The following is a 67,663-nucleotide window of genomic DNA, read 5'->3' on the forward strand; positions in this document are numbered from 1 at the left end:
GGGACTGGCATAGGAACCCCCCCCCACCTCTAGAGATGGATTGTCTGGGGTTGTGCTTTGAGACCGAACCCCTTGAAATTCTGGCATCTGAGCGGGAGCGGGCAGGCGCGGAAATGGGGCGTTTGTCCCGCCAGGAAAGGACGCACAGGGCTCACTCAGATCACCAACAAGGGGATCCAGAAACTTGGCTCACAGGCCGTTTTGTGCCCATTTCACAGCACAGGAGCGGACCTCACTTCCGAGACAGACAGGCAGACAGAGGCCCCGAGCCCCAGGCGCGCACACCTGGTACACAGGCTCCTCCACACCGAGTTATGCGGTCTGCAGGGCCCAGGCCCGGCCTGCCGCGGGCGCAACCTCCTGTCTCCATCTCACCACAACTTTCCTGGGGGCACCGGGCTTGTTCCTTCTGAAACCGCCCACAACTCCCCACATTTCACTGCCAACTCCGCAAGGGATGTGTGGCAGAGAAAGAGAGAGAGAGAGAGAGAGAGAGAGAGAGAGAGAGAGAGAGAGAGAGAGAGAGAGAGAGAGAGAGAAGGCTTTCATGCAATTCCAAGGTGTCAACGGCCGGTCCTTCTCAAAGGAAGGTGTTAAAAATAAAAGTAGTGTGTTTAAACTGTCAGGGAGCCAAAGTGTCACCTTAGAGCAAAAACAAAGCCAGGGGAAAAGGGAGAAATCAAAAAGCACTCCGGGCCAGGGTGGCCTCATGCATACCAATGGTTTTTGTCATTTATGGCTGGGCAAGATTTATGACTCGCCGCCCCAAAGCTGTAAACAGAGCACAAAACAGCAAACACTTGCTCCTTATGGCAGATTGCGGCCGCACAACTTGAAAGGGGGAGCCCGGGCCGCGTAGGAGGAGAGAGCCGGCCGCAAAAATCCTCTCGGCGGCATTTTCTCTTCAAACCGGCCGGGTCGCATGTGGCATTTAAAGAAAGAAGGCGTGGGTCAATAATCAACCCGCACTTTCTCCTCCAAACTGCTGACGCGACTCACCGCCTGCTCGCTCAGCCAGCTGCAGGGAAGGCCAGCTCTCCGTGAGAACCTGCCCGGGTAGCCAGGGCCGAGGGCGGGGTGAGAGGGTGAGAGCTGGGGCATCCGGGGCTCACACCCGGGCGGTCATTGTGTGGGGGTCCAAACGCGGAGGGCTGGACCCGCCACCCAAGAGCTGGGAGCGGAGGAGAAGCTGGGGTGGGCGATGGGGCCCACCGTGGTGGCTGCTGCTGTGACAGAAGTGAGGGTCCTGACACCCTGGCTGCCTACGTTTGGATCGCTCTGCCCCAAACCAGCGGCCTGGCTTTTGGAGATAGGTTGGGAGGTGACTGAGACGTGATCATTTACTGTAGCTTAAGGTCAGCTCATTTGTTTGTTTATCACTGCTTTGGGGTGGAAATTACCACCTTTCCATTTGCACCACTAGAAATGACTCTCCACTCTGCCCTTTCTAGGCAAAAGCCCGAAGATTTACCCCCAAAATTCTGAGATTTTCTTTAGGGAGAGATTGCCCCGGGCCCCTGAAATTTTTTCCCCATATCCCATGCTCCCCTCCTGTCTGGGTCGGGTGGATCGAAAGAAAACATTTCCCTAACGCTGGCGGGCTAAGAAGAGCCCAGAGACCCTGCAGCCATTCCACCCTTCACAGCGGCTCCCAGGGAGCCAGTCTCCGGGGACCCTGTGCAGCCCGAGAGGAAGGTAAGGAACAATTGTTGGCAAGAAGAGGCAGGGAAGCCCCAGAAAAGAAGGGAAACCAATGAGGATGCAGGTTTGCCGGTGTGGGTAAGCTGCCTCTTTGCTAGCGCTAGTTAATCTGGAAAGGTGAGTAGCCTTAGCGGTCTGTTTAGAAGAAATACCAAGCGGTGCTCTATAAATGCAACTGCAGACTTCTGGCTGTGCACACTTTTATACCCCACCGGCTCCAGAGCACATCCTTAGGCATTTATTCCACGTGCTGGCACTGAAGCGACAATAAAAAGATGCCTTAAACAAACCTCTATTCCCTCTCATTCTTTCTAGTGAAACTATATTATTTATGAGTCTTTAACTGGGTCAAAAATGCGCCAGAACTGGGTCATAAATCATATGAAATGCTGACAAGTAATTGAACAGCAATTAAAGCTTACATTTTATTTCCAAGGGGTGTTTTAGGGCACTTGAAATGGCCTCAGTGAGGCACTGTGAGAGGCCCAGGCCCGTGGTGGGGGGTTGGGGGGAGGCAGCGGCCACCCTTGCCTTGTGGGAAAGTAAATTTCATTCAAGGAGGAGAAGCCAGATTTTATTTTAACGCCCGACTTCGGGAAGGGGAGGGGTAACAGAAATTTAACCTCCCCTTAAAATTTGGGGACCAATTCGACTCTTCCTGGACATCCCTTTGCTCTGCTCGAAAAGCTCTTTGGGCAGAGGAAAGCAAAGTTTCCAGCACCTTTCCAGGGAGTTTCCATCCTCCCCACTCATGCTGGGTCCCCAAAGCCCAATTAGCTGGGCCATCCCCGGTCGTTTGGAAGCGCACGACTGAGCTCGGTCTGCCTGGCTGCTGGCTGCAGCGCGGCCGCCTGCTCCTCGGGCTGGGTCGGGCTGGGCCAAGTCAGCCGCTGCTTCCTGCCATTAGCCCGTTCGACTAGCGCTTCCCTCCGGACCACCCCTTAACTCTGAACCCGCCGAAGGGTGCGCAAGTAGGTTGCTCAAAGAAGCCCAAACCCAGCTCACACGGCCTCCTTCCTCTTTCCTCAATCTCCCAGATTTTTTAGACTAAGTTAGCTTCCAGGGACCCGCCGTGCTGGCCCAAGCGGGCCTCCCCAAGACCTGCGCTGTCCTCCACCCCCACGCGGAAGAGGGTGCTGGGAAACAATGGCTCATCCCCACCACGTCCTGGCTGGCTCCTTCACTCTGGGGGGTATAGGAAAGCACCTCTTGCAACCGGCACTGAACAAAGTGGCCCAAAGCATCATCAATAAAATGGCAGCGCCTCTGCACACTCATTGATCTCCCTCTCCCAGCTGCTCTGGCTGCCCAGGTCAGCCCTAGCGTCCATAGCAGCCAACACCGCCACCCGGGGGGCAATGGCCCAGCTCAGTTACCCTACCCCCACCCCTCCACGCGCAGCCTTGGCCCGGAGCTAGCCTACCCGCCCTGCCCGCCCCCGGCCACCTTGCCGGCTGCCCCTTCAGGATCCCCGCTCCGCCAGGGCTTGGCTGCCAGGACTCTAGCCCTGCCCGTTGCCCTGAACAAAGCGCTGGGCCCACCTAGGAGCCCCTAGGTGCCCCTTCCTTTACACACTCTCAACACTTTCCAGGAAATTAAACTGGGTGTGAGGCGCTACTGGGGAGCTTTCCACCGGGTTTCGGTTCTAACGGAGAAACAAAGGAAGAGAAGGGTTGAGGGTCCTGTCGGTGAAGCGGGGTCTCCTGGCCTGACCTTTGTCTCTCACAGCCATAACTCACTCTCAATATGAACAATCAGCGGAAATACCTTAAAATAAATTCCATCCTCCTGGTGTAGCCTTGAGTCCCAGCCGGCTAGCTTGCCCAGAACCACTCCATGAGCGCTGAAAACTGCAACCCGCTAGGAGCGCGCTCTCCGGAGAAGGGGAAGGAGAAGGAGGAGGTGGGTGCGTGGGGGGGGGGGAGCTCTCGCTCTGTAGAGAATCTAGTAAACGTAATCACAGGCGAAGCCCGCCTGGGTCTCCGCTCCAAATGCCACAATAATGTGCTGTATTATGTGCTCACGTGGTCATACGTCAACTTAAATCCTTTTATTTGAAATAGGGAATCACTGAAAGAACTGGGTTTTCAAGCAGAACATTGTGCTTTGGGGGAGGGGAAGGAGGGGACCTTGACCAGCAGTGGAGCTCTAGAGAAGAGTTTTAACTAGGGCAGTAGGATACTAGGGGGTTTCTCTTCACCCACCCCCAACACATGTCCCATAAGGCGACTTAGCTCAGCTTCTATTTCTTTACTCTGGCTGCAAACACAAGGGGACAGCAACGCTGTCTCTATTCTTAGAATCCACATAACTTTCCTTCGGCTTATGAACAAGCTGAACCCAAGCAACCCAAAGCACTCCAGTCTCCTCTGGCTTGCAGGCCAGTGCATCAAGAGGTGAGGCCCAGGACCTGTTTCCAAAAGAAAACCCAGCGATGACGATGACCAGCTTGCTGGGTGGATTCTCCAGGGCAGCCTACCATTGTGTGGGGTTTGCTAACACCCACACTATACACCAAAGTCACTGGAGAAACCCAAAAGACCCATAATTATCTAACAAAAGGCTTCTACACCTCCTCCTCCAAATCTAGCTGGTTTTGTTCCATGGGTGTCCCCCACCCCCAGAAGAAATGCACTTAGTTCTACCGTGGTGGGTCATCAGGGCTTTGCAAAATCTGGAGGACAAAGTACCCTGGCCAATTCTGAACTCATGCATTTCCTCAGAACAACAGCTGAGTGATGCATGAAGTTATAGGTTCCTGAGGATGAAAAATGTAGAGGGGAGGGGAAGGCTGTATGTGTGACAGAGAGAGAGAGCTAGAGAAAGAGACAGATACACAGAGACATACACAGAGACGTACACACACAGAGAGAAACTCAACCATTGCTGACTTTCTTTGAATTTAACCTACAAGACACCTTTGTGTCCTCTCTGCAGCCTGTCTCTCCCCAAGACAGCCCCAGGTCCACTGAAGCACTTGAACTGGACCACCAGTTCAGGAGAAACCTGCCTGAAACAAATAAGCACCACTTTCCCTTCTTTTGCCTCCTGCCTGGTGCTACTGCCCACTCATTTCAATGCCCTGGAATTCATTGTCAGGAAAGTTTACCCTTTTCAGGTCTTTAGTTTCTGAACTCAGGGAGTGTGCTGGGCTATCTAGAGCCCTGGATCACCGTCTCATCTTTTTTGAGAGTGGGTCTTCTGCTAGCTGGGGCTTTCTAAGGGGCAAGACTCACTTGTAGCAGCAGCAGGAGGCTGTGCATGATTCCTCCCTGCCCTGCCTCCCCTGCAGAGGAACAGAAAGAGCCTGGTGAGAATGCAAGGCCCTCTGTAAGGGGGGCTGGTCATGGGGGTGTCCAAATCAGAGGGCAATGAAAGAGAAGGAGATCTAATCCCTGGGAAGTGAGTCCTGGCTAAAACTGGTGGCAGTATTCCAGTAATGCTCTGTCTGTGGAACAGCTGGCAGAGAGACTTTAAGTGAAACTTCCCAGTTCAGACCTAAGTCACAACCTGAAGAAGTGAGTCCAGTGGAAAATCTCTTCTCCAGTTGGGGCTTGGGGAACCATATCCAAAGCTGCGTTCCAATAAGGACTCTTTAATTCCCCTCTCCCAGGACTCAGACCACAAATATACTGTCCTCTGTACCCCACTACCACTACCACAATGTGTCCTACTGCACTTTCCGTATCAACTAGAAAGGGCCTAAAAACATTGTTGGATTTCTAGCAAACATCCCTCTGCATGCACACACACATTTACACCCACCAAAGTTTCTGCCCAGGCAGAAACTCAGAAATAAGAAGGAGCTCCTTCAGAACACTCAGAAGAGTCTGGAGCAAATTGAAACTCCTGAGGCCATAAATCAATGGGAGAAGTCTTTGGTACTGCTTGAGAAAAATGCCTTAATGCCAGTGAGACCCAGCAGCACCTCAGCTCCAGCTGAGAAGGCTCCATACTGCTATTAACAGACCAGTTAATGCTTCAACTGCTGTTTAACAATTAACATGAGGACTTGGGGTGGAATGAGATGCTTTGAAGGGATGCAAGAGGGGAATGCTAAGGAAATCTAAGGAAATTTAACTTTTGAGGTAATAATAGCTTCTCTAGGTGAGACCTAGGTCTGGTTAAATCCCCTGGAGAACCAACATCTGAGTTCACTGAAATCCACTCTGAAATCCACTTTTACGGAGCCATTGAAGATTCAGTTTCAGAACAAGGAGAGAGATACTTAGGTAACCAGGCCCAGGCTGGGAAATCCAGCAGCCTGGCCCTCACCACTGGCACTTCCAGCCTCCAACCTGAGTAAAGCTGAGGACACAGACCCTGGGTCCCTGCCACCAGAGCTAAGATAGGCAGAAGGTCATCTTGCAAGGAGCAGGTGACCAAGGATAGAAATTTAGTCAATATTTGCACGGTTGTTGGCTGATTAGATATATCTGTATTCAAACACTGCAATCTGATTTTTCTGTCAAAAATACACTTAACATTTTTCTCCTTTTACGCCTAGTGGTTTTTCTCAGTGTCAGTTAAGACTCTCCAAACTCACTATTTTGTGGGGGAGGGGAGCTTGGGGGGGGCTGTGGAGAAAATGTATCATTATTTAACATTTGAGATATTCCTATGGGAACAACTTCAATACAATTGGACTTCCAGCTCTCCAAACATCATGGATATGTATCTCATTTTATACACGTTGTCTCAAACCCCTGCAACTATTTATATATTCAATGATTCTTGGTGTGCAGGTGTAAATAATATGTACACAGAGAGTTGTGGATTCCCAGAGAAGTTCTTTTCTTACCTGATTTACACCTACCCTAGCTGAGAAATTAACCCAGCTTTACCATGAGTGTTTACTTTCTGATAAAATAATGCCTGTATATAGAAAGCCAGATCAGCCTTAGAGCATCAAAGAATAGATGGCTGCAATTGATTAATACCCTGATAACTATTCTAGGAAGCACAGTTTTGAGGAGAGTGAGGCTTCGGGAGCAGAGAACAAAATCTCGAAAACTTTTTGAGAGAAATAATTCCCAAAAGAACAAAACAAAAGCCCGGTCCTTTCAGGCCCAGCTTCCGAAAGCGATTCCCACAGCCCCTCCCCCAAATAGGCACGAAATTTATGGATCTTTTACAAGGTAATAAACCACAGTAATTACCTCTCTGCATCCCAAACTAAGAGAACAAATTAAGCCAGAACTTGAAAAGAATTTTAAAGAGTTTTCCCTTGCTCCTCGTAGGAAAAGACAACGCGGAGACAGAAAACCCGGGCTTTTCCCGCAGGACAACAACGGAGGAGCCCGACCAGAGAAACAAGACGGCGCGTTGCCTGATAGGGCCCACACATTCGAAACATCTATTTCCCTCACGCAACTGGCAAAGCGAGTGGAGAGACTGCGCAGCGGTGGGCAAGTTTCCGGCCACTCGAGCTGGGACACAATGTCCTGTCGAAACTCACAGTCGCCACCGGCCCGCCAACAGTCGACCAGGAGAACGGCCCACGCAGCGCTGCCGCAGCGCCCGTGGCCTCTATTTGCAGTGGCCCTGCTCCCAGCGAGCAGTGGGCAGACGCTTGTTTGGGGGCTTGTGCTTGGAAGCCAACAGACCCCCTCGGTATCCACCCCCCACATCCCCAAAGCAAGTACATCTTTGGTTTCTGCCAAGCTCCTGTCAGCACCACGCAGCCAGGCAGAGCTCAGCGCTGAATCTCTTTGTCCGCCTGAAAGACCCGCGTTTTTCGGGGCGCACAGCTGCGGAACCTCCAGTTCCAGAACTCCCTTTCAAGTTAAATATTGACCAGAACTTCACTATGGGCTGCGGCAACTGCCCTAGACAGCAAACTCTTCGCAAAGGCCGGCTCCTCCGAAGCCCAGCTCTCAGGACCAGTGTGGGCGCGGTGCTTACCTTGCAAGATGCTTAACACTGAATCGGGGACTGTCTCCAACTCGGGGATCTCAGGGACTCGCCTTTCCGGGTGTCCAGGCGCTCTGCGGACAAATAAACAGCAGAGGGTGAACGGTGGCTGAGAAGGAAGGGAGCTGGAGAAACCGAGTGGGAAGCGCGACCTGCACGGGCGCCAGCGTGGCCCCAGGGGTGACGCGGACACGGAGGAGTCGCCAGAGCACTCGTCCGTGCATCGCACTCATTGCTCCAAAGGTTTCAGTCTGCAAATGGCCTGAAGATGGTGATTTATTTTTGTAAAATATATACATACTCCATCTCCGCACCCACACTCTCCTTTTGCTTTCTCTCTTACAGGGTGGGAAGAAGGGGAAAGGGGTGAGAAAAACAGGGGAGGAGGAGGAGAAGGAGGAGGAGGAGGAGAACGAAGTCAGGGAGGAGGAAGAGGCTTTGCTGATGGTGTCTGCTCTGCTCCAGGGTTCCTCACGCACCTCAACTTGGGGAGTGTGAATGCACGCTTTATTTTCTTTCCCTAACAAAGGGAAGCCTTGTCTGGGAGCATTCAATCACCGACTCTCCTGAAACCTCACTAATAGTGTTCATTTCTGTTGGCGCGAAATCAGAGCCCGGCTCAATCAGTGAGCCATAGGCAGTCTTGAGAGGTTTTGTCTTCTGAGTTGTGGGCGAGCCCTGGACCAGTCAACACTCCGTCCCAGTGGGTTGAAGAAAGTACAGCAGCGCCCAGTTCCTCTGAGCAAGCCAACGCCGGCTGCTGGGAATCTGGGGATATCGCGGAGGCCGCAGGCAGCAAACAATACCTGACTGGGGGGCCCTTCTCAACCTAGCACACTGGTGGAAAAGTGGCTGAATGCCCTAATTCTGCTGCCACTCATCCCTCTCCATCTTTGCAACCCGCCCTTGCCCTAACTAGTGAATGGTCATCGGCAGTCAGCCAACTCGGGGGGAATGGGGGAATCACGCTAGGGAGGGGCAAAGGAGTGTCCGCTGGCTGCACGGGCACCAGCTTGCATAAGTTCTCTGCTGGGCTGGGCTGCTGCCAGGTGGGTCCCTTCCCCTGGCCTTATCCTTCCCCCCACCCCATCCCCACTCTTGGCTAACTTCCCCAACCCCCAGTCTGCCCCTGAGCGGCCTTGGGGACTGTCTGACTTTCCCTGAAATCCTGCTGAAAGCCCAGGAGAGGCAAGCAAATACTGATGAGTCCCCTGGTCCAGAGACCCCATCCCCCACCCCAGCAACCAAACAAGTGTCCACAAACCAGCAGCTGCACTCTGCCACCACTCCAAGTGTCTGTGGAGGAGGATTTGGGCCAGGGATGGAAGGGCGCTCCCTCCATCAGTCTTTTGGGACTCTGAATACCGGTCAGGTTCCTTCCTCTAGAACACACTCTACTTCTGTGTCCCCAAGGAGTGTCCCCCATCCCCACCCCAGGGCGCCTGGCATCACCCTGAGCAGGTGGGGCTTAGGTCCTTGGCATGTTGCTCTCAACTTTGCCCCAGGGAAGATCCACTAGGCCCCTCTCCACGCCCTGCAACCCTCCTCTCCAATGCTTAGGAGTATTGTAATTATTATGGTTATTATTATTGTTGCTATTTCCTTATCCCCAAGTCAAATATCCAGGGCTGCTGTTGCCCATAAATGGTGCAGACTAATGAGTCACAAAGAACCGCTGCCCGTGCCACTGCGCCATGCCGCCTCGCCGCCCGCCTGCCCGCCCGCCGCTTCGGCGCGCTTGGCGCTCGCTCGCTCCCTCGCTCGCCGGCGCGGGGTGATTTATGAACACCGGGAAAATTGAACAAAGCCGCGCGCCCATCCTGCGGTCTCTTGGCCGCCTCCCCCAGCGTGCAGCAGAACATTACCCACTGTCTGCGCCTCCGTCCCACTCCATCACCAAAGCCAGGAGGTGACCGCGGTCAGCCCGCGTCCCAACTCACGTCTCCCCGGCCGCGGGCCGCTCCCCGCCGCGCCGGCCGCCGAAGCCGCCCCAGCGCCCGGGGTGGGCCAGCCAGCTCCGCTCCTCCCCGCCGAAGCACTGAGCCGCCTGCGGAGAGCTGGGGTGGGTCTCAAAAGCAAGTAGGAAGTTGGGGTCTCACTTCGGAGAGAGTCATTCCTAGTGAGGCCCCGACCACTCCGATCCATTCCTGACGAACCGCATTAATTATTTAATGAGTCACGTGACCCCCCAAAGATTACAATTTCAATATCTCCCTCGAACAGGCGCTACACCTTTATCTGCCGCAACCAGGGTCCTTGCTGGGCTTTTTTTCTACCTCCCGGGGCTCCCCAATGCAGATGTCTGTGCGTGGTCCCAGGCACGTCGCTGCCAGCGCAACCTAGAGCCAGCAGCATGGAAGGAGTCATTCTGGAACTATGAGAATTGTGGACATGGAGGTGCCCACCCCTCGCCCAGGTACCCCCTCAACGTCCAGCTTCTTCTGCACCCAGAGGTCAGCCCTACTGTCTCAGTACCTCGCTGCAGTGTGTTTAGTTTGTACTCCTAGGGCGGGCTTTACCTGCACCTCAGGCAAGAACCCCGCCTTCTGAGGCCTCTGCACACCTGTAGCTGTCCACATCAGGAGAAAGTCCAAGGCATGGGTCCATTCCAGGCAGAATAGGCCTCTCCAGAGGCAGAACACAAAGGATCCTGTCCAAGAACTTAACAAAAAGAGCCAGGTGTGTGTGTCTGTTTGGGAAGGGGGGGGGCGTTTGTCAGTCATCCTTAATATAAATATTACTAAAATGGTCTCCAGATCTTTGGCCTTGGGCAGTGTTTCCAACTGGGAGTCCCTTTTAGTCCTGGGAATCAATCCCAGGCAGACTGGGGCTGAACTGAAAGTGTGGGGCCTTGGGACCAAAAATGCCAGAATTCTACAACGAAAGTGCCCAGATGAGAATGTTTCCTAACAGCCCTAGCAGCTACCCTGATGCTATTAAGGAGACCAAACACACCTCCCATCCTCTGCCTATTTTTCCCAGGCCATAATCTTTAGAAAGGGGGAAGTCCTTATCTTGATGCCAGTCTCTGAGGCAGAATGAGGCAATGGAACCCACAGTTGACTTAAGGCGGGTACGTGGTGGTTCAATATACGACTATGCAGAGAGCAAGCAAGTGCAAAGAAAAAAAAAACCCAGCCTATTGCCTGGACAGAACATAGCCATTCCATGGGGAAACCCCAGGTTTCCAGCTGTTACATTGATTCTTGCGGGGGGGGGGGGGGGTGTCTTTCCCTCCATTTGAGAATCATTCCTCTGTTTCTAAGTTGAAGCTGCTAGGGGAAAGGCAGTAGTGAGCAAAACCACAGGACCTGAGAGCTTAGGGGAGCAAGCAGATAGTAAAAAGAGGGTGACACCTAGCTTCGGAAAGGAAGTGTCCGTACCCTGAGACGCTGGGTATAAAGTCAGAGATTCTGCACAGAGGGCCCCTCCCCATACATCTAGGTGATCTTCCCAGGAGCTCCATCTTGGGTATTAAGTACTCCACTATGCCTGTCTCAGTTGAATTTCTGCTGTAATAAAACACCGGGTATATCGTAGATTTCAGCAAAACTAGGAAAGAGAGCCTGCAAAGTGCCATTTTTCTTCAGGGGGGAGAATGTTAAGTACTTAATTCAAACTGTGACCATTAAAGTGTCTCCTATTCGATTTAGTTTGATTTCAGATGTTGACAAAACTTTTATCTCCAGAGGCACAGCACAGCTTGGCTCTGTGACTAAAGCAGCTGAGTATTAGTAGGAAGAAGGAAGAAAGAGAGAAAGAAGAAGAGAGCATGTGTAAGGGTCAACTTGATAGGAGAATTATAGAGCTTACACAAAATACTGTCTTTAAAGGTCAAGGGTTTGAGGGGCCAGTAGGGTTCGCTTAAAAAAAACAATTAATGAGATAGAAAATTTGTCCTCTGGATGAACTCTTATGGTTGCCCTAGCAAAGGGCAGACAATGCATGATTTTGAAGCACAAAGTGGGATTTTCTAAGCTGTTAAAACAAGCTCCCTTAAAGATCAAATCCGGAACAGGCAAAACACACTGAAAAGATGATACAATCTTTTGGATCATTTTTGATCATTCTGGTCTTATAAAACTTACCAACGCCTTCACAATTATGACAGTTTGAGCCAAAAAAAAAGTCATTTTGTCCCGAAATCATAGAAAAACTGCCTCAAGCTTCTCTCATCCTTTCCTAGACTAGAAGAGTAAGTAAAAAGAAGTTACCCCGTTCACCCCTGATGCAACTGTGCCCTCCCCCTCCTTCCCTGCAAAAGAGAAATACAAGAATTTACCTTAAGTGATGATTATCTGCCATATGAGGTTTTGCAGCTTGACATTCCATTTCCACCGAGAGTCTAGGCATTTTTTGAGCAGACAGCCAAGAAGCTGCATCTTTGCCCAAGACCACATTATTTGCAAGAAGATCCCTGCTTCTCCACAGACTTTTCCCAGAGAATGCCTTTCAGAATTGCTGTTGAATTACAAAGAAGTATTTATTGTATGAGGTGATTAATGATTCCTGGGAAAATTGCTATTTTCAGCATGATTTAATTTCGTTTTACAAGTGCGTGTAGTAGGGGGAGGGTTAATAAGTCTCAGCAGCAGTTGCAATGCCTCCAGAAATCCCTGGCACCTGTCCACACCTTATAAAACGCACTTTATGCCAAGTTAGGCCTGACTGGGGGAAGGTCTCTGTTTGCTTGCCCTGGATTTTCTTGGGGAGAGATGGAGATCCCTCAATGACTAGTGCTCACCACTTTCCTCTCAGATTTGGTTTGTTCACAGGTAGAGAAACAATTTCCCACTGCTACCTGTGTCATCCCAAGAGGGATGAGAGAGGCAAAAGGAGACACTGCAATGACCATTATAGGGTTGGCCGCCAACTGAGAAAATGTGGCTAAACTTCTGAAATGACAGAAGTGAGTGCCCACACCATGGCTGCTAAAATTATTCCAGGAACCAAAAACCTGCCCTAATTCAAGACAGTGCTAATATCCCGGGCTACTGGGTGTTTGTTTTCTGCCTCCTGTGGCCAAGTTCTCCCTCAGTGACACCTAAGTCTAACTGCTCTTTGCTGATTTGTTAACCAGTAAACACATACTAGGGTGATAGAGATTGAGAAATGAATTTTGACTTTCAACCTTTTGAATCCAAATCTCTAGGCAAGGTAGAAAGATCAGGGGGCATTTGAGGAAACTGACACTCATTCAGAGTTTGACTCTCCCCTAGAAACAAAGCTCTACCTGGCTTGGGGTGCATTTTTGGGTGTTATGGCAGTTTGTCTTCCCTCAGAAGAAAGTTTAGAGTCTGGGGGTGGGGGGGGGGAAATCAGTTTATTTTGAAAACTTTTACTGTAAAGAAAAGAAGAAAGGAAGGCAATAGGAAAGGAGGACACAGGTCAATTAACAAGACTTCCCAAGCTGTGTTTAGTGAAGAGAGCCTTTCAAATGGCCAAGAAACAAAAAGCAATCTCAGCCCTTTGCACAAACTATTTTTTATCCCCAGGGAAACAGGCAAATTAAGTATGAAGGTGCAATAAATACCAGAGGGACCACTTCTCTCCAAGTATGCTCAGAGTTCAGCATTCAGAACAGCTGCAGGAACTTCTGTGCCCATAGCACTGCATGGTTTCACCTTTCACTGCAGAGAAGGACACGTTTTTCTGCCTTACAGAGACTTGAAGCCTGAGAGCCTGGCCAAGTTTGGGAAGAAGAGGCACTCTCACAGCTCAAGAGTCTCCCTGCTCTTTGGAACTTTTCCCACAGTAGGTCAAACTTGACAAGAGTTCAGTTCAAGTTGAACACACACAAATTATGTGAGCAGTCGGAACCCCAAGTCAACTCAAGAAGACAACTCAAGCCATCTACAAGGGTTATTTTTTAAAAACAGGAGATAAAGCATCTCAACCCAGAGAACTTTTTTATTGTTGTTATTGTTGTTGTTTTTAATTAAAAGTAGGAAGCACACAAATGTGTCTTAGAACTTTAATGCTTTTTTAAACAGAGTTTATTCGTAGCACACTGCTTTCTCTATAGCCACACCACAATGCGTACAGTTGACAAGGATCTCAATGCACACCCTCTCTCCAGAGATTGTGCCTCAGGATAAGACAACAGTAACTCTACAACAATATTTTAAATAAATGTAAGGGAAGGAAATGAATGTGGAACATCTACAATTCAAGGTCTATACATTTTGAGAATTAAATAATCTTGTGAGGTTCACAATGTCTACTCATTTTTTCAGTTCGATACAAGCTTGTATGAGCTGCCTTATGGGGAAGAGGGTAAGGAATGGGGGTAGGGTCAGTTTTCTTCTGCTTGCGACTTATGAGACTTATGACATGTCCCCAGTTGCATAGGCTATCTGATGGACTGGCCCCTTTGAGCTTGAGGCCAGGAGGTCCTTCTCAGGTACCCCAACCTGGAAACCTTATGCAGGCCAGCAGGATGCTCCGCCAGCCGGCATCCTGGCTCAGGTCCACTCTTGGGTGGCAACCAGAACACAATCTTACCGCGATCATGTCCTCTTTTTTGTTGAGGGAGCCACTAGGGTGGGTGTAGAAGGGGAAAGGGGCAAGAGAAGAGAGGAGTAAAGTCATAGGGGAGGGCGGGGAGGGATAAGAAACTGATCTAGACCTCTACACAATTAGATGGAGGAGGGGATGGGTGTGGGGGGCCCCGGGTGTGGGTGGGGGCTCTGAGTTTGTGCTTTGCCCTGTGGGCCGGCAGGGGCTGAGGACGAGTTGGAGCTGCGCATCTTAGTGTTGGGCAGTTTGTGATCTTTCTTCCACTTCATGCGGCGGTTCTGGAACCAGATCTTGACCTGGCGCTCGGACAGGCAGAGCGCGTGGGCGATCTCGATGCGGCGGCGCCGCGTGAGGTAGCGGTTGAAGTGGAACTCCTTCTCCAGCTCCAATACCTGCTGCCGCGTGTAGGCGGTGCGAGAGCGCTTGGGCTCTCCTCCGTTATAACTGGGGTTGACTGGCCCAGAACCCCGAAGGAGAAAGTCCAGCAGGATGGGAGTGCAAGAGAGAGGGAAAGGAGGAGAGAGAAGGTGGGGTGGAGGGAAGAGCAATTGGACATCATCATTATATAATAACCTGACACCAAGTTCACGCAAGAGACATAAAAACGGCAAAGAAAATGTTTCACAGGCTATTGACAACGGGAAACACCCGAGAGCCATAAAGAACGGTGCTGGGCATTGGGGCTGAAGAAAAGCTTCAAAGACACATGGCCTGAAGCCTCTGCCAGGGCAATTAAATTTATGGGGGCTATAATTACTGCCCTAACAGTTTGGCGTCTCGTAAATCTCCCGATAAAGGGACCCCGGGTACAAAAGGGTTCTCACGTTGGGATGAAGCGGCTGGCTGGCGCGTACACACCCGCATCTCTGGTCTCTAGGGCCAGATGGGGGCTTCCCTCCCGAGGCTGCCTTCCCCTCCTGACCCCCGCCCCGACCCTCGAACCCGGGCCCGGCCCGGGTCACCCTCTCGCGCCTCCCCAGCGGCGCCACGTACCGGCGCTGACATGGATCTTCTTCATCCAGGGATACACCACGGGCTCCTTGCCCTTCGGGCCCGCCGCGCTCTTGTCGGCCAGGAGCAGCGGGCACGCGGGGGCGCTGCCCCCTGCCGGGACGCCCGGAGTGGCGGGGGCCGCCTCGCAGCGCCGCGGGGGCGCGGGGGGCGCCGGGCGCGGCGGCGGCAGGACCTGGCTCGCGTGCAGGCCGTGCGCGGGCCCCTTGGCGTGCGCCGGGGGCTGCTCGGGCTGCGGCGGCCGCCCGGGGCTGGAGCCGCCGCGGTAGGCGTAGGGGTAGGCGGCCTCGGCGGCCCGGGGCGCGGGGTAGAGCGCGGCCCGCGGCGGGTAGTAGGAGGCGGGGGGCTCGCGGCTGCCCCCCGCGTGGGGGAGCTGGGGCGGCGGCAGGTGCTGGGCGGCGGGCGCTGGGGGCTGCTGGTAGCCGGGGCCCCCGCCGGGGCCGCCGTCTCCGCCGCCCGGGCCGCTGTGCTGCGCGTACTCCTCGAAGGGAGGGAACTTGGGTTCGATGTAGTTGGAGTTTATCAAAAACGAGCTCATGGTCATTAATTTGTGAAGTGCAAAAATACTAATTTTTCTCGCGTTGTCGTTTTTCTGGGCTCGCCGAGGCCCCTCCCCCTCCTGCCTCGCTCCCCATCCCCCCATCCGCCCCCCCCGTTCCTGGGCTCCCTTCCCCTCCCCCCGCTGTCAAGCGCCCACCCCTCCCCCTCGCGCCGCCGCCAACGCCACCAAAGTTCGCGCCGCTCCTCCCCCGTCTGCCGCGCGTGCGCGCGCGCCCCGTCGCGGTCCCGCGCGCTCCCCGCCCCGGACCCCACGTGACGTGTCGTGGCCAATGAGCGCCCCGCGCGCGCGCGCGGACCCGGATCAGGAAGCGCGCGGGTGGCTTGATGGATGCTGCGGTCAAGCCCCCGGCGAAGGGAGGGAGAGGGAGCTTTGGTCCATCAAACACTTCCCCCTCGCTCCCCAACTTTGAATCACGATGGGAATTTCGGATCTGCCAGGCTCCGGTCCGATCGAGCGCTCGGGCCGGGACCTTGGCGTGTCCTGCTCCTGGCCTAGGCCTAGGGGCCGCCGAAGTGTCCGCGACCCGGCGCTGACCCCGGGCCCTGTCTCGCCGGGCCTGGCGTCCTCCAGGGTTCGAAACTCTCCTGGGGGAGGCACTGGCCTCCAGACCGGGGGGGGGGGGGGCGGGGTGGTATCCTTATATTTCATCCTGGCCTTGGAATAAAACGGAAGAGATCAGGCCGGTTTTCTCACCAGCTGGTGATCCCGTTCCCTCATCTCCGCGTCCACTGCGAGAGCAGGAGGTCGGGTTTTCGGGGAGCAGCGGAGTGAAGTTGGACCAAAGGACGTGAAGCGAAGTCATAACCACCCACCGGATGGGCGCTTGAGAGAGAGAGAGAGAGAGTCTTTTTAGGGACATCTATCGGGATGTTCCTTTTCAAGAAAAATTTGCCCCTTACCCAAAGCATCTAATTTCTTGGAGGTGTCCACGTGAAAGCTAAACATGCTCACTTATGCTAGGTGCGATTTGCACAAGATGGTGGCCCAAGAGTGGAAATGGACAGACTCAAATGCCTCCACAAAACCCTAGCCCTGAAACCGACAACTTCCTATTTCAGAACAATCCCCAAACACAAACAAGCTAATAGGCGCTGTGCCCAGTCTGATCGCCGCTGCCGGGTCTTTTCCCGCTAAGAATTTTATGTTTTGTATTTTGGATCCCACTTTCTCAGGCGATATCTGAAGCTAAAGTCCTATTTACAAAAAAAAAGTCTATGATATTTGAATTGCTGAACATTAGCATATTAACGATATCAGTAGCTCTGGAAAAGGAAGAGAAGAGACTGTTGCCTGCCATTTGGTAATTGAAATTTGATGGGTAAACTAATTATGCCATTATTAACAAATAAATTACTTATTAATTCCACCTAATGTTGATCTTTGAAGTAAATACTGATGTCTTACTCCTAGTGTGTGCTTGCTTTCCTTTTCATCTTCTAAGAGACATACCCAGGTCCTCTAGTTTTCAGCCTACATTAAAGCAGTACAAATAGTAATCACCATTCTAAAAATACTTTCCTACTGGCATGCAACCGCAAGGATTTTTCAACTGGTGCACCTTAGTTGATTTTTCAAAGAGCAGTATAAACAGCCTTCTCACAACGGAGTTTGGAACGCAGACAAGGAAAGTTATAGCCTAAGTAAGCCTGGAGACACTTCAAAAGGAATGTCAATTCTATCTTCATTTATATCGGTTACTCATTTGAGTTACTAAATGCTGGAATATATCCATTTGATGGATAGTCATTTAATACTTAGCCACATAAAGCCTATTATATGGGACTAATCTTTAAACTAATTTAGGAAAAGAGGTTAAAAAAGGGATCATGTTAGCTTTCTAACTGGAATTGTCCTGAAGTGGTACAAAGAGGATTTCCACATTGGATGTATGTCTGTGAAGTGTGCTGTCCAACGAAACGAGGCATCCTAAAATTTTTTATGAGATCTGAGTGAGACAGAAATGAACACCAAGTGTAATCTTTAGACATCCTCTCCAGACTCAGAGGTTGAAAGGAAACCTAGCCTTGATACAGCTGCCTAAACTAATAATTTGTCTACAGTAAGAAAAAATTAGATGCTCATGTTATAAATGAAAAATATATGCAATGCATAATAACATTTACCAAACAGACTCTAAGATGCCATAGAAGAAACACACGGAACAAAAGATTTTGTCCTTTCTTGTGTTCTCAAGCCTTGAGTACAAGGGTCTTAACCATGTCTGTTTAATATTATCTATAGGCACTGAAACTCAGAATTCATGTTGTTTGGCCTCAGAACCTTCTACTGAGTTTCTATTTTAAAGTATTAAGGAGACATAGGCACTGTTTTGTATATGGTTAACCTAAACGTGTTAACTGTGCCTGTGTTTCATGTGGTCCTATTACTTTAGGAAGATGGGCTTAGGCAGAATCCCCTAAGGCCTGTAACTTGTCTTTGTGGTTCGTATCATAAACACAAGTGGAGCCAGGACCACCAAGTGTTATCTCACACACCGACATTTTGACATTTTACTGCAAGATTTATGGCTGTAATAAACAATCTCAGTACCTTTTCTGATCCTTCCACAGTCTCTCTTTGCAAGCCATAGCATCATTCCATTGAATCAATCTTTTGAAGAATATTTTGTGAAAAACAAAAGCAAACAAAACACTCTTGCCCTTCCATAAGATCCAAGACACCAAAGTAAAGCCAGGAAGAAACTAATTCAATGAATAAATAAATCGAAGTTTACCAGCAACATCTCATCCGAGAAAAGATGGGGTGCTCTGAAATAGAGCAGAGGGAGTGTGTGCTAATCTTCTTACACCAACTGGCTCCAGTCCCAAGCAGGGTGAAAGAGTTATCCTTTTCTTGGGAAACTAGTAAGCACATTTGCTCATTTCCACGAGGAAGGATAACATATTCCCAACAAAAGCTTTCTTTAAATCCCATTAAGTGAGATAACTTTTCATCATGTCCTCGAATCCCAGATGGAGAAGGAGACCGAAGGGAGGGCGGGTTAGAGGCAGGCAGCGTTTGCAGCCTGGTTTGAATCTGATTAGAATCATTTTGAATATATTTGGAACAGCCTTCCCTCTTGAATGCAACCCTGTCCCAAGTTTCAAAGTGACCGAATGGTGACACCGTGTGCATTTTGTTTCTTATTAATCTTACACATTGACAGTCTTTGTTAAATCACAAGGCTCGCCCTTCACCAGCCGACATTTTCATATTTGTTAGACGCGCTGACCTGAAGTTCACCTCGGCCTTGGACTTTACGCTTCTAAAAGGTCTATACAGTGTCTTTTAGAGAGCAGGGTGCTTTGCCCAGGTCACTCCTTCTCAGGGAAAACCAAGAGTGGGGGAGCAAAGGAAATGTAAACGTTATGGAATGTATTGACTGTATTTGTCCTTTGTTCTTAGGAGCAAGAGTCACTAGACTGCTCTCTATCTGAAGCACGTCTCTGGAGCACACTCGGAATGGCTGAATTTCAGAATGCCTGATGGGGGCATCTGAAGGCCTCACCCCACTTACCATCCCCCACCCCCAGGCTGATGATTTTTAGACACCCCAAACTCTGTTGTTTGACCTGTCCATTGATGGCTTTGGGGGTAATTTCCTTTGTAGCAATTTGAAACAAAACAAGCATGAGCCAGGCAAAAAGGATTGAAATTCGTATTTGGATTACACATGCATTTAAACTAGGATTGTGTGAGAAGCCTAAAGATAGAGATTTTCCAAGGAGTAAATAAGTACTCGAAAAATAAGGACTTCTGCTGGTTACCTTGATCTTTTATTTTCAACACTAGCGAAGTGGTCTCTATGATTATTGAGGCTGACAGATCTCTAAGACTGTGGCACATCCTTTAAGGAATACAACAACAGAGTTTTCTCTGAGAGACACGCAATCGTCTTGGTAAGTGATGGAGGGGATTTCAGTTTTCTTCATTTCACTAGCCCAGATGTGGTGAAGTGTTCATTGCTGTAACAGCCGTCACCACAGTTGTTCTCTTTCTTCTATTTTCATCTGGCACACCCCCATTTGGCTTCAAGCTCTTGGCCAGAGTGAAAACTTTACACATTGCGCAGTGGAAGTGATCTGATTACTTCCATGAAGGCAGTGTTTGGGAAATATTTACTTTACCACTGAATGTACCTGGCACCAGTAAATCTAATCAGCCAGATGGGGATGGTCTTAAACATCCCTGCAAAAGTCTGCATTTGGAGTCATTGAATGAGCTTATCTTTGAAGATTAAAAAAAACCCTAGAACAAAAAATTTTTTTTAAATCTTTCTCCTCTCTTTTCCTACACTGAATACTTGAAAATCAATACCTAGAAAAGGAAATTATGTCCCGCTGGAAAATAGATTCTAATGGTAACAACACTTGCAGTTAATATGAATGCATGAAAAGCAAAAATATTGTTCAGCTCTTTTGCTATAACTCACACATGAGCCATGGTTCCAGTCTGCTTCCTTAATACACTATTCCTTTCTTTTCAGCTTTCCCACCCTTCCTCCTTAACTTACTTCCCCTCTCCTTCACTTTTATTCCAAATGTATTTTTAAGGAATATTTCTGAAGAACAGAAGTCTGTTCTGGTGGTCTGCCATTTATGACTGCCACGTCCTGCTCAAATAACATATTCTTTAAAGTTTAGTTATTTGCTTATAGACTGTACCCTATCACCCACATTTCATTTCACTAGGAATCTCATGAAACATTCCCAACAACAGATACATTATGCAGTACCAAGAAGCATCTTCTGACAAGTGGGGGTAGGGACATGGCAGACAGTTGTCCCTTTTGGGAAGGGTTGCAACTTCCTTCTCCCCACTTTCCCAGCTTACCCCTTATTGTAAGTTAACTGGCTGCCCTTTCAGAAAACGTGTTCATTGTTTGCAAACTGCAAAGAATATTTTTGCAACAACAACAACAACAAAAAACAGTTTGCAAAAAAAATGCACGTATTTGTCCTGTTCTTACACATTTTAGAGGTCTCCTATATATATATATATATATATATATATATATATATACTTATAAGGGAGTGGGAGCTGGTATATCATAATTGCCATTTTCAAACAAAAGAAGTTTGCAGCTAAGTTCTCTTGCCTTTGAAAATATTGTAGAAACCGGCTACTTTATTTCTGAATGGTCCACTGATGAGTTTGGAGCTTTGTTCTTTTGTGGCCAACCCACCAACAGACTCCTGGTTCTCCAGCATACTAAGGTGTTTGGTGTTGCAGTAATCTATGCCTATTTACCTGCTGCTATTCCCTCAGAATGGGAGCGATAATTCAAGATGAAATACAGTATGTATTACTCTTGAAAAGAGGAATTTTCTATCCTTTCCTCCGTAATTGAGGTCATTCAACCACTAGGGTTCACCTGGAGTCCATACGGTGATACACGCATCACTCGGAGCCATTTTATCTTTTGTGCTGAGAGTCAAGATCGCAGCTCTAACATTGACATCAAACTCTGTCTGGGCAGATGACTAAGAGTGCTGCACATGTAAACTTTTGACCCTCAACTTTTTGACCTGCAGTTGCAACGCACTATCCACAAAGATACACAAAGCTAAACCTCTTCTTTCAGGCAAAGGTCTCCCCTCCCCCGCAGATCTTAGGGGTGCCCTGTTTCTGCCACTGCCTTTTGGAAGGAGAGAGAGAAAAAACTGACTATATTTTTTTGTGTTCGTGGCAGTATTTCCTGTCAAATCGCCCTCCTACTCCTTTTTGTCACCCTTTAGATAGGAATGAGATTATTGTGAAATCACCATTATATATGAGGAGGCAACTTTTAAAAAGGGGGGATGTGAGGTCTCACAAAAAGTGAAAGGAAAGAGGGAAAGGGGGAGCAGGCAATAGGACTTGGAGACTTTTCTCCCCCTCTTTATTTAAAAATAAAGACGAAGCCCTAATTGTTGGGAGATGTGGCCCAGGCAGGCGAGTTGACTGTGAACTTGTACTAAAGCGTGCTCTGCTGGCGATTCCTAGGGTGTGCAGATTTATCTTCTCTGCATTTACTTAACCCGGCAGTGAACTGCGCGGGCGTCATTTGTTAGGCGATGACAGACTTCACCTCTAGCCAAGGCAGCTTCACAAAATTGCAATAATTACCCAATAACCTTCATAACAAATATTATTATTGAAAAGACTGCTTTGCAGGGAGGGGACCAGGACTGCTTTATTTGTAATAATCACCCCCCAAAAAAAATTAAAATAAAATATAAATAGACCTGGGCGGCTTTTCTAGGGGGTTAGGATGAGGAAGGCTGGATCTCCCCTTTTCTATGTGAGTGAGAGCCTGGACTGAGCCCCTACCCCAGCCTAGCTTCGGATCCCCATTTATAGTTCTTGATGGACAAGAAAGCCAGTCTACCTTAGAAGCAAAAGCGATGGAGCCCCAGGGTTCTGCACTCTCTGTGGTAGGCAAACCCTAACACACTCAGAGCTTCAGAGCAAAGGGGTGGGAGGCCCTCCAAAGGCAATTTTTAAGCTAAAAGAGCTGTTTTCATCTTTAATTGTCCATCTTTCAGGATGTACTTTGCTCTCTCCACACTAATTGTTTGGGTAGAATACTCTTCACATGCCAACAAATTAACGTGCCTCAAGTTCTGGTAGGAAATTCTGACTTGTTTGCCCAGAGCCCCAACAACGAAACAGGGGAGGAAGAGTAAGAGAAAAGTAATCATGGCATAATGTTGTGAAAATAGGTTATGGAAACCCTAACAAACCCCTAAGTAAGTGTGACCAGAAGCTTCCTACTATATTTATAGTTCAGGAAATATTGTCTCTTAAGCTTGTAGAAACAAACTATGCCCTGCACATCTCAGACACCTTCTCCTTTTACCAGAAGGGGAGGGAGCAAGGATGTGTATATGGAAGTATGCTCTCCCTCTCTCTCTCTCTCTCTTCTGAGACTGGATGTCTTCATAAAGCCCTCAACAACAGAGTTTTTTTTTTTCCTGAGTAAGTTAAGGTGGGGGTGAGGGTGGGAGAAAAGGAACCAAAAGAATGTACAAGAAAACATAACTTATCTATGAAATGAGTAGATAACCAGTCATTCTATTTACACAAAGCTTCCTCTGACAATAATAAGGGAAAAAAATACTCCTCAGATCATGCTCACAGAAATCTGACCAGAGGCTATGTTTTTAAAAAGTCATCTAACTTCATGTGAGCTAGGCTGCCCTCTTCCACTATGAAGTTGGGTTACAACGAAGAAACCAGACCAAAACATGCAAGATGGCAATATTCAGAGCCTGGAATTGTTTACTCCATGCAGCAAAGATTGTATGATAGTAGCAACCAGATCAACTGTCTTGCTGCCCTTCCAGCACTGTGGGGTGGGCCTTAGCTACACAGGTGATAGGAAGGCTTCCTCCAAACAAGAAAGGGACCAGCACCCCAGTCACTCTTTTCTTTCCTGCTACTTTTAGTCACCAAAAAATTTCCCCAACAAGGTCACCAAATGAGTCACTAAAGTAGAACCTTAGACCAATATTTTCCAGTCAAGAACCCAAAACTGAGAATAGTCAGAACAAAGACTACAAAACTGTCAAGGATTCCACAGGAAATCCTACAGGCCTGCACATTCCCACCCTGGTTCCCTCCTGGTTGCCAACACGTCCCCCTGAATGCCCTCAGAGTTCTCTGGAAGAGGTTGCACAGGATAATTTCACACCCCCACCTGACCCCTGCTCAAAAATGGACTCCATTATTCAAAAACACCTCCCAGGTTCGCCTTGGGACCATCTGTTGGACTTAGGTGGTGGGTAAGTGGCCTCTGCACATTCAAGTTGGTTGAAATTCTAAAGCAATGTTTGAAAGTGCTTTACATTTTACTGAAGAACTCAGTACATTTTTTTACGAATGGGTTTTTGCCTCAATATTTAAGGCAAAAAAGAGTACCTGGAGATTGAAACTCCTGCTTTTCTATTTCATTCCTGGGTTGGGGGGCATGGCTTAATGGGGGGGGGGGGTGCCAGGACTCTGTTGGGAATATATCCAGAGAAAGATCCCAGGCCAGGCTACAGGGTCCCCAACCAAGGTTTTGTCACTAAAAAAGAATGGAGGGGGAGAGAGGGAAGACTGAGGCCAAGCTGAAATTGTACCCAGGAAAAAAATATTTATTTCACCTTATTTCACCCATTGGTGCAATATGTGGGACTATTTTGGAAATCATAGATTATGTAAATTTCCTGGGATCAAACAGAAAGCTCAGCTAACAAAAGAAAGGCGGAAATCTCCTACTGACAAACAGCAATTTCTTCCCTAAACTACCCTTTATGACGTGTCAGGAAAAACAACCTAATGGCTAAGGGGACTTTCAAGTTGGGCATTGAAGACACCTCAATTTCCCCCCAAACTTTAGGACACAGTTTGAGAGAGAGAATTTGTCCATAGGTTCAAGGGGGAGTCCCTTTCTCTCATCTTTAGAGTCATCTGGGGGTTGTCAGAGTCGCCTTTTGAGGGTTCTGTTTCTGGATGTTTCAATTCTACAAAAGGAGGAGAGGAAAGGGGAAAGGAGGGAGAGAGAAGAAAGGCAAAGGCGGAAGAAAAGAAAGCGGTTTAACCTCTTTCAATTGAGCCTAGGGATTCAAAGACTAAAGTTAAATCCGGCCATAAACTTTATTGCTTCAGACTCACAGGCGGGTGAGAACGGTCCCACCAAAATAAAAAGAAACAGTGCTGGCGAACAAGGTTCAGGGCCTGGTCCCGGAGGGCAGGGGGAGGGGTACTGGTCCCCGGTCCCAGAGGGAGACCCGCACTCCCGCAAGGTCCCGTGGGCGCTACCAGCCTGGCTGGGCCTTGCAACCCAGGGGCCCAGGCTGGAGGTGCGGCCCGCGCCTGGCCGGCCCCTGCCACCCTCGGGCGCTCCCCAGCCGGCCTGCGAGCGGCCCCAAGGCAGCCGACTCTATGCAGTGCTGCCAAATGACCCCGGCCCGCCAAGACGTATTGCCACAGCCCTGGGAGGAATCCCGCCCGGTCCGCCTCGGCCCTGCCCAGGCCTTTCTTTCAAACTCCCAGGCACTCGGCAGCCAGAGCAGCGCGACCTTCGGCGCCCGCCCGCGCACCCGGCGCCCCACACGCTCCCAGCCCCCAACCTTAGGGGTCCAGGATCCCCCAGATCCCCAGCCCGCCTGTCCCGACTTGGGAGTGCGGTCCAGCCAAATCTCGATTCAACAGTCCCATTCTTAAGCAAAAGAAAAATCATCTTTTTTTGCACCCGGGCAAGAGAGCAGCGGAAGTCATTAACATCCGCGTTTGGGCAACAATTAAAGTTGGGCCTGGGGATGCAGCGCGACCCCCGGCGCCCGTCACCCTGCGGCCTCTGTAGTGTCCAACTCCTGGTGCTGCAAATTGGGGCCCAGGAAAACTTTGCTCTTCCCCTTTGAATTCAGAGGCAACCTTAGAGTTATGAGAGAGAGAGAGAGAGAGAGAGAGAGAGAGAGAGAGAGAGACAGAGAGACAGAGAGACAGAGAGAGACAGAGACAGAGAGAGACAGAGACAGAGAGAGAAAGTTTTCAGAGTACAAATAAACTCAAAAGCGCACGCAGGAGGCCAGCTTACCTTAACTCAGAGGGAGCCATTTTTCAGACTTTTGAGAACTTGTGGTTTGGACACTTCTGGACCTAAAACTGACAATTTGGATGACCAGGAGGCACACGTAGCCTGCAAAAGAGTCAAATGGAGTCCAGCGTCAGTGAGATTATATGTTATGTGGTATATAATGTTGGATGTCAACTCCCCAAAACCATAAAACTTACTTTAATGGCCCCACGTGACGTTTTATAGCCAGTGAGCCGATCTGTCTGTGCTATGGATGATTTTACGATCTAATTCATAGACAAAACCCTATTCATTTGGCACCCAAATGTCATATAGCCGGAACTGGGGCTTATAAAGTTTACTGTTTTATAACTTTTAAAAGGAAAGACGGCATCAGTGTAAGCAGTCCGTAAATGTGCAAATCTCTAGTTGCGCTTTAGCTGCTCTGAGGAGTTTCCCAATCGAACTAGGATGGGGTAAGTACCTTCCATTTGTAGCAAATTAATTGTAGCAAAAGAAGCCAAGTTGGTTCAGGGTGTGAGGAGTGGGAAGGAGTGCTGGGGTGGGGAAAGGGCAGCCGGCTTGGGGGCCACAACTGCGCATAGCAGCCTTCTTAGCAAGTGGAGGCCTAGAATGGCCTTAGGAAAGGCAGCATCTGTGTGAGCCTGAGGGCCGCTAACAAAGCCCTTGGTCTCTCCTTTCTCTTTCTCCCCTGGTTTTTTTGTGCCCAGCAAGTTAAGTTGGTTTTCTCAGGGAGGAAGCAGATTAGATTCCAGCTTTGGAATCCAAACTCTAGCTTTTCTACCTTTGCCTTGAGCTTTCTGACGGGTGAGAATTAGGGAGGCCGCGGGTCAGGGTGTTCATCTGAGGTGTCCACACACAGGCCAGCCTCTCAGGTAGCCTCAGACGCACCTTCCAGAACCCGACATACAAGAAATAAGAGGCGCTCGCTCGCTATTCAGCACAAACCAGACCCAGAGAATTTACAATAGAAAGTTTATTTTTTTGTTTGTTTCCAGTCAGTATTTTTTCCTTAAAAACAAATACAAAAAAAAAAAAAAGCTGATCACAGTTTGCTTAAACAGCCAGACTTGGACAATATTTGTAACTTTGTTCACAAAAACATACATCACTGAAGCTGCGCTTATAAGAGCCACTTCCAGAGTTCGTGCAAAGGGTCCTACAAAGGCACGCAGGGACACACCGCTCGGAGTCACAGTTTTCGTCACAGAGTCACTAGCCACTACACGTCGAACAAGTTAAGTTGTGTCTCATCAAGTCACCTCTACAACAGCATTAATTACACAAGGAATATAGGTAGTTTGAATAAAAATATCTTTAACAGCTTGGAGCTATTGGAGACAGGAACACGTCCACTCACATGCACAGTTAAACAACTGGAGTGCAACACACAACATTGGCACTAAACGAGGTCGAAGGGGGACTTTTTGTGTGTTTTTTTTTCTCTTTTCTTTTTTTTTTTTGTTATAGTTACTTCAAGTAACACAGCTTGCTTCATATAAATAAGTTAAAACATCTATTTTTTTTTCAAGACAAAGCCATTCAGGACAAAGAGATGAACAGAAAAGCAGATCTACTTATACAGGCGCTATAATGGCAATAAACAGGCTCATGATTAAAAGATGAATTGGGGCAACGAGAACAGGGCTTCTTCACAGAAGGAACACAAGGGAGTTTCAGAAAGTCACCTTAGTACTGACACTACGCAGCTCCCGCTAATACTGCTCAGTACTTTGAACGCTCAGAGCTCAGAGACTCAGGGGCGGAAGGCCCCTCCCGCTGCGGCCATACTCATGCTTTTCAGCTTATTATCTTTTTTCCACTTCATTCTCCGGTTTTGGAACCAGATTTTAATTTGTCTCTCAGAGAGGCAAAGAGCGTGTGCTATTTCAATCCTCCGCCGGCGAGTCAGGTAGCGGTTGAAGTGGAACTCCTTCTCCAGCTCCAGCGTCTGGTAGCGGGTGTAGGCCGTCCGGGCCCGTTTGCCTTCCGGGCCGCCTATGTTGTCTGCAACAGAAAAACCCAGCGATTTAGCCACCAACTCCGCAGCCCCTGGTTCCCAAAGCTGGCCAGCGACAAGGGCCAGCGTCCCAAGCCAGGAGCCCAGGGGACGGAGGGGGGGGGGGGCGGGAAGCTCAACAAGTCCTCCCTACTTCGCCTGCCCACCCCTCCCGAATTTCCTTCCCTCTTCCTTTCTAGGCTGAAAACAATACGATTTGGACTCTGGGAACAATCGGCCCAGCTGCGGCTGGAGCCGCGTGTCCCCCGTCCCGGAGGATCCCCTGGCTGACTGGCTCTCACTCACCCCCCTCCTCGCCTCGGGTCCTGCCCCATGCGCCCCGAGGCAGGGGCACAGCCTTCGCAGGCCGCCTGCTGCTCAGAGTCCCAGCAAAGCGAGCCCCCTTTTTCTGGGCGCCGAGTGGCCTCCACGTCCTCCTCCCTTTAAAGTTCCAGCCCCGAGAAGCCGCCTCCTGTTTCTGCATGCACGCCCGGGGTTCCCGCTTTCTTTTCCCTTCCCTGCCCTTCCCCTGCTCACCCTCACGCCCCCAAACTTCAGAATCTCGCCCGCTCTCGCCGGGATTATTTCCCCCAGTCCCCTTTAGTTTTCGGGGGCTCTAATTAGTAACGCCGTTTCCCCAGTGCAGCGCTCCTCATAAATTATCCGCCTTGACAAGCCCAATTCACGGCCCCTACTGCCATCCTCTACCTCTCTGCGCCCTGCTCGGCCGGCCTGACCCGGGAACTTCCAAGGCGCTGGGGTTCGAGATGGGATCTCTTCTTCCCCCACTCCTTGGAACGTCTAAACTTGCGTGGCCGGCTGACGCCTTCCGCCTGGCTTTGCGAGCGCTGGGCGCTGCAGAGACCGAGGAGGAAGAAGGAGGCAGGGGAGGAGAGCGGCGGGGAGAGGTTGCACGGGGCTGGGAGAGGCGAGAGCAGAGGAGAGACAGGGGGAGAGGGGACCGAGAGCCGCGCCCCCGCGGCCGCGTGGATTTAGAAAAAGGCTGGCTTTACCATGACTTATGTGCAGCTTGCGCATCCAGGGGTAGATCTGGGGCTGGGCGGGCGGCGCCGGGCTCGGCTCGCTCTGCGCGCTCGCCGGCTCGCTGCTGGCGGGGGCGTCCTCCTCGGCTCCCGACGCCGTGCCAACCCCCTCTCTGCTGCTGATGTGGGTGCTGCCGGCGTTGGCCGAGGCGCCGCTGGAGTTGCCCAGGGAGTTTTTCCCGCCGTGGTGGCTGTCGCTGCCGGGCGAGGGGGCCACGGCGGAGCAGGGCAGCGGATCGGGCGGAGGCGAGTGCGTGGACGTGGCCGGCTGGCTGTACCTGGGCTCGGCGGGCGCCGTGCTGGCGCCGGCCGCGTAGCTGCGGGCGCGCTCCCCGGAGCCAAAGTGGCCGGAACCCGAGCGGCCGACGCTGAGATCCATGCCATTGTAGCCGTAGCCGTACCTGCCGGAGTGCATGCTCGCCGAGTCCCTGAATTGCTCGCTCACGGAACTATGATCTCCATAATTATGCAACTGGTAGTCCGGGCCATTTGGATAGCGACCGCAAAATGAGTTTACAAAATAAGAGCTCATTTGTTTTTTGATATGTGTGCTTGATTTGTGGCTCGCGGTCGTTTGTGCGTCTATAGCACCCTTGCACAATTTATGATGAATTATGGAAATGACTGGGACATGTACTTGGTTCCCTCCTACGTAGGCACCCAAATATGGGGTACGACTTCGAATCACGTGCTTTTGTTGTCCAGTCGTAAATCCTGCCTGATGACCTCTAGAGGTAAACTCGTGCACTAATGGGGGAGTTGGGTGGAGGCGAGAGGGGTGGCGCGCGCGCCCCAGGCGCGTGCCCGCCGCCCGCCGCCGCCGTTCAGTCGGACTCGAGCGCCACCCGCTGGACGCAGAGCGCATCGCTCCGCTTCCGACCCGGGGCTGCAAGGGCCGGGGTCGAATTGAGGTTACAGCCCATTATGGCAAAATTATTGCATTTCCCTCGCAGTTCCATTAGGATGTACCAATTGTGAGGCCGTCAGCTGCCGATCGCGCGCCCGGCGAGGATGCAGAGGATTAGGGGGAGATGGTGACTTGGATTTTATTTACAACAACTTTATTTCCCCTGCTGTGCAGCCCCTCTTATTTTTTTGTGTCGAGATTGGGGTCGGTTTTGCCCGTCCTGCCGGCAGCTCTGAAATTTGAAAATACAGATATCACCTTCGGGGAAGTGGGGAGGCCATTTAGCCAATTGGAGAAATAAATCCTGCCCGCAGCAGCAGCTACAATTACGGCTCTGTTTTTGCGAGCGCATGAGGGACAGTGTCCCTGCCGCTCTTAAATGACAGGCGTCTATTAAAGATAGCTTTTGTGTAGTGTTTCTCAGAGGCGAGGTCAAATTCCATACACGTTTATAACCGGAGTCGATTTTTCTCTCCTGTAAATATGGTTTTCGTGTCATTAGTTGGCTATTTGATTTGCTTTAAGTATCCAGCCAGAGATTCTTCACCACCCGGTCGCGTTCTTGCAGCCCGCCCGGCCCCAAGTCGGAGGGTTCTCGGCGAACCCAGCCAGTGGGCACAGGCTCCCCAAAGCCCCAGAAGCTGCAGAAGGACCAACGATCCGTGGGCCGAGTTACCCTGGGTCCTGTTTAAACCACCAGGAGTAGAATGAGGGCGTTAAAGAAAGCATTTCAGGACAGCGCTTAGTACATCTCCGTAGTTATTTCCCGGGGTTGTGCAAGACGAAAGTAAATCACAAATGGAGCCGAAAGGCCAGGGGGGTGCTTCCCCGCTGCAGGCCAGGCATGGTAGGCGCCCCTGCCACGTTGGGAAGCCCAGATTCTTGCAGCTCCCATGTCCCTGGGCCTCCTCCTTGGGTTCTGAAAGCGACAGCGATGGTAGAGCCGAGCCGTAAATATCGGGGGTGGAACGGCCATCCAAAGCCTGGAGCCTTCGGTAGCCCAGAAGCAACCAGGGCTGGAAAGGTCCACCCGTGCCCAGGTTGGCTGTGCTGTGCCGAGCTGCACTTCCACAAGCCGTTGCCCGTCAGAGGAAAACCCAGACTCTCCTGGGGAACCCCTTTGTTCCTTGAGTTTCTTCCTGAGTCGGGGTGCCTTGGGAGACCAGAGCAGGGTTGGGGGGCCAGCCTGTAGGCCTCCTCTCTCCAAGAAAGAGGGTGGATTTGGTGGTGTCCTCTGGGGGCGTGGTGGTGAGGGTTCGAGGCTGAAATACCCAAACACCAAAAGAAGCTCGGCCTGGGGTTCTTTCCTCTCCAGTAACCCCGAAGTCGCCAGCTCAGGGGCGAGCAGAGGCGCTGAGCATGAGAACCTGGGACGAATTGGGCAGCCTTGGAGAGGATGACTGTGCGCGCCGTGAGCCCTGCTCCATCGCTGGGACTGGTTGGGTGTGGGTTTTTTTGTTTGGTTTGGTTTGGTTTTTGTAAGAAATAAATGCTCAAACGTTGGCAAAGCTCCAGGCTCCCCTGAAACTGCGGAAGCCCCCAGATGGTGGGAGCCGACGAGGAGAAAAGTTGGGGAGCAGGAGAAGGCAAGGGGGCAAAGCCGAGGGAGGTAGCTGCGGCGCTGGCCTGGTGGCTGCCCACGGCGTTTACTCGCCCGCCTTTGCCTCCGCGTCCTCCCCGCTGGGTTGAGTGGAATTGATGAGTTTATTTTCCTTTTTCCACTTCATGCGGCGGTTCTGGAACCAGATCTTGATCTGGCGCTCCGTGAGGCAGAGCGCATTGGCGATCTCGATGCGGCGCCGCCGCGTCAGGTAGCGGTTGAAGTGGAACTCCTTCTCCAGCTCCAGCGTCTGGTAGCGCGTGTAGGTCTGGCGGCCTCTGCGCCCGTGACTCCCGTACACCGCACCTGAGGGCAGAAAATGTGGGCGCCGGGTAAGCCAGGCTCCCCGCGGCCCACACCCCCAGCCCCCCAGCCCCACGCCCTGGCCTCTGCACTGGAAACTACCCGCCTCTCCCACCTAAATCTGGGGCCCAACTCGAGCTGGAAAGCTGCTTTCCTGCCAAGCGAGACGTTTGCCTCTAAAATGACTTGGATGGCAAGTTTTTGTTTTTGAAAAATCTGTTCGGTAAGAAAAGCCCAAGACCCGAGGGGTCCGTCTCAATTCAGGAGACCCAAGTCTTGTGTTTGTGGGGGTGCTGTTTGTCTGAGGGTGGGTGGGCATGTGGCTCGGTAGGGCACACTCTGAATTCACACACGGGTCTCTCTGAAGAAGGGCTTGGGCCAGCCATGTCTGAGCTCCTGCATGCTTTTGAGAAAATTTTCCAGGGTCAGCCTGCTCTAATTTTTACAACTGCTCCATTAGATGTATGGACTTCCTGAAAACACTGTAGACCTTCCTTGGAAAAAAAAAAAAAGGAGGGTTTAAGCAAAAACACTCGATGTTGTTCCAAAGTCTGCATGCGGCTCTGTCCTGGTCTAAGGATTCCCTGTGGAGTTTTGGGGAGCCAGGGGGCAGAGTGATGGATCCAGGGGCCATCTGGGATTCTGGAAAATGTAGGACTGTGTGGGGCATCTGCTCTGCTGCCAAAGGGGCCCATGGGTGGGGGCTGTGCTGGAGTTGGGGGTGTGTGATTAGGAAGGCCTCAGAAGAATGCAGAAGTTGGCTGTGAGTGAGCAGAGGAGTGGAAGGGGGAGGAGAGGAGGGAGGAGGGAGAGGAAAAATCCTGAGGCTGGGGATGTAGCCGTCTGTGGCTTCGGGGAGACCCTGAGAGAGGCCAGATGAGGGCCTCTGGCTACCCGAGGTGGTGAAAGGCAAGAGAGGGGGGTGGGTGGGGAGGGAGCTTAAAGCTGGGCAGAGGCCCTCTCGTGGGCACTGAGCACCCTGCTACCTAGGGGCAGGCCCACCAGCCCAGCTTCCCTCCAGACTCAGGTTGTCCCTATCACACAGGTCTCCCCGAACCTGCCCTGACCCCCACCTCTCCTAAGGTGTCACCTTACGAGACATAAGGACCTGCCTTCTCTCTGCCGCAGCCTGATTGCCCCATTGGGAATGGGTTGACTTTGTGATGGTGGCTTGATATTTTTTTAAGGCAAAGAAACTTTGCATTCTTTCCTCCTCTCTTTTACTCTCCAGAGCCTCTTTCTGCCCTCTCTTCTTTCTCCTCCTTCCTTTTTGCCCTGCCTCCACCCCTTTCTCCCTCCACTCTCCTGGGGGGGCTGCCGGGGGATGCCTTACCCGCACAGGAGTTCATCCGCTGCATCCAGGGGTACACCGGGCTCGTGTACTTCCGGTCGGAGCCTTCATCATGAAGGGCTTTGCCCGGCACGCTGCTGCTGTCGGGTTTGTACTGCTGATGCTCGGGAGAAAAGTGCAGGTAGTCCCCGGGGCCCCTCTGCTTGCCACTGCCCGAGGGCGAGGCGCCACTGAGGTCCTTATCAGAATAGAAACACGAGGCCCCGTACTCGTAGGACGCCCGGTTGCAGGCCAGGACCGAGTTGGACTGTTGGTAGAAACAAGGTGAGGTGTACGTCTTGTCCGGGAGGCTCGACGCCCCGTACGAGGCCGGGAAGGGCCTCAGCGCGTCATAGCCGGCCGGGTAGAGGGGCAGCTGGCCCAGGAAGGAGTCCTGGCCGCTGGGCAGGCTCCCGGGGAAAGTGGGATTCACAAAATAGGAACTCATTTGCGCGCCCCTCTGCAGGACTGTGATTTGTTGTGTATTAGTACATCTGGCTATAACTATTAGTAGTCATCGAACTGGTTTGTTTCTGGATGGCCGAACGCCAAAAGCGACAGCAGCAAATCGCACCAGCTGACGCGGCGGCGGCCAATGGGAGCGAGCGCCGGAGCCCGCTCCCCGGGGACCGCGGCGACCGAGGCAGCAAAGTTACAAACAGCCCCCAGCCCGCCCGCCGCCCGCCCGCCCCGCAGATTAATGGGCGCGCACAGCCTGCAGGCCCGGCTCTCCTCCCCGAGCGCCCGCGGCGGGCACGGCCCGGACACGGGCCTGCAGATCAGGCCCGGCTCGGGGCACCGGCGGCCCGGCCGCCGCTAAGGCCCAGACAGGCCTGCGCTTCCCCTCCTCCCCACCTTTTTTTTTTTCCCTTTTCTTTTTCTTTTTTTTTTTTTTTTTTTTTTTTTTTTTTTTTTGCCTCGTTGGATTTTGCAGGGTTTCCTCTCCAAACAGGAAACCTGACAGCCCCGCGCCCAGAGGGGCGGTGACCCCGCTGCTTTGCTCCCCGCCCGCCGGCCCTCCCGGCCCTCCCGGCGTGGCCCTGAGTCCGCCCCTCCCCCTGCGCGCCCCTGCCCGTGGGTGCGGGCGCGCGAGCTGGAGAAGGGACTGCGTGAGGCGCGGCCCTCACGCCCTGCGCGCCTCACCCCAGCGCCTTAGGCACGGGAGGGGGGCATCTTCCCTTTCCTTCTCCCCTTCCCCACTCCCACTGGGGGTGGGGATGCAATGGGGAGACTGGGCCTGGCAGTCCAGTGCACAGGGCTCACCTGGAGCTGAGCAGGACGAAGTCCAACCACCACCTCTTCCTGCCCACCCCGCTTCCATCACCACCAACTCCTCATCTGCGGGAGTTCCAGTGGGCTTCCGTCCAATGGCCAGAGCCCGCCTGCCCTCAAAGCATCTCCACCAGCTCTGAGTCCTCCCTGTACTTTCTGAACCCAAGAACCCAGAGGCCAAAACCAGTGGTTTCGCTAAGAGAGGAGCTCCAGAGGCGGCGCTGGGAGCTGAGCTCTGAAGCCCTGCCTCCCTGGGTCCTCTCCCCTTGCCCAGAGCCCGGGAGACTCCCCCTCATCCACCAGACTGCTCAGAGCAGAGTGGGATGCAGATGTGGACATTGTCCTCATCCCAAAGGCGCAGGTTACCAAGGTCCAACCCCGTACAGAGGCCAGCTAGCAAGGCCGTGGGGGGTAATTGATGCACTGGGTTTCCAGGGTCCTGGGTGTGCCCTCTTTCGTGCCCTTCTGGGACTGTGTGGGGAGGCTGCCGTGGGGGATGCTGCCAGCACTTGCTCCAGAACCTGGAGTTTCAGCTCACCAGCTCCAAAACCGGGCCCAATTGCCTTTCTTTTCTCCTGCTCCCACTGTCCCAGGCCCAGCCTTCTCCAACTAGAACATGAAAAGCCTGTCCTGGGCTTTTCTCTTGTCGGAGAAGGAGAAGGGTGCCTTGGTGAGAGTTGACTTTTACAGCGCCCGGATCAATCTCATTTTGTAAAATGTTATATCTTTCCAGTGGCATTTTTATGACTGTATTGGTGGGGCTTGTAAAACCCCTTGAATTAGCTTTACAATCCTCCATTCTGTGGAGTTTGAAGAAAGACTATTTATACGATTGGGTTGAATTTCCGGAGGGTGTTTATAAGGTCTGTGTAACTGATGAGAACAGGGAGTGGGTTCAGGGTTGGGGAGCTGGCCATGCCCCTTGAGGAATTTGCCAAGGACTTTTTTAGTCTCTTCTTTGCTTTTTAATCCCTCCTCTGCCTTGTCCTCACTTCCCCCTAAGGAAAAAAAAAATGCAAGAGCAATCTCCCTAGCTCAATCTCCTTAGAGTAGTAGCCTGTACCCTTAGAACCCTGGCTGTCCAGGGATGAGGGCTTGCTCAGAAGCCCGCACCCAGGTCAATCCAAGCCAGAAAGTTCCTCCTTTGCGTATTAAAGAAGAACCTGGCGGGAGAGGCTAGAATTGAACATTTCCCCCTCACTTGTTAGGGAAGGAAGACAAGCTGTAGGGAGAAAAAATGAAAACTCAAAGAGTCAAAATATTAAGAAGGAAATTGTTTTGTTTTTAAACCACACTGACAGAAAACCCTGTTTGAGTTATTGTTTCTCCAACAAGACCATCAGCTGACAGTGATTTCAAGCAAGTTATTACAAAGAATAAATATAACCGTTTGGACATATTGATAAATGTCGATATTTATAATTTCTGCTTCGTTCCTCCAGGTCCCACACACTGTTACCGGCTATTGGCTGCTTACTCCAACTATTATTATTTGTTATGATTTGACCTGAGTCATCGGTCTAATATTTGTCCCAGCCAATGAAAGAATTTGATTTCTCAGCTAATTTCCCTAATTTCCATGTATATTTATAAAATATAATTTCTGGCTTCTATAGGCGCTACGGTGGAAAATAATCTATTAAATGGAAACCTCTATGTGTTAGCCAAGGCTGGGTCATATCATGTTGGCAGCTGCCCAATTTATTTCTCTAATCATATACATCCATATGTATATGTATTTATATCTATATAGTGATAGATATATAGAGATCTATCTAGAGAGAGAGACTCGGACAAGAACAGCGCCCCAGACGCTGGAGGGAGCCCCTCTTGGGATGTGAGAATGGCCGCCACGACTCTGTTTTCTAGGTCAAAGCCACACAAAAAGTCCACTTACCTTTCAGTTACTCTTCAAGGCGGGGACAGGAGGAGAGCAAGACTTCCCGTCCGCTCTGTCCCTGGGCTGCCCACTGAGCTCTGCCAGCCTGAAGGGCGAGCGGCTGGTGTCTGCGGGGGCCCCTGCAAGGCCACCCTTTGGCGCCCGTCAGGCCCTCTGGCCCAGGCCAGCGCCCAGAGCACACAGGTGCGGCCTCTGCGTGTGCGGGGCCCTGCCAGGCGCCCGCCGCCTGCCTTCCTCGCCAGAGCCGGCCCTGCAGGCCTCGGGTCTACAAGTGCTCTCTCCGATTTCCAAATCCCAGGGTGGACGCGTCCCCCGAACCAGCCTGCGCCCCCCGGGGCGCCTTGGGACGCGCAGTTTGGACAGAGGCAGCCGTGCCGTGCCAGGCGGCCTGTGCAACCAGTCTCCATGGTGCTGGGGCGCGGGGGCCAGGCCCGAGTCTAGTCCGGCGTCCAGTGCCGCCAGGGCGGGTGGACAAGGCGGCAGGGTTTCCCGGCCCGTCGGACCCCGGGAGGCCGCCCCTCGGGTCCTCCCTCTCCCCCCTCTCCACGGCCTGCTGGGGAAGCTCTGGGCGGCTCGCTCAGCAGTCGCGCCAGGCTGCACGACGCGGGGCTGTGACTGGCGCTGGTCCCGGCGACGGCCACAGCGTGGCAGCAGCGAGCGCCCGGCGCGGTCGCAATAAATAATCGGCCCGCGGCAGCCGCAGTCAGGCCGCCCGAGGCCCGGGGATGCAAATGCGTCGCTTTATCCGGCCCGAGCGCATCCACCGCGCGGGTGCACGTCGCCCACACCCACGGTCGTTCCTCCACCCACCCAGTGCGCGCACAAGCATTCTCCTAAAACGGGAAAACAACTGCTCAAGGCAAAACGCAAATAAAAAAAAATAAATAAAAAGAACTCCGATCCCCCGACCACATGAAGGTTTCTCAGCGCTGTCCGGGGAAGCCCCCGGGACCAATCTGGCCGAGAAGCACCACTTCCAAGTCACAGTCTGTGCCACCGCACGGACACTTCCCGCCGACGCCCCCGTGGCGCGCTCCGCGCCTCCTGCCGGGCAGTAAAACGGTCACCGCGCCTCTGCGAGGAGGGGCGAGCGGTCGCCAGTCCCTGCATCCAGATCTAGGTTGTGGTCCGGGGGTCCCCCTATCGCCCACACTCGGTGGGCGTCCTTCCTTGAGCCTTAGCTGAGTGCCCCTGCCACTTGCAACAAACAGGACTCGGTCCTGGACACCGAAACTTCCCGCCAAGCAACACTCAGTGATTTAACCCCATCCTCTCCTCCATCCACCGCAGAGTCTCACCCGCGCACCGCTTTGCTCTCTCCCCCGGCGCACAGACTCCGCTCACACCCATCGGAGCCCTCCAAGGGACGCAGGCCCTTAGCAAAGGGCTCCGCCGCGATTAGTAAGTTGCCTGTTTGTTTCACCGTGCCACCTTCCTCTCCCGACACAAACCCACAAACCTGGAGGGACCCGTCGAGTCCAGTAATCCTTTGCCCTCACCTCTTCCCACCTTCCCAGTCGGGAACTGTCTCCAGTTGTTGGATAATTCCATTCAAACAATTGAATCATAAATAAGGGTGGGTGGGTGGAAGAAATGCAGACCCCAGAGGGTCGCGAGGGTGCAGGGACACTTCCTTTGGGGCTCGGAGAGGGAGCTGGGAAGGGGAGGGAGACCTCAGAGCCTGCATCTGTGCCAGGGCGCTGTGCCACTGAAGAAAGATGGGCATTTACTGCCTTGGCTAAGCCAGGGACGAGAGGAAGGGAGGGAAAGAGGTGTAAAGTGAGTGGGGTTGGGGGGATTGAACGGGTAAATGTGGGTGAGGGTGACCATGTGCCCTCTTCAAAGCCTCCCCAGGTGCCCTCTGCCAGCACCACAGACTCCCGCTGCCAGCTCACCACCTTTGCTCCGGTCTCCCCACATGTCTCACCTTCAGATGGCGGCTCCAGAAGCTCCTGCCCCTCTGACAGCTGTCGCTTGAGCTGCCCGTGGAGACGAACCGTCCTCCTTCCCGGTGCCAGAGGACGCAGGAAATTAGCCAGGTTGCCAGGCGCGCAGCGCGGCGTCTGGAGCCCAGCGCGCCCCACCTCCAGCGGGAGCGGCCCGGTCGGCCTGGGCCGGGGCCTCGCCTCGCTCGCCATCGCCGGGACAAAGCGCAGCCGAGCCGGGCTGGAAGGCAGAGAGCTCCGAAGCAGGCAGGACCGAGTGGAGCAAAAGAATGCGGCTCTATTCTCGCAAGGGAAATTATAAAAAAGTTCATGTTCACGGTTCCCATCCACATGACCGACAGCGGCCAATGGAAGGGCCGAACAACTCATAAAGTTGTATTGCAAAGTTGTAAATTTTCATAAACAACAACGGATTTATGACCCTTTCCCCATCACTAAGAGGAGGCAGCTCTTACACCGGCGCCATCTTACCCACGGAGACCGCCTGACTTGGGGGCCGCAGGTTTCACAGACCCGCTGGGCCAGGTTTATAATAAAAGTGCTAGAAGCCAGCCCAGCCCTGGCAGGAGACTAGCGTCCTGGCCTTCACCCACCTAGCCCGTGCTGGTCCAAGCTGTCTACCCCTTATTTTCGCATATTGGCGGATACCCGTCCAAGGATTCCAGCCTTGAGTCTGGTGCCTCTTACCCTGTAAGGTACCCCCCCACTCTGGACCCCTCAGTAGCAGTGCTAGACTCTGCAGCGGGGGATGGGAACCCTAAGTTCCACCTCCTTCCCTGAAGACAGGTTCAGGGCACAGAGACTACACAGAGCTCAATTTCGGGAAATCGCCTTTTCTCACCTCAAAGCCTCAGAGAAAGGGGGGATTTGGGGTGTGTTCATGGAATTCACTGAATTTTGCAGAGAGGTGCATTCACTATAAAATATCCACTAAACAGAAGGTCCTGGGCTCTGGGAGATGTTTATACACAGAAACAAATACTGGATAAAATTCTCTTCTGCGCATATATGCAAATATGCACACTCTCCCCAAAACATACACTCCATTGTGGATCCCGAAGTGTAATTATGAACCCAAGAAAAAATACACACTCCCACACATAAAATTTGTGTACTGGTACACATACCAATACACAAATCCACACATTTAAAAAAAATGGCACAAAAAGTAATTCCAGCAACACATACACTGATACACGGACAGCCTACCTCAGGACATGCTCAGCCCTTCATGTCCGCATCCCAAGCCTCTGGCCAGGGTTCGCTCACCCTCCCAAGCCCACCCTCTCTTTTCTGCCCGGAGATAAAGCAATCCATGTTTCTTTGTCATCAAGCATCTTTATTTTTCTGTTACATAAAACATGGTTAGCTGGGTCAGACGGGAACTTCCCGATCCGGGAAACCCACGCTAGAGGTGAGGCGTATGAGGGGGACGCAGGACAACACGGGGATGAGGGGCACTGGGGAGGGCACTGCCTGCCCCACCCGCTACAATTAGCTCAAGACAACACACCATGCTCCAAAGTAACCCCATTAACACATCCTTCCCAAGTCAAGACAGTCTTACAAATGAGCTCTGAGACTATATAAATGACACAAAGAAGTTGTTCAAATATACAGCATTTGCTATTGTAGGAAACCTCAGGGTATACATATTGAACATGGCCGGAGAGGGTGCAAGGAGGCTGGGAGCACCTCTGCAGTCCCAAGAAGGGGGAAGGAAACCCAAAGGCCTGCAGCTAGCTTAGGAATGCTCCCCTCCAGAGGTGGGGTATGATGGGGCCTACATTTGGGGCGCCCATGCCAGAGGAGAAGGGGATTCTAGGTTGCAGCACTTAGAATGCTTTGGAATAAATATATTATTATTACTCAATTTAAATACAAGCCAATGCCCTGGTCCCCAAAAACCCAGCACCTTCCCAGCACAGTCTCAGAGACCCCAAAAGCTGGCCGGAAGGAATAGGGCCCTGGCTGGGGAGGGGCCGACATTAGGTAGCAAGCAGCCAGCAAGCACAAAATAGGTAGTTTGGGGTGAATAGGTAGTAGTGAGTCAGGTCCTTGTGGGTATTGGGGGGGGTGCTGGGTGCCAGTGTTGGGACACGCTGGGCTCCCTGCGAGTGGAGGCCCACTGGCCTGGACCCATAGGTAGTTTGGGGGTGCCTCTCATGGAGGCCTGTGCTAGGTAGTATTTTAGCCGTACCAGTGCAGAGCCGGTTGGCCTGGGGCGTAGGGGTGTCTGTTGGGGGTCTTCGGAAGGAAACATAGGGGATCCCCAGGAGGACCCAGTCTAGGTGGCTGCTCGGTACATAAAAGTTGGAATCTGGTGTGGGTACTAGGGGAGATAGGGTATGGGTGAGGACTGGGGTAATTTTTTTTTTTACATTTTATTTTTTCCCCTTTTTTTGCAAATAAAATCAGAGTCTCTCAAGACGCTTTTGCTGACTGTCTAGTGCAGCCCAGGAGGCCCCAACTGGGTGCCTCATTCCTCCTCTTCCTCGTCGTCTTCCTCTTCATCCTCATCTTCCTCATCAGCCTTTTCGGTGGCAGGAGTGGCTGCGGTGGCGGCAGGGGGCGCGGAGCCCTCAGGGGACGCGGCCGTGGCGGACCCCTCGTCCTTATGCTCCTTCTTCCACTTCATACGGCGGTTCTGGAACCAGATCTTGATCTGGCGCTCGGTGAGGCAGAGCGCGTGGGCGATCTCGATGCGGCGCCGCCGCGTCAGGTAGCGGTTGAAGTGGAACTCCTTCTCCAGCTCCAGCGTCTGGTAGCGCGTGTAGGTCTGGCGGCCTCGCTTCCTGTCGGGCCCTGCGTGCACACAAGGGGACATAGCGACGGAAGACACCGACAGATAGGACAGTGCATTAGCCAGGCTGCCGGACCCCCAGCCCACACCGTCCACGCAGACCCCAGCATCTCCCACCGCAGCGCGGGCCCTGGGAACTGAGCTGGAAACATCCGAGCAAGCGGACCGTCAGGACAGATCCCAACTGCGGTGCCAGCCCCTCAGACAGCTCTGGGAGGAGGGAAGCTCCCGACCCCAATTTTACAACCGCCCTTTCCAGCCGGCTAGGCTCCCACAATGTCTGCTTCCCCCTGACAAAGGGAAATTGTAAATATCGAGTGTGGGCGAGTGGGCTCTCGTTGCTGGACGAGCCAGCCGACCCCCAGCTCCCTTCCCAGGCCTGGGGTGGGTGGTTGGGAGGCGACCCATCCTCCGACGCCCACAATCCAAGGGCGCCTTCCCTCCCCAGCAGCTCGTGCCCCCATCTTCGGCCCTTCCTCTAGGATCCCGATCCTGGCCCCCCGTGACCCCCCCTCCCCCGCTTTCCAGGGGCCCCTGGCACTGGGGCTTTGGAGGAGCCCTGATGGGCTAGGCGGTCCCCGCTTTGTAGAAAGAAAAGCCAGAGCGAAAGAAAAAGGAAGAAGAAGGGAGAGGAAAGAAAGGGGAGAGGGGGAGAGAGAGGGGAAGCGAGCGTCGCGAACAAACTTAATGTTACATTTCCAAGACAAATGGAGTTAAATAAATTTACGAGGATCGAACCCATTAATTGGGCCATAAAAAGTTTTATGAGCCTCATTTACATACAATGCTGTGGGCGCTCCACGCTATGGCGCCTCGGCTCTAATTAAAACCAGAAAGGCAGCGAGCGATGCCGGGAGTCACGGGGCCGCGGGCGCCCAGACGGCCCGCTCGCTCGGCACTGGCGCTCGGCGCGTTCCGGCCCCCGCGCGCCCCGCGCCCCGCGCCCCGCGCCCCGCCGCCTGCCCGGCCGCCCGCCCCGCGTCCGGCCCGGCCCGGCGCCTACCTGAAGACCGCATCCAGGGGTAGATGCGGAAATTGGCCTCGGCCGGGCCGTGCAGCGCGCCCTCATCCGCCTTGTCGCAGGCGCCTTTGGCGAGGTCACTGCAGAGCCCCGGGATGTTTTGGTCGTAGGAAGCGCAGGGCAGGTTGCCGTAGGCGTCGGCCCCCAGGCCGTAGCCGGACGCGAAGGGGCTTTGATAAAGGGGGCTGTTGACATTGTACAAGCCCGGCACGGTCGAAGCGAAGGCGCCGGCGCCCGGCCCGTAGCCGCTTCTCTGCGAGTTGGGCGCAAAGGAGCAAGAAGTCGGCTCGGCATTTTGGAACAGAGAAGCCCCCGCCGTATATTTGCTAAAAAGCGCGTTCACATAATACGAAGAACTCATAATTTTGACCTGTGATTTGTTGTCCGGCAGCTTTCAGTGTCGGTTTTACGAGGTAGCGTGATATATGATAACATTACACCCCCAGATTTACACCAAACCCCATTTTCTTTTGGACGGAGCTCGCCGCAGCACGTGACCGCCCACATGACCGCCTCCGCCAATCTCGGCCGCCCTCACAGGTGGTCTCGCTCGGCGGGGCCCGCGGCCGCCTAGAATGGAAGGGGAAGAGGCTCAAATATGTAGCCAACGAATCTGGCCGCGCCGCGCTGGCCCGCCGCGACCTGCGGGACCCGCGAGCTGAGCCCCGGGACTCCGCGGGAGCGCTCGGCCCTCCGCGGGCCTGGCCGCCGGCTCGGCCCGGCTCCCCCTGGCCATCGACCGAACCCTGGACCCCGCCAGCTGGGACCTCTTCCTGCTCCCAGATTCAGGCCGCGGAGGACATCCGCGCTCCCAGCTCCTGCCCGACCCCCGCGGTCCTAGTGGGCGAGTCTCGGGCTCGGGGCGCGTCGCCCGTGCCCGCGTCTTCCCGCGTTCAGATTCGCTGGAGGTGCGGAGGGCGGGGTGGGGGGGGTATGATCGGCCCGCTCGGACTCCAAACCAGATGGGGCGGGCCCGGGGGTCGCCTCCAGCTGCAGCGGGAGCGCCACCGCAAACCTGAACCATGTGGTTCGAATAAAGTCCAAGTCGCCTGGCTTCCTTTCCTTAATCAGCGGCACACTGTTTATCCGCCCTAAAGGAAGCAGTGAAATATTTATCTATTAATGAGCCTCATTTGCCAACAGATTTATTAACGTGCATTTCCCCTCCCTCCTCCTGACTCCGCAGGGCCCCGCAGGCTCTCTGTGGGTTTTGCGCTTGAGCACCTTAGTTGTCCTGGTCCCTAGAAAGGGCTGGGCACTTGTGCTTTCTGCGCCCCGTGGAACAGGGGAGACTGAGTTTCTGCCCCGCAGCTTGCAAGAACCTCGGGCCCTACACCTTTCCAGGTACCCCCAGACTCCGTGCCGTTTCTGGTAGCCCTCGCCATGGTTCTGCCAGGGCCGTCACCAACTCTTACCGCCCTTAGCAGTCCATGTGGGAGGGTCAGTTTGGAGGGGAGCAGGAGTAGGGGGTTAGGGTGCCTGGAGATTGTGGGCATGATAGATTTCCGATTCTTTTGTAGACCCCCCCCTAAAGAACCCGGTGGGGTGGGGGGACTCTTCCCAATTGACAGCCCTTATCCAGTAGCTTCTCTTTTCTAAGCTAACAGAAAATGAGGTGCCCAGTTTACTGCTTTCCTCCCCATCAGGCCCCCAGCTTGAGCAGCTTACCTTCTCAGGCACCAGCCCTGAGCAGGGTTGGACCAGTGAAGCCCTTGTCACCCACCCTACCGCTGGGTGGAAGGTGATGGGGTTCACTTTATCCCTAAATGCCTCATAAACTGCCCAGGCCCGCTGGCTTGCAGAGGCCAGGTCAGTCCGTCTTTTTACTGCTCAGCTCGATTGCACACCATAAACCGGACCTCACAATGGAATTGCCCCGGAAATTCTCCCCTAAATTATAGAGTTTGGTTTCTTGTGTACAAAGCACTTCCCATCACGTTCAGAGGGTCCAGGCCGCCCCCTGTTCAGCACACCCGCTCAGGGGGTCTTAGGAGCACAAAAGGCACTGATTCAGACCCGGATGCAGCAGCGCCCCAGCTCCTTCCTAGGGGAGAACCAAGGGGTGAGCATGGAAGGGGGACAGTCTCTGGCAGGTGGGTGCCTGACGCCCCCCCATACACACACCATAAAGGAGCTCCAGGGAAAGGAAGCAAGATCTGGGATGTGCTTTATGGAATTCAGGAGGATATAGTCTCCCTGTCCTGACGGAACTGTAGGGGGTCAGCTAGGAAGGGAAGAAAGAACCCCAAAATATTCCCAACTGCTTTACTCTCTGGCAAGAAATTAAAAAAAAATTCTAGGAAAGTTAAAGGAAGACGAAACAAACAAGAAAAAGGCGAGGAGATCAAAGAGGTGGAATTAGACAGCGTTAGACCAATAAATTGTTGCTGGGGTGACACAGAGCAAGACGTGAAGAAAAAGGCTCGGCCGCCGCTGTCTGTCTAGACTCCGGCGGCTGGAGCGGCCACCCGAGACCACTTTTAAAAACAGCAGAACCTGCGGGGGAGCCCAAACTCTCCAAAGAGGAGTGGGGAGCGGTCACGGAAAGAAGCTGCGCGTCTGCCTGCAGGGCCCGGAGCCCGCCACGCTCGCTAGTACTGGCGGGTGCGGAGCGCCAGGCGCGGGGCCAAGTGGTCTGGCGGCGCGGCCAAGGCGATCCTGACCCGCTTGCCCAGCTTCGGCTGCCCAGGCCCAAGGCAGACTGGCTGGCGGCGCGGCGGCGACCCGTGTTTCCCTCTTATTTTTGTGGTGCCCTCTCCCCTCTTGCCTTTGGTGGCTGGGTTTTATTTAAAACAAACAAAAAAGGCCAAAGTCAGGCGTTTGCCCAGGCCTCTTGAATTCTGTGTTTGCCAGCCACTGATTTCCCACTTCTTTGGTGTTGAGAACATAATTGCTCTGAATTAAATAGGATTATCATTTATAAAATAAATAATATTGACTGACGCTTTGTTCAGCGCGGGTGCAGTGATGCGGGTTTCTCCCCAGCCCCTCTGTCCTCAGATAAAGATGTTCTCCGTCGTTCTTCTGCAGCACAGCTCCAGGAGGAATGCATTTCCCCGCATCTCTCTTATCAAAGAAATGCTCAATACTGAAATTCAGCTGAGAAATTAAACCCAGGTCAGGGCAGCAAACGGAGGAGGGTTTGCACCAGCGCCCTGCACGCCCTGCGCGCCCTGCGCTCCATGTCCATCCATCCAGGGACCATCCCCGACCCGGCAGTGAGGACAGAACCATCCCCAACCCAACAGGACCGGCAGAGTCTCGCGGCGCCCGGCTTGGTCTGGGCGGTTTGCAGACCGGCGGTTCCCAGGGCGCCAGCCTCCGGCCAAGGGCAGGCCAGGCCCCCCGCCCCGCAGCCCTGGAGGCTCTGAGGACCCAGCGGCCTGCACCTACCTGCGGCCTCGCCCTCAGTGAGAAGCAGCCGCCCGGTGCTTCATCGCTTAGTATCGACACAAATCGAGTTTAATATCTGGCCCAGAAAAGGCAGCCAGCAGCGGCTCTCAGGGGCAAGCTCTAAGACCCTCTTCCAGTAGAGACGGCGAAAATAGTGTATAGGATAGAAGGAAATAATTAAGAAGGCGTCTGTCTGAGATAGCCTAGCGGCCCGTGGGCTCAGAAGAAAAGAGCAGAGGAATGAAGTGGAGGAGAGAAACGACTCCCTGTGGTGTAAGCCCCCCTTCGATGGCCTGGGTTTACAGCGTGGACAGAACGGAGATGTGGGTTGTAAACATTTTGTGGGCTTGGCAGAGTCCCCCGCCGCAGCCCAAATAAACGCACGCGGCTACTGGCGTTTCCCAAACCGGCTCTGCATGACTTCTGGTGCGTTTTCCCTGGGAAACCAACTCGCACCCTGGGCTGATGCCCTGCTCCAAGCTCAGGGCACCTCAGGGTGGCAGAAAGCTCCAGGGAAGGATGTCGGCCCGGGCTGGGGACAGTCCAGGCCTGGACGAGGATACCCTCGCTCCTCCGGTCAGCACCTCCTCAGAACTGCGGCTGACCAGGACTGTCAGCGGCTAAAGCAGAAAGCCCAGTTTCCCTCCCCGAGCCAGAATGTTATTCGCGTTCTTTTCCCTATCACATCTCGTTTAAACGTCCAGGTCGATCCCCCGGGGGTTGCCCCACGCCGTGGCCTGTCCGTATTCAGAGCCACACTAGACAGTTATCAAGAGCCGTCTTTACGCGCCGTTTGCCTTCGCTTGATTTTATTATCATATATTGAAGGCCGCGGGATCCCGACTCGCCTGAAGGGGTGCCGACCCGCCCGACCATCCTCTGGGGGCGTCTGGGGCCAGGGCAGGCTCCCAAGCTCAGCGTCTGCCCTCGGCACCCCCTCGGGGATGGGGGGCGTCACCAAGTTCGGGGCTGTAGGCCTTAGCGGTTGGGTCCGTCCGCGGCTCAGCTGGGCTCTCCGTGCATCCCGCTGCCCCGGGGCCGGGCCGGGCCGGGGTCGGGGATCCCCGAGCGGCCCCGCGGTGGGGGCCACAGCCCGGCGGCGGGCGCTCAGCCACGGGACCGCATTGCTCTGCCCTGGGCGCGGGCGCGGGGCGGGAGCGGGCCAGGTCCGGGAGCGCCGGCCGCGTCCTTCCCGGCCCCGGCGTCCGGCCCGGCGTGAGTAGCACCGAAAATAGACAACAGTTGTTCATTCAAAGCTGCGGCTCCCATTCCAGAAAGGGATTTTTTTCTCGAGTCAAGTCGACATCTTAGGAACTTTGCAGGGGCCGGGCGGCGGGAGATGGCGGCGCGGACGCGTCTTTCGTGGAGCCACACTGCCATCTGCTGGTCGCCGCGCCGCACTGCGGCCCGCCCGCCGGCCTGAACTTCGTTGGCAGCCGGTCCCCAGCACCCAACTCCAAAAGCCGGCGGAGGCCCCAGGGCCCAGGGTGGGTGGGTGGGTGGGTGCGGGATGGGGGAGGGGGATACATGGAGCCCGGAATCGACGCTGCCGAGAGCGCTGTGCCCATAAAAGAGAGCTGTTTCCGCAGCCGCTGTATGGGCAGCAGACAGAGCAAACAAATGAAAGGGCTTTGGTGGAAAATCTTAATTGGGGCTGGACAGTTGTAAACTCATTAGGGCCGAATTCCAGACAGTTCGCAGACCCGGCCTTTATGGCACACCCTTACTGCCCAGTCTTTGAAGTTCCTTCTGTCTGCAACAACAGAGGGCGTCCCAACCTGGCGGCGGGGTGGGGGCGGGGGCCGCGGGACGCGCCATCCACCCCCGCCCCGCGCCCCGTTTCCCCTTTTACGCGTGAGAATTTTGAGAACTTTGCGGGAGACGGCTGGCGGGCGGGTGGGGGTGACTGGGCGACGGGCTAAGAAAGAAAACCGGGGCGCTGAGGTTGAACGCGCCACGCAGAGGCACTCGCGCCTCAGAAGCAGCGGCCTTCCCCCGGAGCCCTTTACACCCTATAAACGTAACAGCCCTCATATTCTTTTATGGCGCTTGGGGTTCCTCGGTTTCATGGGCTCTGCTAGGGGCGCGCGATGCAGGCCCCAGAATGTCCTGGGCACACTGAGGGGACTCCAGGTGCCTCGGGGTGCTGGGACGCAGGGCTTCATCCACCCCCGCTCCCCCAAATGTCTGTCCTGAAGGACTCGCTCTTGCTTCCCTCCCGAGGAGGCACGCTCTCAACTTGGCGTCTTTCGTTGGGGAGGGGGGCGGAAGCCCCCCTAGCCTTCTCTTATCGTTTTTGTCTGGGAAGGCCCTGGAATTTTCTTGAAATCTACTTGCACCGTTTTTTTCCCGACATTTTGGGGCCACCAAATGAAAAGGCGGACTTGCACTGCTTCTGGTCGGTGGTAGCAGGCACCCCAGTCCAAATCCCGAGGCTTTCCACCGCCCGGAAAGCCGCCACAAAGCGGTAGTCAGGCCTCTGTGCCCCTTGCGTTTCCCAGCCCTGCTGGGCGGTTCGTGGGGCTGCGAGCCGAGCCGCGGGTTTGGAGCACCCGGGCCAGCCCGCGCTGGTCGGCGACTGCCGGTCCTGAAGCCCTCCATGAGCAAAATCGAGGTTCCTCCACCTCCACCCCTGTGGCGACCCCCCCCACCCTGAAAGTGTACCCAGGCTCCCCAGCCCCCAGAAGAAGGTGCAAAGAGCTGATCCGCAAAAAAAAAAAAATAGAAAAGAATCAATATATTTTATTTTGCAAAAAGTCAAATATCATCTCAACACAACAGTTTGGTCAGTAGGCCTTGAGGTAACTATTGCAGAATATACAGTGTATGTTCAGCCTGGTGAGAACCCCAGACTCATCAAGGGGACAAATCTACAGTAGCCCGATGGCGTTTTCAGAGTGTATAATTTATTATCAATAAAATTAATTCCATTACAAGAAGCATTCATTCCCCCCTCCAATTAAAAGTAAACGTAAACCATAGGTAGTAACCTTCTGCACATATGTATAGCTCCACATTTTCTTGCTGTTTGGTGCAACACACAGTATTCAAGCTCATCTGATTACTTTTTCTTTAATGTGCGAATTCTATATACAACGGACAAGACAAGCATAGAAGCATGTAGACACGAAATTGCTTGCGTTATAAAAGTGGAGAAAACCATGAATTAATGTGGCCCAAATAATCCTTTAAATTTTTTTGTTGTTTGTTTCGCTGGGAAATTCTTACAGCTAGTTTATAATCAAAGGTTAACAGCCTAGTTATACAGAAGACATATCCCACTACAGAGCTATACTCTATGTAACTGTTCATCCCTCATAAACAACCTGAGTTCAAATTGAATTCTAGCTTTCACAATCACAACGGGTTTGTCACCCGGCACAGAAGTTTGAGTCACAAAACATAATTACCACAATAAAACAGTGTTCAAGTATCTAGGCAGACCACTCTGCCTCACAAAGAGAAAATTAAATTAACTACAGACTAAAAACTATACAGCCCGCCTCTCAACAGTTGTGCATTATAAAAAGGTAGTTTTTTTTGTTTGCTTGTTTGCTTGTTTGAAGTCAGAACAGGTAGATTCTTCCCCCCAATATATACAAGATAGCACACACAACCATCAGTGCCAATGCCCTTTTGTGTGTGTGTGTGTGTGTTTGTGTGTGTGTGTTTTCATCTCAGAGAAAATGGAAAGCGTACAATACCTCCTCCATCAAAGCAGCAGGCCAAGGAAATTAGCCCAGTGGCTTGCCAAGGGAGATGAGGCCTGAGGTTAGAGCCGCTTTGTGTTGGGGGTGGAGGCTGGGGTGGGGATGGGAGAGGGGAGAAGGGGAGAAGGCGTCCTTTCTCCCTCTGGAGCTCGCTCTTGCTCTAGCTTTTCTAAAAGAACTCTCCCCTCCTCCAGGGCAGTGGCACATCACTCGTCCTTGGCCCGGTCCTTGTTGATTTTCTTCATTTTCATCCTGCGGTTCTGGAACCAGATCTTGACCTGCCTCTCCGTGAGGTTGAGCAGTCGGGCCACCTCGTACCTGCGGTCCCTGGTGAGGTACATGTTGAACAGAAACTCCTTCTCCAGTTCCAGCGTTTGGTGTTTGGTGTAGGGGCAGCGCTTCTTGCGTGTGGAGCGAGCATGGAGCCAGTTGGCAGCCGGGTTACCTGCGGAGGGGATGAGAGAGACAGGAATTTAGCTGAAAAAGGACCCCCCCATCCTGGGGGTCCAAGGAGCCTCCTGCGGTCTTCGGCCAAAGTGCTGGACGCTGCCGAATGGGTTAGGAAGGCGACGGAGCCTCCTCCGACACAATGGAATCCTGGCAGACCGATGCAGTGTCGGTCACTTACAATTGCACGCAGTAAAATCTCGCTGTCCCCTCCCCTGCAAGGCCCTCCTTTCTCCTCCTCTATCCCCCTGTCCCCACCTCTTCTTCCTCCCACTCTGCACAGTGTAAAGAGTGAAACTTGAAAAAACGGCTCCTCCTGGATGCCCAGGGTGACACAGCCACCCTGGCTCAGCACTGCCCTGCCTCTGTCCCCCGCTGCCTCCTCTGCACCTCTCCCCTTCCCCAACTTCCCTTCTACTCCCCCCCACACGCTCCTTATTTGACCTCCCTGGAAGGCCACGGGAGCTGAGAAGGCCCGCACGTGGGGCAGCCCTAGGTGCCAGGCTGGCCCCACTCATGACTCCTCCAGTTTATTGAAATAATCTGGCATGGGGACCCTCGTGGCCCGGTCGCCGGCAGCCTCCTCTTGGGCAGGATTTACGCCGCCACTGGCTGAAGGCAAGAGGTGGAGGGGCTCTTGCCCCGCTTTCCGAGTCCGGCGGCCCAGCTGGAGTTGCTGCCGCCGCTCCTGGACCTTGTAGCCGTACAAAAGGCTCTGTCTGCCGCGCTGCTTTCGAAGAACGGCCCCAAGTGTCTGTGTCCTGGTCGCCGGCAGCCAAGGCGAGGGGCGGCTGGTCTTGGCTCGGCCCGAAGCGCCCGCCCCGCCCCCTCTCTCCGCAGCAGCCGCCTCGCCTCCCCTCCCCCTCCGAGCCCGGCGGGCCCGCTGGTCACGGCTCTCTGGACGTGGGGGCCCTCTCCGTGGCGTCCCAAACATCCACTTCGGGTTCCCGGCCGGTGCGCAGGAGGCGCCCAGCGCCGCGGACGACAGCAGGCTTCAGAGAGAAAGCTGGCGGGCCGGCAGATCCGGGCGGCCGGCGTGGAGGAGGCGGCCGGCCGTGGTGGAGGGAGGAGACACTTACTGGGATCGATGGGGGGCTTGTCTCCGCCGCTCTCATTCTCAGCATTGTTTTCGGAGAAGGCGCCTTCGCTGGGCTGTTTTTCTCTATCAACTGGAGGAGAACCACAAGCATAGTCAGTCAGGGACAAAGTGTGCGTGTCAAGCGTGGGACAGTCACCCCTTCTGGCCGACAGCGGTTCAGGTTTAATGCCGTAAGGCCGGCTGGAGGGCAAGCCCGCGAAGGAGAGCGCGCCGGGCGTGGGCTCCAGCCAGGAGCGCATGTACCTGCCGTCCGGCGCCGCCGCCGCCACGGGCGCCTGGGGGTGCACGTAGGGGTGGTGGTGGTGGTGGTGGTGGTACACGGCCGCGGGCACCGCGTTGGCACCCGCCGCGTGCACCGGGTTCCACGAGGCGCCGAACACCGCCGCCTTGGACTGGAAGCTGCACGGGCTGAAGTCGGGGTGCTCGGCCAGCGCCGCGGCCTGCCGGGGGGGCTGGCCCAGGGCCCCCGGCGCATAGCGGCCGGCGCCCAGCTCGTCCGCGGCATCGGCGCCCAGCAAGAACGAGTCCACGTAGTAGTTGCCCAGGGCCCCGGTGGTGGCCATGGCTGTGCCCCGCGCCCGGCCGGCCCGACCCGCGGAAATTATGAAACTGCAGATTTCATGTAGCAACTTGGTGGCACCAGGGGGGAAGTACAGTCACCTAATAAGTTGCCGGCGCCCGCGCCCCCATTGGCCGCGCGCGTCACGTGCCCGCCCAGCAGAACAATAACGCGTAAATCACTCCGCACGCTATTAATGGCCCGGTGTTTTGCAGTCATAATTTTTATAGCAAAAGCCATATGTTTTTATGCAAAGGGATCGCGGCGCTCCGCGATCGGGTTTGTTTTAATTGTGGCCAACGAAGATTAAAAGATCAAATCTGGCCTTGCCTCCGTGCTCCCTCCCCTCCCACGGCCACCACCAGACACACACTTCTTAAGCGGACTATTTTATATCACAATTAATCACGCCATCAGCGAGGCGCGGGGCCCGCGCGCGCGACTGCGGCCAGCGGAGCCCCCCTCACATAAAATTAGACAATAATTGAAGCCATAAAAAAAGAAAGAAAGAAAGGCAGCCCAATCGCATGCTCGCTCTACTGTATTTAAATCTATATTTATGATATTTCATAAGGAGTTATTGTTTCAGAAGCCTACACGGACTGGTGGGAAGTTGGAAACGACCAACAGATTCGTTTGCCTGGCCGTGGCTCCCAGCTGTAAAAATTTATGAGGACTTGGAAAGGTTAAATTAGACTGTTGTGTTTGGTTGGCGGCACCCCTGTAAATAATCCCTGCAGTCCCCGGAGATGCGAGTTTACCCCGGCCGGCCGCGAAAAGTCAAATTCAACGCAGCGTCCGTCCCAAACGGAGCCGCCGCCGCAGCCGTCCCTGGCCCGGCGCACTGGCCGCCGAGCGGGCACCTCCCGTTGTGGGTCCCTGAAACCTGCCCGCCTGGAGCTGCAGGGCGCCCGGGGAGCTCCCCAATTCGCCTACGAGCCTCCACAGAGGGTCCCACGAGGGAACCGCCAGGGACCCAGCGGCCAGGCATCCTGGAGGATGATTGCAGGGCCTGGTGGGTCCCGCGCCTGCGGCCCGGTCGGACCCCAAGCTCAAGCGCGCGCGCTCACAGCTCAGAGGCCCAGCCCCGGGTGGGCGCAGCCGGCACGCAGCCCCCTCACGCTCCCGCTCCCGGGCCCTACGGGCTGTGTTTGAAGCGCCAGGCCGCCGCACGAATGCAAAGGAAAGTCGGCGTGTGGATAACGGCTGCCCTGCCTGAGACCCCGATAGAGGAGAGAGAGGCCCTCACCAGCTGGGCAGCCCGTCTCCACCCAGTTGGCGAGTCCTTCGGGGGCGCCAATCTCCCTCCCCGTACCAGACCCGGGGCCCCGCCTCGGTCGCCCAGTCGGCCCGCGCGCTCTGCAGAGGCGCGCCGGGACCGGAGCGCTGCGACCGCGGCTCAAGGCCAGGGCTACACATTAACACGGGGAGGGGCACGGGGCTTTGACTAGACTCGCGTCCCTTAGTTTGGTCGGATTGAAGAGGCTATTTCTCACGCCTCAGCGTCTTTCAAGAGTAAATTAAAAGCTGCGGCCGCTCTGTTAATTGGAAGGAAAACCCCACTCCCGGTCGCACCAGAAAGCCGCGGGTCCTAAAAACGGGGTAATTAAATTCACGTGGGGACACTGTGCCTGCAAGAGTGTTTCTCATTAGCCCACTACCCTGGCGGCGCGGGCGGGCTGCCTGGGGGCTTCCATTGCCGTTTTTGGCCTCCATCCTTACCAACAGTGCCAGCACCCCTCCCCCCCTCATGCCCCCTCCCGGGGCAAGGACCCTCCAATGTCACTCCCTGAGAGCCAGGCTGCAGAGCGAGGCTAGGCGCCCAGCCAGGAGCCTCTTCGCCAGTCGGCCCCGGGCAGGCGGAAGAGGAAAGTGGCCGACACAATGAACTCCGACGTGGCCAGTCCCCGGTGCCGTCCCCCCCTCCCTCTGGCCTACCCCCCTCCCATCTTTTCCTTTCCCGGTAAATTCCTCCGCCTCAACCCCACCCCCACTTCAACCTAAGGTGTCCCAAATAGTGGGCAGTTGGAGAAGCTTCTGAAAATTTTCATTAAGAAAAATAGAGCCGGAGGAGGCCTTGGCTCCTAATTGTTCTTGTCTGCAAATGGACTGGACACCACGCCTGGCTGACTTTCCCACTTTGTGTAAGAAGACACTAATTATTAGTAGTATATTTTTAAACAAATAAAAAGGCTGTTGCTTTCAAATAGATTTCATTTCAAATTCCCAGCCCATATCCCAAATAAGAAGGTTCCCACTCAATTAGCAGGCGTTGAATGCTAAACAGTTATTACCAGAGCCTTTTCGGGGAGGGGGGGAAAGGGGGGGAATCACAAAACTGAGACAGTATCTCTCTCCAGTTCAGAGGTCTGGGGAGGGAATATTCAGGCTTTGGCATCTGCTTTTATTTCAGAAGTAAAAGGGATTGCGTGTGAATCAAGAAATTATAAATTAATGGAACTATGAACTGCCCCTTCTCCCTTCTCACTTCAGGGTTCTAAAAATCCAAGATTCAGGTCCGGGTCCTGAAAATGGCAGAGGCGCCTGTGCCGGTCTGAGCCATGGAAGCATGGAAGCAGCTCCTACCCTGCAGGCCGCAGACCCCAGGAGCCAGGAAACGCTGCCTGGCTGGGCCAGAGCTGAAGGCCTAGATAGTGCGTGTTGGGGGTTGCCGGGGAGCTGGAGGTTGTTTTCATGCCTGGGAAGGCTACAGTCCCACGGTAGCCCAACTTGAAACAAAGACTCAAGTTTGTATTGCAGTGGTGCTGGCATCTGAATTTCCTGTTCCCTACTATGGGAAACTCTTCAGCCCTGGGAAGCGGCCTCTGTCCCTGCACTCAGCCAGGCAAGAATGCTGTAACTAGCAGAATGTAAACCCCACAGAAGCAACTGACCCTCCAGCCACTAAGCTGGACCCTAATAGGGGCTTCCTTATAGCAGTCAAAGCCCAGGTGGGACCCACAGGCCATGGAGCAGAGGAAAGTTCCTGACTGAGTTACCTGCACGATCAGGCTCCCTAGCCAGGCTGGGCCTCAGCCTGGGTCCCAGCCTCAGGCCCCCAAGGAGGCTGGCAAAGGGTTCCCAGCCCTCCCAGAAGGCACAGACACTCCCCCGTGCCCTCTCACTGGCTCCATTTGGTTGTTACGGACCAGCCGGGTAAGCCCAGAACGCAAGGCCGCCGCCACCCGGTCGTGATCATAACCGAGGCCTTGTCTGTACAGCCGCGCACCAGGCGGGGGGGGGGGGGGGGCACAAACCCTGACAGCAGCCTCGCAAGCCCTTCCTCCAGTGGGCAAAGGCAAATGAGACCCCCTCTTCCAAAATGCTCCCCAGGAATCTCTGGGACCAACGAAGTGGAGAGAAAGGCTGGGGAGAAGAGAAGGCAGTGGAGATAAAACGAAAACAAGACACACAGAGACTCTGACAATGAAAGGAAAATAAATAAAAGGAAAGAAAGACGTCCCAAAAAGAAGGGTTTTGGGAAAAGGAAGGAAGGAGGGAAGGCCAGAGGTAAGGAAGAAAGTCAGAGGCAGGCGATGCCTGGCAGCAGAGGCACTTCCAGGAAGAAAGGTGAGTGACAGGGCCTGGACCCCCGCCCCTGTCAGCCCTGTCCACCTAGTTTAGCCTGCATGTCCACCCATAAAAGGGTCCTTCCTGACCTCCTTCCTCTCCTGGATGGGTATCTGGTGGGTCTTGCAGTCCGGCGGGAGAAAGGCAGAGTCCCAGCCAGCCCGGCGCAGGCCTGGAGCAGTGGAGGCCCAAGACGCAAGTGAGCTCGCCCCTGACCTTGAATGGCCTGGGGCCCAGAATTCCTACCACGCCCCCGCGGTCCGCTATGCCGCAGCTAACCTGACCGTACCTGCTCAGGGGCCAGGTGGGAGTGGGACCGTGAGGCCAGCAGCCCTGGCAAAGCGCTGAGAAAGGGGAAACGCCCAGGCCTCTGCGCCTGGGGGGCGGGTAGGGGGGAAAGCCGAGATTGCCACCGCGGGCCTGGCATTCTTCGGGCCTGAATGTCCCTCCCGGTCGGCTCCCACGCGCGCACGGGTACCTGCAGACGATTTCAACTGAAGTAATGAAGGCAGTGTCGTGCTGTCGAGAGAAAGGTGGATCCCAACAACAGGAAACTACCTAAATCACCGACCAGTTCTGGTGCTGCCCGCGCGGGGTTGCCTCGCCCGCAGCCGCCGCCGCCACTGCGCCGCCACCGCTGCCGTCGCCGAGCGAGAACCCCGCAGATCGCGCCCGGCCCGGCCCCTCGCCAACCTGCGCCCGCCTCTGCCACCGCGCGCCCCGCGCCGCCGCCGCCGCCGCCGCCGCCGCCGCCGGGGCCACCCGGCGGGCGCAGCCACCGGCCCCGGCAAGGTAAACCGGGGAGAAAGAGGGAGGGAAGGTGGAGGAGAGCGAGGGAGCTGGAGCGGGGCGAGCGCGGCGCACGCGGCCGCCCCCAATCTCGCCGTGCCAGCAGCCGGGTTCCCAGTCTGGCCGCGGCCTCCCGCGCTCGCGCCGCGCCACTCGCTCTCCCCCTCTTTCCCTCCCCGCCCGCCAGCCAGCCGGGGCGCGCGCACCCGCGCCCCCTCCCCCTGGCGGCGCCCCCTCCCCCCCGCGAGCAGGAAACGCGTGGCCCCGCGGAGGGCGTCCAGGTGGGGGAGGCCTTGCCGGGAAGACGGGTTGGGGGGTGGGGGGTGGGGTGCATGCAGCCAGGCCGAGGTCTATACCGAACCGCCGCTTGCGGACGCTAGGGGCTCTCTGTGCGCCCAGCCTGCTCCCCGGGATCCTCGGCTGGGGGTGATCTAGGACCAGGGGACCCACAAAATGATCGGCCTCTGCAAGCCTCCTGGGGCTCCCGAAAGAAATCCTGTTTAGCTTCCTCTGTCTATGCAGCTCCCCTCTCAACTGAAACCACCGGTCCAAGACAGCCACAATCCAGATATACTAGCAAGTCATAAAACTGAACAAAAGCCGACAAACCTTAAGGCACCAGGGCTATAGGGCCCAGACAAATTACGACCGTCTAGGTAATATTTAAATAGATGCCTAAAGTAATTGCAGGGGGCGCGGGTAGTCCTCCTGTTGTAAAAGTGGTGGACGGGATAAAGTGGAAGGTAAAGATAAGAAGTAAAAAAAAAATGAGGTAAAATTTAAAAGCTTCATTCCACAGCTTTTATTCTTCTATAAGAACATAAACATCGTCTTTTTTTTCCACGCACAGCAGCAATACAATATTAATTTATTCTGATTTAAGATTAGAAGTAAATAGAGCTAGAACTAACATTTATAATAACGATAGAATGCATTTGCATAAAACAAGATTGGCAATTTTTCATAATAATAGACATTTATACAGATTTGTATTTATAGTTTTTTTTCTTTTTTCTGCACCTACAGGTTTCACCCTTTTATGCATGTAACTTCACAGTATAAAGGAAACCCAAACAATGTCTCCCTTCTCTAGTCTATTCCTCTTGCCCAGCCCTCCTAGGCTTCCATGAATTTTGGAAAGGAAAAAAAATGGAAAAAGAAAAGAAAAAGGAATAAAATTAAAAAAATAAAACCTCCACAAGATTGGGAGAACTGTGGTGTGCTTGTCGCCTGTTACCACTGGTAACGATTATTTAATGATAAAAAAAAATCCACTCAATCCGCATGTACAAACCAAACGACATTAGGTTATTTATAGTTGGAAGATAGGGAAACTCAGAGGTAAGTGAAATAATTTAGTTCCGAAATGCATGACCTTACACAAACTGGAAGAGAAGCTTCCTTCTCCTGGTCATTCTCTCTCTCTTTCTCTCTCTCTTTTTCTTTTAAAGCTGAGACAGCTTTTAGAGGAAGAGAAGAATAATCTGACTCACTTGATTTTTCCAATCTGCCAAGTCAAGCCCTTATGCCAACCTGGATGACCATGCCTATAAGCCCTTCTCTTTGCCAAGGAAGAAAGGAAAAAGAAAGCCAGGGGCCTGGATCCCCTGATTAAATACAGCCCAGCACTCCAGGCAACTAGCCTGCTCACGGCTCCCTGCACCATTGACCTCAGGCCAGACACCTCAGCGCCTACAAAGGAACCTCAGCCTTCCGGCTAGGTTTGCTCAGGGCCACCCCCAAAACCACCCCCCCCTTGCAGGAAACCAGCTCCACTGGGGAGGACAGGGGCCTTTTCCAGCCATGGAACCCCCGAGACAGTACACCATCCCAACCACCAATGACACTTAGAACAATCTCTATCTTTATAGAATTTCAGCATGATATGGCTTTTTCCCCCAGAAGACAACATATACACCAACACCGAGCAAACAGACAAAGAAACAAACAAAAAAAAAAGTCAGAACAAACCAGCCCTGCACAGATGTAATGGCCAGCGAGATGGTGGGTGTAGGAGGAGGGACGGGCTCCGGCACAGGTGGAGTTCCTGGGCAGAGGCCGCTGGGAGACAGAGAGAGGGGAAACGGCTGTCTGGAAGCGGGGAAGGAAAATAAAAACCAAAACACAACCAAACAGAACCACCCAGCATTGCCTGGAGCTTCATCAGGAAAAATTAAAGTTGGCTGTAAGCTCCCGGATCCGATTCTCTCGGTTCATTTTCTTCAGTTTCATCCTCCGATTCTGAAACCAGATTTTCACTTGTCTGTCCGTGAGGTGGACGCTGCGGCTGATCTCTAGGCGCCGCTCGCGAGTAAGGTACATGTTGAACAGAAACTCCTTCTCCAGCTCCAGCGTCTGGTGCTTGGTGTAGGGGCAGCGCTTCTTCCGGCCGCTCTTTGCCGTGAGCCAGTTGGCTGCGTTTTCGCCTTTGGAATTGCCTGGCATGGAAGAGAAAAAGAGGGGGAAGGTTAAAGTGAAGCCTCACAGGCTGCACGTGCGCGGGGAAACCGGGGAGGTCTCTGCCATAAGAGGGGTGAGCCCTCAGTCACATATGCAGACTCAGGTCCTCCTTTCTTTGGCCGAAAAGGAGCACTTTACCCTAAAAAAGGTAGGTTCGTGAAGGAGTGGGCCGGAGGTCAACCATCTTGCTTGCTACAAACCCACCCAGCACCTTTCTCCACATTTCCCCCAGACACCTGTTTTAGCACCAAGCTTCCAAGCGCTGCTAGCAGGCAGGGCCTGGCAAGGCCGGTTGTATATATTGAACTTAACGCCTTTCCTTGCTTCTCACCCCACGGAGGACAAGCATTTCCTGCAGCCACCCAGGCAGGGGGCAAGGGGTGCTTACTAGGAGTGGAGTGGTGTAGGGGGCATGGCTGCAGTAATACAACCCTCTGGCTGTGCAAGGCCTTGGTGAAGAGAGGGAGAAGGAGTCTTTGGGACCCATCAGAGGGCAGCATAAGAAAATGGACTCAGGGGTCAAGGACCAGCCATCCTGGCTCTCCAGGAGCCGCGGGACAAGCGTTCAGGGGGACTCCAAGTTCCACGGGCGGGAACAAGCCCCTCTCCCACTCTCAGCCCCGGACACCGAGCGTTAGGGCTGATTTTGCCTTCCACTTCTCCCCGCAGGGAGAATTCCCGCCCCTCCAGCAACTTTGAAAAAGCAGGGGGATCGTAAACTCGAACTTCGCCAGTTAATGGGCTTATTTATTGGTGCTGGCGGCTGCTTATTTTGGATGCCTTACAAACATCCGCGCTATCTGCGGGGTGAGCCACTTTCTCTGCCTCCTCCTCCTCCCCCCCGCGTGGGCCGCGCCGCGCCCCGCGGGCTGGGCCCAGGCCACGACTGGGGGTGTTCGGGGGGCACAGAGCAGGGTGCGTCCAAGAGGGGGGCTCCCCTCGCGCGTCCTCGCCCCCCAGTCGGGGTGAGCGGGGACTAACGTGGAAGACTTGGTGGAGTGCAGGGCGCTAAGCCGGACATGAATTTTTTTTTCACTGCGCCCCCACGCCCAAATATTAAAAAGCAAGTTCACAAGGTCAGGCTGCCTGCGGCCGGGGCCAAGGCCGGCGGGCGGCTGTGGCCACTGCCCACTCGGCGCGCTTCCCCCTTCGGGGGGCCGCTGCCCGCCTGCGGCCCTGGAGCGCGCCCGGCTTACCCAGGGAGTCCTTCTCGGGCGAGGCTTTGCTGCTCTCAGAAGGGGCCGGGGACAGCTCCTCGGCCGCCGAGGACGACGCGTGCGCCTCCTCGTCGCCCTGGGAGCCGCCGCTGCCCCCGGCGCACGGCAGCGTGGGGGGCGGCGGCGAATCGAGGACTCGCTCCTTGCGGGCGGCGTCGGCCGAGCCGGTGGCGAGCGCGGGCGGCGGGTCGAAGCCGCGTCCCGGGGGCTGCGCGGGGAACGGGCCGGCGCCGAGCTGCTGCGCGCCGCCGCCGCCACCGCCACCGCCACCGCCGCCGCCGCCGCCGTAGCCCTTGGCCGTGCCGTAGGCCTGCGAGAGGCGGAAGTAACCGGGCACGGGCACCCCGCCGGAGCTGCCCAGGGCGCAGCCGTCGGGCGGCGGGCCCCGCGGGAAGGGGGCCAGCTCGGCGGCGGCTGCGGCGGCCGAGGCTTTGGGGCATTTGTCCGCCGAGTCGTACAGGCAGTAGGAGCTCTCCTCTTTGATGTTCTGCGCGAAGGAGCACGCGGTGGCCGGCGGCGGGGGCTGCGGCGGCGGGGGCGGCGGCGGCGGCGGCCCTTCGGGCGGCTCCATGCGGCACGAGCGGGGCGCGTCCAGCCACAGGTCTACGGGCGCGGGCGCGTAGCCGTGAGCCCCGGGGCCCAGGCCCCCGCCGCCGCCCGCGCCCCCCGGCGACGCCGCCTCATTGCGCTTGCCGCCCAGCGCCGGGAAGAGCCCGCAGCTCTGCAGCCCGTAGGGCAGGTCGGCGGCCGGCGGCAGGTAGACCCCGCCGTGCCCGTAGTAGCCGCCGCCGCCGCCGCCGCCCCCCGCGCCGCCACCGCCGCCGCCGCCGCCGCCGCCACCACCGCCGGCCTCGCCTCTGCCGGAGCTGATGAGCGCGTCGACCAAAAAAGAGTTCGCGGCGGGGCTCTCCGAGCATGACATTGTTGTGGGATAATTTGGCGAAGGGAGCAGATAGCCCTTTCTGGCTGACATTTCTTGTGCAAAACATGCTGAATACGATTAGCAATCCCCCCGCACCGCGGCGGGCGCCCGCAGCCAATCCCGAGCTCGGGATTCCGCGCGACCACTCCCAGTTTGGTTTCGTAGGCGCGGGGCCGCTCGCCGAGGGCGCCCTCCGAGCCCGCGATTGATATAAATATGTAATCTGTATTGATGGGCAGAGAGACGCACACCCGCACCTCGACTCAAAGGCCGGGAGCTGCGGGGGCGGCCTCAGCGGAACCGGCGGGGGGCCGGGCCCCAGGGCTCGCCCCGCCCAATTCCCGGGCTAGAGTCCTCACCCGAGGGCGGTTTGGAGGGCCCTTGGGCCCCGCGCAATTAACAAGTGGGGTGTTTATGGTGTGCACCCCCGCCCTCTTGGGTGCTCCTAGTCCCTGCTTGGGCGCCAGCCCCGGCAGTGGCCCCCGCTGCACTCCTAGCCGGGAGAGAGACACGTCGGGGTCATCGACGCTTCCCAGTCAGCAGTACCTTAAGACTGTCCCCACCAAAGGGGCGGCCTTGGCACTCAGGGCACCTGGGGCCCCCGAGAAATCCAGACCGGTTCCGAAGCTCCACATTGCCCACATTTCTCCCCTGCACGTAGCAGAGACTTGCTTCCAAAATGCAGTTCCCTCCACTCTTCCCTCAATAGGTCCACTAGGTCCGTTAGGCTCTACAGCTCCTGGTCTCCTGGACCTCACCTGGCCCACTTCTGCTCAGCTCCCACCCGCCCAGCAGGTCACCAGGGCGGTGGGGAACACAAGCAAACTTGACTGAAAGACACCCCTGCCCACAGGCCAGAGCCAGCTCCATGCACTCCACATCCTCGTCCCCCTGAAGCTAAAGAAACCTTGATCTCCAGAGATCGCTTTTTGGCTTACCTGCAGTGGAGCTCAGGGAGCTTTGGAGGTGGGTCAGCGCACGCACTGCCACATTTCTAAGGCGCTGTCCCTTTACCCTTGGCATTCACACGCTTGCAGAGGCTATGACAAGAACCAGTGTCATGGCACTTCTGCCTCTCCTTCCCCTCCCCTCTACCCCTCCCCTGCGGAGTCGGGACTTGGGGCAGCCCTCATTCTGCGCTGCGCACATTTTAACGAGGCCCGCGGTGAGGAAATCCGTTCCCTGCGAGGCTGACCTGGGCTTGTGGCCCAGTTAGAGGAACGTTCAGAGGCCAGGCCCTTTGGTGAGCAGACGCCCGCATCGACTGCTCAGCTGGCTACAAGTAGAAAGGCTCTCGGTCAAATGGAATTAGCCAGCCCGGGCGCCCGCCTCCAAGGATAGCCCTTAGTCAGGTCTCAGGAAATGCGACCCTTTCCGGCCGGATCTAGCGGAGCCCGGGAGGTCGCTGCCTGCCCCTGGTCTGCGGGCCACCGCTCCCCCAGCTGTCCCGCCCCGCCGGCCCTGACCGACCTGGGCAATCGCCCCGACCCGCACCGAGAGAGCCGCGGTCCCACCGGAAAACACAGGCAGGTCTGTGTGCGCAGCGAGGAAAGGGCCTGGCACCCCGGGGATTTGCCAGCACTTGGCCTTGCTCCTGGAATCGTGTTCCCACTTGGGGAGGAAGAGGAGCCTGGCGGTAGGATGATCGAGAGTGCCCACCGGGCAGGCCGCGGAACCCCCGCTTGGACATCGGAGATGCAAGCACTGGCGCTGTCTGCCGCCCGGCTTGCTCCGCAGAGCGCGCTGGGAGGCCTGCACGGTGCTCAGGCCACGTCCACCTCTGCGCCCCATGGCCGCGAGCTCTGCGCACTGGGCGTCAGAGTGGAGAGGCGGAGAACGGAGAGAGAAAAAGCGAGGGGGACAGAGGGACAGAAAGGGGAGATGGGGAAATGGCGTGAGAGCGCCTCGGGTCGGGGCTCTGCAGCCCACAGCAACCTTGAGGCTGAAGGAGCGGCGCAGCCGAATGTTGTCTGTGCCGAGAGATCATTAACTGGCCTTCGCTTTCCATGTCCTGCGCGCAAGGCCAAGGCAAATTTGAAGCCCCGAGGCTCTAGAGGTCAAAGAAGCTGAGGAAGTAAAGCTTCCGAAGAAGGCAGGGAGGACGCCTGTTCCCCAGAGTCAGCATCGGCCAGGTCCATAACCTGCTTTCAAGGAGGGTGGGTGTGCCTGGACTGTGTGCTTGGGGGAACGGGGTGAAAGCCGGTGCCTGCTCGGAGAGAGGGTTCTTTGACCCCCCACCCCCAACACTGTCCATAGCCCTGGACAAAATCTGCAAGTGGAGACTAGGTTTAGAGAGAACCCTCTGGAGGCAAGGCTCCCCCAGGCCAGGAAACAAAACTCTCTCGTCCCTGCAGTCAACGCAAAATAATAATAATAATAATAATAATAACTTTGCAGTCTCCGGGAAGGAAAGGGCTGGCGAGAGTGTTGCCTGCCCGGGCTTCTCTCACAAGGAGAGAAGGCGGCGGCAGCGGTGGTGGTGGTGATGGTGGTGGTGGTGGTGGAGACGAATCAAATAAAGAGAAAGGCCTCAGTCTGCCTTTGGAACCCTATCTGGGGGTCGTTTTGAAAAAATGTATATCCACATTCTAACCCCAGTCCAGTGACAATGCACCTCTGTGTGCTCCCATCTTTTCCAAGGAGGTGAACAGTCACCAAACCTCTTTGGGTCCTCCAGGGAGTTTCAGGACTCTGAAGCTTCAGTCAGATGGCTCCAACTGGCCCAGTACTCTCCGCAGGCACCTCAGGGCCCTGTAAAGTAGCCAAATGGGCTTTGGTTGCCGGATGGGAACCAAGGCCGGGCACGTACCAGCAAAGCTCTCCCAGAAACCAGCTTGGGCTTTGCTGCAACTGGAAGGCTGCGCCAGCCATCTGCACTCCGAAGCCCGCCTAGGGCGTGCAGACGTGGCATTGACACTTGGGGATTTACCTACAGTTTTTTTTTTCTTCAGCATCTTGTTCACCCTAGCATTATACCAAATTGTGTGTTGAGTTTGTGCTCTTTTGTGCTTTAAAAATAAAAAGTGTGTACAACTGTTTCAGGCTACCTAGTCCCTCAACAAAGGCTCCACTTCAAAGCCAATGCCCACTTCAGACCTCTCAGCATCTCTGACCATCCCACCAAAACCCCAAGTCCTTAAATTGTAACACTGGGGTGTTAGTGTCCTTCACCCTATGTCCCATCTATCCATCTTTTCGACTTTCCCGAGGTTTCTCACTAGGAGAGATTAAGAAAAGCGATTCCATTGCTACAAGGATCAGTGTGGCCATGTTCCCCTTTTGCTCATTTGCCTTCTTTCTTCTCTCCCTTCCCCTTCCCTCCAGGCTTCGGCATTTCCTCCTCACTATCGAATGCCTTTGACCTAAAATCCTTAGTGCCTGTTTGCTTCAATCAGGTTTAGCCAGAGATATGTGACAGCTCCCAGGGAGTAAATATCACCCCTTCTTGTAGGGTAGGGTAATAACATTCCCCTTTACCCCATAATACCCGCTCATGTCAGGACCAGACTGGGGGGATAAACCCGTCCGTGAGGATTATGGGGGTGCAAGTCACCTAGACTGTATTTCTCCTCCTGAGTAGACCCTTACAAATGAGAAATAATACCAAAAATGAATTCTTTTTTAAAAAAATGACCAGATACTAAGATTGAGATTGCCACTCAAGTTTGTACCTTGTGGTGGTCTGTCTCAATGTCTGGCGGGCCCAAGACTTTCGGCTCAGCAGTGTAGAGAAGCTGCACCCCCACAGAGGGAAAGGAAGCCCGTGTAAAACCTCCATGTATCTGATTTTAACAAAAATTATGGTCGTCTCTAATGCACACATTTACCGCAGAACCCAAAAAGACCTCTTGTAAGCACTGTTCTCCTCCCTATTCATCCCAAAGAAGGTTAACATTTCCAGGGCTACTTGAGGAGTCTGCTTTGAATCAATCAGGTGTGATTAAGCCTGGAGCCTTCAGCAACTCAGTGGAAAAAAAAAATTTTTTTTAAATCCAGCTCCTAAACTGGCCTTTCTCTCCAGATGTGGCCTGTATTGGGGTATTTTACTTTGCCCCTAGAATTGCAATATTCTTAATTTTGTCTTTAATAAGCAACCTCTGGCCTCCTTTCGGCTAGCAGGATTCAATCTGGAGGTTTAGGAAAGGATCCAGTTGTAGAAAGGACGCTGAGATTTCAGGGGGCTGCCTATGCTGGTCTCATCGGAGCAGATTTGGGTAGCCGTGCTAACCAAGACTAATAATCCTGCCAGGTCCCATGTAGACGAGCATGGATTAAGGCAGCATTTGCTCTCCAAGATCTACCCCCTCCAATATCCTGGTGAGAAGCAAATTGCCATTTCCAGAAATGAATAAAAACAGATTTTTCAAATGTAAATATGAAAAGAGAGGACTTTACATCTGGCCTATTTAAAACTAGTTTCACAACAACCCTGATGGGGGGGGGGGTTGTCAGTGTATCTCGGTGTCAGTATGCGAAAACATATTTACTGATGTCATTTTTACATATTCACAAAATCCATGCTCCCACCCTAATCTCCCTCCTCCAGGAAGGATGTGAAGAAATCTCTGCCGGGTTTTTAGCTGGATGCTTCAGACTAGCAAGACACATTTCTCAGATGGTTTCAAGAATCAAAGGTGACTTTCCTGATTTGGCCTTTTGGGGAACAAAGATTTCCCCTGGTTGCTGGGCCCACTAAAATGCATCTAGAGAGGGCACCTAGTTAGGACCCTGACCCCGCACCCCTCTCCCCAGCGGCCACCGCAGACTGACCACTTCATTGTTTTCAATAGGAACTTTCTGCGCCCCCACAACACACAATTCCCTGACTTCCCCTGCAATCACAACACCCCATTTTCAGCACAGCTGGAATCCTGTCTTCTGGACGCCCCACTACCCCTGTCTCATCCCAATTTGACTATTTCTACACAATCAAAAGACCGCTTTAGTGAAACCTTGGCGGAGAGCAGAAATCTACTTTCCCACTTATGGCCTCCCTGGCGTTCCAATCTTAAAGAGAAAGTGGTCGTGTGCGGGACTAGGAATTGAGCTCCACGGCTTCACCCTGGACCTCACAAACCCAGGCGCGTCCACCAGTCCTCCTGAACCACCGGTTACCTCCCCGCCCCCGCCCCAGTCAAACTGAAATTGCTCAACTTGGGGCCTCTTACCTTGACACATTTCCCAAATCATGGCCAAGGGGCAGCTGCTTCTCTGCGTCTCGGTGTCCTGCGAGGCCTAGGAAGGCGCGTGGCTTTAAATCCCACCACCGTGCACTTCTTGAAGATGAACCCCCACCTTTTATGTTTGATACGAAGGGGAGCGAGACAAGTCAAATAATATTACGTGCTGCTCGTAGTATCAGAAAGGAACAAAGGCCAAGAAGCGCGCTGGGGTTCCGGGCTCCCCGGCGGCTTTGACATTGATCGGAAGTGCGCCATCTTGTGGCGGCTGAGCGCCTCGGCGCGGCATGGTGCGCCAGCGCGAAACCTAGAGAGGAGGCGAAGCCGGCTCCAGGCACAGACGCAGGAAGAGAATGTGCCCAGCCCGCTGCTACAGAGATCTCATTTTTACATCTAAGAAATTGCTGCAAAACCCCGGCCGGGTTTATAGCGGCGCATTCCAAATATGCAAATTGGCCGGCTCCGGACGGGTTTACGACCACATTGTCACAGTCATCGGAGGATGGGCTTTTATAGGGCTCAGAAATCAAACCCGGGACCGCCCGCCGCCCGCCACTGAGCAGTTCTGGCTAGACTCTCTCTAGCAACTTGCTAGACTTGGGTTAATCATTAACCGTCCCAAAGGAAGCCTTCCCCTAAACCACGGGCTCCTCTGCCCTCCACTTTTCTGCGCACCCCCACCCCGCCCCCCAGGACGGTCCTTGTTCACCTCTGCGTGTCTATCAGCCTAGACATTCATGCCACCGTCTGTCCCATTCCTCTTTCAGCAACACTTCCCCCTGTCGCGCCAGTTAGACAAACACACAAACAAACAAAGCAGTACTGGGGTTGGGGGGAGTGGGGCCTCTCTCAGATGTGATCCCCTCAGCCCTTCTGGCCCAGCCTGGGTGGCTGAGAAGAGGGTGGGGTGGGGGTGGGGTGACCAACAAAAGGCTCTAGCCCTCAAGGTTATGGGTGAGGTCCAAATTTAAGGCAGAAGTTCAAAGGCAGGATACAAAGAGGGAACTGGCATCTTTCTGCCCCCAAAGGGAAAAGGCAGCCTGGAGCTGAGAAGCTGCGGAGAATGGCCCTGAAACTGTCCTGAGAAGCAGCTTTGCCAGGCACCCACTTTGGTCTCCCTCATGCTGCAGAGATCCTGGCCCCTGCTAGAGTGGTTCTACCACTGTACGACCCCAGCCTGGGCTGAGCCCCATGGATTATCTCTCCAGGGCCTTCTCCCAGGGCTCGTCTGATGAAGCCTCCACATTCCCAGCTCTGAGATGCCCTCTTCCTGGGACCCCACTTCCCTGGAAGGAGCTGCCCATCGCCCTTGGCCCCCTAAATTTGAGTTCTACTGGAGTGAAGTTCTGATTCAGTCACCTCCCCAACCCTGTAGGGGCCTGGAAATTTGTTTTCCCGGAGGTGGGGGGCAGACATTTGGCAGTAAAAGACTTGTAGGGAGAGGAATGTCACACCAGGACCCAAAACTCAACGTTCCATCATCTTTATTTTCCTTGTGCCTTGTTGCCTGTATCCATGTAGGAATGTCCATGGTGGGAGAGAGGAGAGGACCAGAAAAAGACTCCCATGACAAACAGCCCCCCCCCCCGCCCTAGACAATTCTTGACAAGGGACAACTCTACTGGAGGAACTGTTTTTCCTCTGCTCAAGTCCTCAGAGTATGGAGGAAAGAACATCTCGGAGCTTACCATAACACTTTTGGAACATTGCATGAAATTCAAAAGACCCTCCTCCAATTTTTCTGTCCCCCCACAATGCCCTCAAAGGAAAACAGTTAGTGGGTAGGGAGAGAGGAAGTATTGAAACAAAATAGGTTATGGTTCCTTTATTTACAAGTCTTTCCAACACCATCCCTGTATGAAGCATACATTCAAAAATTCTTAGCAGTGAGTGAGTTGAACTGTGGAACACTAACCAGATAGAGCCTTTAAATATTTTCTTCATCATCTCCCTGCCCGCCCCCACCACCTCTACATTGCATCTTTGAAATTTCGCTTTGGTTCTTGCAGGGAAATATATAATATAATATAATATAATATTTATCTTTTAAAATAATTCCAAATGCCTCCCCATTTGGATCTCTGGGAAGATCGCGCAAGGCCTCCCAGCTCAGTTCTGGGATGGAAAAGGGCCTGAACCTGTGTGGGGTCTGAACCTGGTTTTTGAGTGGGGGAGGGAGATCCTGGGGGGGCCTCAAAGCCAGAGCACTGGCCAGGCCAGTTGCTCTGCAGGGAGAAAATCCAAGCGTCAGTGAAGTGTGTGGAGTCTTGGCGAAGCAGCCTCGCTCCACAGGCATTTCCTGCAGAGAACCGGGCCGCAACCCGCAGCAGCCCGGGGTGAAGTCTTTGGCTTTTTGATATCTTCCACCTCCACCTGGGATTGGGCTCCTCTCCGGCCAGGCTTCAGGCAGGAATTGCAGGCCAGGAGGCAGACCCTCCTCCGTAGTAGGGAGAAGTAGGTGGGCTGCAGGAAGCAGCTGCTAACATTTCAGTCCTGGGACAGTTCGGTCAGTGGCAAGGAAGAAGGGACAGCGACGGGGTCAGGGTTGCGGTCTCCCCATAAGGACCAGCGGCCTGGTGCATTTGCGCTCCACCACTTTGACCAGCTTGCTCTGCGAGAAGCAGCCCATTCCGATCATAGGAGACTTTCCCCTCTCCTCTTGCCCCAACCAAACCGGGTTTGGAGATGGCAGAGCCATGTGGAGGGTCTGGGGTCCAGGGTTGTCTCCAGAGAGCCTGGCAAGAGCCTCATCCCCAGACTCAAGCTCTGGTACCTCCAGGGATCCCACACCATTCATGGTAATGAGGCCCAACTCCCAAATGTGACGGTTAGTAGGGATTTTAACCTGGGGTGCCCCAGAGTCCTGTGCTTCCTCCTGCAGGGCAATCTCAGGGCAGCTGCCCACCCCCCCCCTTGCACACC

General features: G+C 54.3%; 6 protein-coding genes across 6 annotated transcripts; all 6 read right to left on the bottom strand.

The window, feature by feature from the left end:
• Positions 1 to 14,150: 14,150 nt before the first annotated feature.
• Positions 14,151 to 15,688, bottom strand: HOXA4 (homeobox A4). The gene is made up of 2 exons (XM_056118346.1): positions 15,127 to 15,688; positions 14,151 to 14,587 (listed from the first exon to the last, which is right to left on the bottom strand). The coding sequence occupies exons 1-2, from the start codon at positions 15,686 to 15,688 to the stop codon at positions 14,253 to 14,255; spliced, it is 897 nt and encodes a 298-aa protein (XP_055974321.1). The 3' UTR covers positions 14,151 to 14,252.
• Positions 15,689 to 26,458: 10,770 nt separating this feature from the next.
• HOXA5 (homeobox A5) lies at positions 26,459 to 28,845 on the bottom strand. Its single transcript, XM_056118317.1, has 2 exons — positions 28,284 to 28,845; positions 26,459 to 27,278 (listed from the first exon to the last, which is right to left on the bottom strand). Exons 1-2 carry the CDS (start codon positions 28,843 to 28,845, stop codon positions 27,028 to 27,030), a joined length of 813 nt encoding a protein of 270 aa, XP_055974292.1. The 3' UTR covers positions 26,459 to 27,027.
• Positions 28,846 to 30,866: 2,021 nt separating this feature from the next.
• HOXA6 (homeobox A6) lies at positions 30,867 to 32,901 on the bottom strand. The gene is made up of 2 exons (XM_056118350.1): positions 32,457 to 32,901; positions 30,867 to 31,126 (listed from the first exon to the last, which is right to left on the bottom strand). The coding sequence occupies exons 1-2, from the start codon at positions 32,899 to 32,901 to the stop codon at positions 30,867 to 30,869; spliced, it is 705 nt and encodes a 234-aa protein (XP_055974325.1).
• A 7,149-nt stretch (positions 32,902 to 40,050) lies between these two features.
• HOXA7 (homeobox A7) lies at positions 40,051 to 41,756 on the bottom strand. The gene is made up of 2 exons (XM_056118343.1): positions 41,378 to 41,756; positions 40,051 to 40,376 (listed from the first exon to the last, which is right to left on the bottom strand). Exons 1-2 carry the CDS (start codon positions 41,754 to 41,756, stop codon positions 40,051 to 40,053), a joined length of 705 nt encoding a protein of 234 aa, XP_055974318.1.
• A 6,948-nt stretch (positions 41,757 to 48,704) lies between these two features.
• HOXA9 (homeobox A9) lies at positions 48,705 to 50,607 on the bottom strand. Its single transcript, XM_056118426.1, has 2 exons — positions 50,025 to 50,607; positions 48,705 to 48,943 (listed from the first exon to the last, which is right to left on the bottom strand). Exons 1-2 carry the CDS (start codon positions 50,605 to 50,607, stop codon positions 48,705 to 48,707), a joined length of 822 nt encoding a protein of 273 aa, XP_055974401.1.
• Positions 50,608 to 57,125: 6,518 nt separating this feature from the next.
• On the bottom strand, positions 57,126 to 59,612 carry HOXA10 (homeobox A10). Its single transcript, XM_056118438.1, has 2 exons — positions 58,619 to 59,612; positions 57,126 to 57,400 (listed from the first exon to the last, which is right to left on the bottom strand). Exons 1-2 carry the CDS (start codon positions 59,610 to 59,612, stop codon positions 57,126 to 57,128), a joined length of 1,269 nt encoding a protein of 422 aa, XP_055974413.1.
• Between the last annotated feature and the right edge of the window lie 8,051 nt (positions 59,613 to 67,663).

Source organism: Sorex fumeus, unplaced genomic scaffold, assembly GCF_029834395.1.
Source record: "Sorex fumeus unplaced genomic scaffold, SorFum_2.1 ptg000037l, whole genome shotgun sequence".
Classification (NCBI taxonomy): Eukaryota; Metazoa; Chordata; class Mammalia; order Eulipotyphla; family Soricidae; genus Sorex; species Sorex fumeus.

Coding starts and splice junctions, on each gene's coding strand:
- HOXA4 (XM_056118346.1), bottom strand. CDS start 15,688: ATGACCATGAGCTCGTTTTTGATAAACTCCAACTACATCGAACCCAAG. Junction 14,588..15,126: donor GAAGATCCATGTCAGCGCCG/GTACGTGGCGCC, acceptor GTTCTGGGCCAG/TCAACCCCAGTTATAACGGA.
- HOXA5 (XM_056118317.1), bottom strand. CDS start 28,845: ATGAGCTCTTATTTTGTAAACTCATTTTGCGGTCGCTATCCAAATGGC. Junction 27,279..28,283: donor CAAGCTGCACATAAGTCATG/GTAAAGCCAGCC, acceptor TTTCTGTTGCAG/ACAACATAGGCGGCCCGGAA.
- HOXA6 (XM_056118350.1), bottom strand. CDS start 32,901: ATGAGTTCCTATTTTGTGAATCCCACTTTCCCCGGGAGCCTGCCCAGC. Junction 31,127..32,456: donor GCGGATGAACTCCTGTGCGG/GTAAGGCATCCC, acceptor TTCTGCCCTCAG/GTGCGGTGTACGGGAGTCAC.
- HOXA7 (XM_056118343.1), bottom strand. CDS start 41,756: ATGAGTTCTTCGTATTATGTGAACGCGCTTTTTAGCAAATATACGGCG. Junction 40,377..41,377: donor CCCCTGGATGCGGTCTTCAG/GTAGGCGCCGGG, acceptor GTGTGCACGCAG/GGCCCGACAGGAAGCGAGGC.
- HOXA9 (XM_056118426.1), bottom strand. CDS start 50,607: ATGGCCACCACCGGGGCCCTGGGCAACTACTACGTGGACTCGTTCTTG. Junction 48,944..50,024: donor CAAGCCCCCCATCGATCCCA/GTAAGTGTCTCC, acceptor TCCCCTCCGCAG/GTAACCCGGCTGCCAACTGG.
- HOXA10 (XM_056118438.1), bottom strand. CDS start 59,612: ATGTCAGCCAGAAAGGGCTATCTGCTCCCTTCGCCAAATTATCCCACA. Junction 57,401..58,618: donor GCCCGAGAAGGACTCCCTGG/GTAAGCCGGGCG, acceptor CTTCCATGCCAG/GCAATTCCAAAGGCGAAAAC.